The sequence below is a fragment of the Lithobates pipiens genome, unplaced genomic scaffold, assembly GCF_037356315.1.
Source record: "Lithobates pipiens isolate NorthernLeopardFrog02 unplaced genomic scaffold, aLitPip1_a1.2 Scaffold_19, whole genome shotgun sequence".
Lineage (NCBI taxonomy): Eukaryota > Metazoa > Chordata > Amphibia > Anura > Ranidae > Lithobates > Lithobates pipiens.
Window position 1 is genome coordinate 270,080,895 of NW_027507764.1, and position 72,089 is coordinate 270,152,983.

Here is a 72,089-nt window from a genome sequence, read left to right on the forward strand (position 1 = left end):
GAGCAGGAGCCAGGCCACCACACCGCTTCCAGTTTAGTGCAAATTCATGCTCCAGTGTTTTAACAGAGACCCCCATATAAAAAGCATAAAGGTCAAAGACCAGTACTGGGTGGCAACGTACTTAGACCCCCGGTACAAACACAAAATGGCAGAAATGTTACCACCATCACAGAGGGCTGTCAGAATGGAGCACTTACAGACCTTGCTTCGACAACCGCTGCATTCTGCTTTTGCGTGCACTGGCAGAGGAGGAATTCCCACTCCCAGAGGAAGAGTTGCGGGTACCAATCCAACAGCGCCTGCAAGAAGAGGGCGGTTTGAAGATGTGTTGGTGACTTCTGATATGAGGTCATTCTTTCAGCCGACCCATCGACAGGTCTCATCCGGATCCAGCATCAGGGAATGCCTAGACCGCCAGGTGTCCGACTACATCGGGTTAACGGCCGATGTGGACGCTCTGAGAAGTGATAAACCCCTGGACTACTGCTTGGGCAGGCTTGACCTCCGGCCAGAGCTTTCCCAATTTGCAATGGTACTGTTGGCTTGCCCCTCGTCCATGTACTGTCCAAAAGGATGTTCAGTGCAGCAGGGGGGATCGTGACTGATGAGCGCACTCGCCTAGCTCACGACAGTGTTGACTACCTCACATTTATAAAAATTAATGAGGCACGGATCTCAGAGGAATTCAACACATGTGACCCAGTAGACCATGTATATGCATAACTCTATAAACGATTTATTTAATCTAGCACACGGACCTTTTTTCTGCCTTTGGCTCACTTCCTTGTACAAAAAAGCACACCGTACTATATGCCCGTACCCTTCTGTTTGAAGAGGTTGAGCGGTGTCATATTTTTGAGTCCCACAGCGAGTTGCTGGTATCAGTGCTGGTGTCAGTGCTCTCTATCTCGGTGCTGGTGTGGTGTCAGTGCTCTCTCTATCACGGTGCTGGTGTGGTGTCAGTGCTCTCTATCAAGGTGCTGGTGTCAGGGCTCGCTCTCTATCTCGGTGCTGGTGTCAGTGCTTTCTATCATGGTGCTGCTGTCAATGCTCTCTATCTCGGTGCTGTTGTCAATGCTCTCTATCTCGCTGCTGGTGTCAGTGCTCTCTATCACGCTCAAGCATAGGTTGGCACACTGGGACACTGGCACAGGACTGCACTGCCCTGACTGATCATCTCCTGCACCCCCTTCATAACCTGCCCTGACCTTGCCTCTCCTCCATGGCCTTCATGCGCTCCTGAATTGTCAAAATTTCACAGATAAAAAAAGAATGCTTGTCGTTGTCGATCCCAGATTCACTTAATACTTTTGTTATGTCAGTGTCCATGTTGTGGGACTATGTGTGCATAGCTAGTAAGTATTTTGTGGCTGTTAATATGACCTGGAGGTTTTTAAGGTTCGGCTGCCATTAAAGTCAATGGGGTCTGCCGCAAACCTTGCGGTTTGCGAACTTTTGGCCGCGTTCGCACAATGTCCCGTCGGAAGTTCGTCCATCACTAGAAGTTAGCTGCACACAGGTATGACCCAATACAACCATGGAGAAAATATCCCCTATGGTTTGCACTAGTGTTTTTGTTATACGTTTGTCTCTGACGTTTAGTTTTTCTTTTTCCTTGGCTTTTTTTTATTTTTTTGTATTCTTGTTCTCGGAGTCGCAGAGCCATCTTCCAAGTCTCTTTTGCACCACAGCCAAGTATTCCCAACACCCAAGAATGAGCCGATGCCAGGTCCCGATGCCAGGTTTATGACAAGCTTAAACCCAACGTAACTATTAATCCTTTCCATGGCCATCCATTTTTTGTCTATTAACGCCAAAGGGCTTAACCACCCTGTAAAAAGGAAGTCCCTATGGAAGGAGGCACTGACGAATGGTTCTGATGTCCTCTGTGCTCAGGAAACAAATTTCTGCAATACATCTGCACCATTGTGCAGACATAAAAACTTTCCACACACCTTTTTGCAAATGCAAATTCGAAGTCCAGAGGAGTTATGATAGGAGTAAAAGACACTGTAACGTTTACCTCACACACTGAAATAATAGACCCTCAGGATCGATACTTGATCTTAGTGTGCAACATTAACCAGGTAACCTACACTATTGTTAATTTGTATGCACCCAACAAACACCAGATTCACTTTCTCCATAAGCTCCTGAAAAAAAAATAAGGGCCCACAGTAAAGGTTCTCTGGTAATGTGCGGAGATTTCAATATAGCACCTGATCCATCTACAGACACAACCTCTAAAGCAAAACGCCAAACCACCCCCCTCCACAACACCCTGTATAGAGAAGAGGTATATGATGTGTGGAGATGTCTACATGCTGGCAAGAGAGATTTTTCTCCGTTCCCCATCGCACTTACACCAGAATTGACTTGTTCCTGGTTGACCAACAAACATTATTCAAAGCTGTTTCCTCAACTATTAATAACATAACGTGGTCAGACCATGCTTCTATAACTCTCTCCCTAACAGATACATTTACAGTACAGTCAATCCCTTTGTGGGGAGCTAACTCATACCTTATGCAGCAACCGGACAACAAACAATGTATTGAGGACCACCTGAAAGAGTTCTTCTCCATAAACGAACCCTCTATACAAAACCAATTCACACTGTGGAATGCCCATAAAGCATATATTAGAGGTATTTTCATAAAAATGGGGGCCAGGGCGAGGAGGCAGCAGCAAAAGAAAATACGTGACATTACAGACAAAATTTTCAACTTGGAGTCCAAAAACAAACAACACACATCACCAACACTAACTAATATATTAAGCCAACTGAGATACGATCTTAGACTCCTTCTACTGTAAAACTTTGAAAAAATGCCAAACGACTCTAAATGACTTACTATACACAGGGCAACAGGGCTGGGAAGCTATTGGCACATCAACTCAGGGGCCACAGGGTTAAGACCAGGATCCCTTACATCTTACACTCTACAAAGCCCAAATGCAACACCCTCAAGACATCGCAAACGCTTTCAGCACATATTATGGCACCCTCTATAAACTGAAAGACGATGCCGAAACAGCTCAACCCACCACTGCACTGATCAACGATTTCTTACAACAAGTTTCTCTACCCACACTTTCCCCACAACACATAGAAAATCTCAACCTACCATTCACCACATAGGAAATACACAAAACCATAGACTCCCTACCCGTTAATAAATCCCCGGGTCCAGATGGATTCACAGGGGAATACTATCAAACATACAAAATACTTCTCATGCCTCATTTGAAAGAATTATTCAACGCTGCCACGGCCTCCTCCTCCTTCCCACCAGAAATGCTAAATGAGATAATAGTGACTTTGCCGAAGCCAGGGAAAGAACCGAACACTCCAGCCAATTTCCAACCTATATCATTATTGAATACAGATGTGAAATTATATGGCAAAATTGTAGCAAGTCAACTGTTTGAAATTTTACTCCACCTAATTCATCCTGACTAGGGATGAGCCGAACACCCCCCGGTTCGGTTCGCACCAGAACTTTCGAACGGACCCCGCGTTCGAAACGAACGTTAGAACCCCATTGAAGTCTATGGGACTCGAACGTTCGAAATGGAAAGTGCTAATTTTAACGGCTAATATGCAAGATACTATCCTAAAAAGGGCTTGGGGACCTGACTCCTGCCTCAGGGGACATGGGTGAATGCAAAAAAAGGTTTTAAAAACGGCCGTTTTGGCGGGAGCACTGATTTTAATGACGATTAAAGTGAAAAAAAAAAAGTGAAATATTCCTTTAAATATGGTGCCTGGGGGGTGTCTGTAGTATGCCTGTGAAGTGCCACGTGTTTCCCGTGTTTAGAACAGTCCCTGCACAAAATGACATTAAACGGAAATAACACCATTTAAAACTGCTTGCGGTTTTAATGTTATATCTGGTTCCTGCAATATGGTTGAAAATCATTCAGAAAAATGGCATGGGTAGCCCTCCCTGCCCATTACCAGCCTATTTGGGTCTTGTACGCATATTAAGGGGAACCCCGTACCCATATTAAAAAAAGGAAATGCGTGTGGCCCCCAGGCCCTATATACTCAGAACAGCAGTATACAGGCGGTGCAAACAAGACAGGGACTGTGTAGGTTTGTTGTGTTAAGTTGAATCTGTTTGTAATTTTCAACTGGTACATTTTTAAAGTGTAGCTCCAGTCAAAAAAAACTATTTTTAAGCTTTTTGGAAAACATAGGGAAGGGTTATCACCCCTGTATAATTTGTTTTGTCGTCCATCTTTTTTCATCTCACTTGCTGCTGTCTGATGTTTGTAAGTTGGATGTTAGTAAGTAGGGGCCTGCCCTATATGCTCTGCAGAAATAGCGGAACAAGGTGTTGGTTTTGCCACAACATTGTAAGCCCTGAAAGTGACTCTTGGTGGGCGCTGGAGCGCCCTGCTGTGAACGATTATATCAAGAATTGTAATTACATGCCATTGTTGAACAGTGGTAGAAAAATTGACCTTTGGTGGTTGTGGTGCTGGTGCCACAACACTATAAGTCCTCACCGTTACTCTGGGTGGGCACAGGAAGGGGCCCTCCTGTGAAATATTATATCAAGAATTGTAATTACATGTCCCTGTTAAACAGGGGCAGAAAAATTGGGCCTTAGGCACTGGTGCCATCACACTGCAACCTCTGCCATATACTCTAGTTTTATTGCAGGAATTAGCCCTGCTGCAAAGCATTGCATCAAAAATTGTACTTAAACGCCCCTGTTAAACAGGGGCAGAAAAATTGGGCCTTAGGCACTGGTGCTGGTGCCATCACACTGCAACCTCTGCCATATACTGTAGTTTTATTGCAGGAATTAGCCCTGCTGCAAAGCATTGCATCAAAAATTGTACTTAAACGCCCCTGTTAATCAGGGGCAGAAAAATTGGGCCTTAGGCACTGGTGCTGGTGCCACCACACTCCAACCTCTGCCATATACTCTAGTTTTATTGCAGGAATTAGCCCTGCTGCAAAGCATTGCATCAAAAATTGTAATTAAACGCCCCTGTTAAACAGGGGCAGAAAAATTGGGCTGCTGGCATCACCCAGAACCAAAAATGTTCTTCCAACATATCAGCGGAGGAGGAAGAGGATAGACAATCAACATAACAGGACAGTCACTCAGCATCAGCATAGGCAGTCTTGAAGGGATGTGGTATTTCAAAAAAAAATATTCGGTTACATCAGCTTCAGGTGCTTGGTAGCTGTGGGTGATCCAAGACTGATTCATCTTGATGAAGGTCAGTCGATCAACTGATTCGGTGGACAGGCGCACCCTGTGATCGGTAACAAAGCCACCAGCAGCACTGAAGGTGCGTTCCGAAAGAACGCTGGATGCAGGACAGGCCAGTAGCTCAATTGCATACTGTGCAAGCTCTGGCCAGTGATCCATCCTCAAGACCCAGTAAGCCAGAGGATTTTCAGTGGGAAAGGTGTCCAAGTCTGACCTTGCCCCTAGGTATTCCTGCACAATGTAAATTAGACGCTGGCGATGGGTGCTGGAACCAATCATACCTTGGGGCTGCGGACTAAAAAATTGTCTGAAAGCATCAGTCAGACGGCCACCTTCTCCACCGCTCCTTCTGACTGATGCCTCAGCAACACGTTGTACAGGACCAGGAGTTTGTGACCTCCCAGTCTCTGGGAACGCGTTGCACAGAGCTTTCTGATGCTGATGCTGAGTGCCAGCCTCCACCTCCATGCTGACACAATCATCCTCCTCCTCCTCTTCCTCCTCCTCACCCTCTTCCTGTGTGATGGGTGGCACAACAGGAACACTGTCTGGATAAAGGGGGCCTTGAGAGGCAAGGAAGTCCTCCTCTTCCTGCCTCTGTTCTGCCTCAAGTGCCCTGTCCATTATTCCACGCAGCGTATGCTCCAAGAGGTGGACAAGAGGTACAGTGTCACTGATGCATGCACTGTCACTGCTCACCATCCTTGTGGCCTCCTCAAACGGTGACAGGACAGTGCATGCATCCCTGATCATGCCCCACTGGCGTGGTGAGAAAAAACCAAGCTCCCCTGACCCTGTCCTGGTGCCGTAGTCACACAGGTACTCATTGATGGCCCTCTGCTGCGTGTGCAGCCGCTGCAGCATGGCCAATGTTGAGTTCCATCTGGTGGGCATGTCACATATAAGGCGGTTCTTGGGCAGGTTCAACTCCTTTTGGAGCTCAGCCAGCCGAGCACAGGCATTAAATGATCGGCGGAAATGCACACAGACTTTCCTGGCCTGCTTCAGGACATCATGTAAGCCGGGGTACCTGCCCAAGAACCGCTGCACCACCAGGTTAAGGACGTGAGCTACACAGGGCACATGGGTCAGTTGTCCCTGTCGGAGGGCGGAGAGGAGGTTGGTGCCATTGTCGCAAACCACCATTCCTGGCTTAAGCTGGCATGGCGTCAACCACCTCTCGGCCTGCCCCTGCAGAGCTGACAAAACATCCGCCCCAGTGTGGCTCCTGTCCCCCAAACAAACCAGCGCAAGCACGGCATGGCATCGTTTTGCCTGCATACTTGCATAGCCCCTGCAACGCCTACGGAGAACCGCTGGTTCTGAGGACAGAGCACTGGAAGAGGCCATGGAGGAAGAAGAAGAGGAGGGGGTGGACGAGAGAGGTGTGTCACAACCAATAGTAGCATTTTGGAGGCGTGGTGGCGGAACAACCTCCAACACTACTGCACCTTGTCCTGCATCCTTCCCAGCAGCCAGAAGAGTGACCCAATGGGCCGTGAAAGACAGGTAACGTCCGTGTCCATGCCTGCTGGACCATGAGTCAGCGGTAATATGCACCTTACCGCTGACCGCCCTGTCCAGCGAGGCAAGGACATTGCCTTCCACATGCCGGTAGAGAGCCGGAATCGCCTTCCGTGAGAAAAAGTGGCGTTTGGGGACCTGCCACTGAGGAACCGCACATTGTACAAACTCACGGAAGGGGGCCGAGTCTACCAACTGAAAAGGCAGCAGTTGAAGTGCTAGCAATTTAGCCAAGCTAGCATTCAACCGCTGGGCATGTGGATGGCTGGGAGTAAACTTCTTCCGCCGGTCCAGCAGCTGGGGCAGGGACATTTGCCTGCTATAATCGGATGTGGATGTACCACTAGCAGAGTTCCCGGAAGCACTTGGCTGTGACACACCTAATTCTACACCTTCATTCCTCTCAGAGCAGGTTTCAGAGAGGACTGAAGGTCTAGTGGGGTTGGAGATGCCAGCTGATGAGGAGCAAGGAGAGGTCCGCTTTGTTCTTTGGTGTGGGTCTTTGAGGTACGCTTGCCAAGGAGCTGCATGGCAGGTCAACATATGTCTGGTCAAGCATGTGGTGCCCAAGCGGCTGATGTTTTGGCCACGTGAGATACGCTTGAGACATATGTTGCAAATAGCAGCGGTGCGATCTGATGCACTCGTCTCAAAAAAGGCCCACACCAAAGAACTTTTAGAATAACGCGCAGAGGAAGCGCTCTGCGCAGGCGGAGCTCTGCGGTGTGATTCAGTTGGTGTGCTGCCCTTAAGCTGACCCCCGGAGGGCATCCTGCCTCGTTGGAAATGTGCCTCCTCCTCCTCCTCCTCCTCCTCCTCCTCCTCCCTCCTTCCAGGCACCCACGTGGAGTCAGTGCCCTCATCATCCCCTCCCTCTTCATCGCTGTAGCAAACCTGGCAGTATGCTGCAGCTTGTGGAACATGACTGCCAGATTGCTGTCCTTCTTGAGAATCCCCTCTCTCTGCGCTCACGCTACTGCCTTCCTCTAGCTGAGTGTCATCATCAGAGCCCACCAAACACTGGGCATCCTCCTGGAGCATGTACCCAACACTGTGCTCAAAGAGTTCAGGAGACTCGTCAGGAGGACGTGGTGGGTCTAGGGAAGGAGTCACTGATGATGACATTGAGAGGAGGGAAGACGATGTGTTGGCAGCTGCTTTGCTACTACCCTGAGACTGGGTGAGAGAGGATGAGGAGGATGAAGAGGGCTTGGTCATCCACTCTACCAAGTCGTTGGCATGTTGCGGTTCAACATGTCCAGCTGCAGAAAAGAAGGACAAGCATGTCCCATGGCCACGTGCTGATGACAATGCACCGCATCCACAACCAGCTCTGTTGTCTCTAGACACAGAGCCTGCTTGCCCTCTTTTATCGGCTCGCGCCTGTCTGCCTCTCCTTGCTGGCCTTCCAGACATGGTAATGGCCTGAAGGGAGTTGGGTAAAACAGTAGTTGGGTAGTTTATATTGTGCTGGAGGCACACAACACCCACTAACTCCTGCAGATGCCTTTTTTATAGAACAGCAGAGATAAAGGGGTATATACAGATGTATACTGTGCTGTGCTGGAAGCACACACAACTTCCAATAACTCCTGCAGATGACAATTGGGCCTCCTAACACTACTGACTGCAAGCTCTATTATTAAAGATGGACCACTAGCTATATAGGTGAGGTGAATATCACGGTGTATACTGCGGTCAGGGCACGCAGACAATAACCAGAAAACAGCAGAGTTAAAGGGGTATATACAGATGTATACTGTGCTGTGCTGGAAGCACACACAACTTCCAATAACTTCTGCAGATGACAATTGGGCCCAAATAGAGAACAGCTATGTAGGTGGATTATAGCGGTATGTACTGGGTACAGAGCACGCAGACAGCACGCACTATCTCCTGACACTACTGACTGCAAGCTCTATTATTAAAGATGGACCACTAGCTATATAGGTGAGGTGAATATCACGGTGTATACTGCGGTCAGGGCACACAGACAATAACCAGAAAACAGCAGAGATAAAGGGGTATATACAGATGTATACTGTGCTGTGCTGGAGGCACACACAACTTCCAATAACTCCTGCAGATGGCAATTGGGCTCAAATAGAGAACGGCTATGTAGGTGGATTATAGCGGTATGTACTGGGTACAGAGCACGCAGACAGCACGCACTATCTCCTAACACTACTGACTGCAAGCTCTATTATTAAAGCTAGATCACTAGCTATATAGGTGAGGTGAATATAGTGGTGTATACTGCGGTCAGGGCACAGACAATAACCACTACACAAGAGCAAGATAGGAAATCAGCCAAAAATGATTGGTGTGTAACTGTGTTGAAGGTACACAGAACACCCACTGCTTCAGATGCCAACACACTACAGGAGGCCGCCTCAAAGGCGGCCTTATATAGTGTGGGGCGTGCACTACACAGCCTGAGCTATGATTGGCCACAGGCAGGACGCCCGTGGCCAATCATGGCTCTCCTCGCTGCTGGCGCTGCGATTGGCCAAGCATGCGGGGTCACAGTGCATGCTTGGCCAATCATGAGCCAGCAATGCACTGCGCCATCGCAGTGCATTGTGGGCCACACAAATTTTGCCGCGAACGGCCCAAACGTTCGGAATTCGCCGAACGACCAATGTTCGAGTCGAACGTACGTTCGACTCGAACACGAAGCTCATCCCTAATCCTGACCAGGCAGGGTTCACGAGAGGATGCCAGACTTCTGATGCTACAAGGAGGCTGGCGAATATTATCCATCTCACCAATACCCGTAAGAGGCCTTCTCTGCTCCTAGCGTTGGATGCAGAGACGGCCTTTGATAGAGTCCATTGGGGCTACTTTTGTAGAGTACTAGGTAAATTTGGATTCTCCAGCACTATCCTAGCAGCCATAATGGTCTTATATTGAATACCCTCAGCTAGGGTATACACCTCAGGAGTGCACTCCAACCCATTCTGTATAACCAACGGAACCCGCCAGGGATGCCCACTCCCACCATTGATTTTCAACTTAATTCTATTGAGGGTATCGAGGGTTTTCAGACTCACAAATCTGAACATATGCTCAGTTTGTTCGCCGACGACATTATTCTAATGCTCACAAATCCGGAAAAATCCCTGGCTTTGGTACACGACACATTGCAAATGTTCAACAAGGTGTCATACTACAAAAAGAATGCAGGAAAGTCCTTTATACTGGGGCTGGGGGTGGATGTACCATTAAAAAACAAACTCAGTTCACAGTTTCCATACAAGTGGAGCAGCAATGGTATAAAACATCTGGGAATTACCCTAACTGCAAGTGCCAAAGACCTGTACACAAGCAATTATATTCCATTTTTAAATACACTGCCATCAAAACATCAAGAGTTAACCAGAATATAGTTTCTATGGTCAGGACATCTGGCGGCCTTTAAAATGATAGTTTTACCTCAACTGATTTACCTATTTAGATCACTCCCCATTCCTGCCCCCAAGAATTACTTCTCCAAAATCCAATCTATATTAAACAGATTTTTGTGGAAAGGGAAAAAAGCTAGATGGACATTTAAAAACTCATTAGCTTCACGGATGGCAGGGGGTGTAGGGAACATTCAGATTAGGGACTACTACATCGTCTCGATCTTAGCACAGTTGTGACCTTGGTTCCCTGAATCACCCTTGTCGAGATGGCGAGACCTAGAGGAATGCCAAGTTCCCAACAATAATCTCTACACTTACTTATTGGCTAGCACATCCATCCATACTTACACCACCTCTTTGGCCCCAACAGTGACAGCATCACTATAAGCATGGAAAATACTGACAAACCAAAAATTCACATCCCCCACTTCTCCACTACCACTCCCAGTCACTAGCCTAGCTGAGCTCATCCCTTATATCCATATCTCACACTGGGTGCAGAAAGGTACCCAAAACTTAGAGGACCTTATGATAGGCCCCAAAACGAAAACATTCAGAATGTTACAAATTGAATTTGGGTTGGAGGGGTCTGAATACTACAAATATCTTCAAGTCAACCATCTCCTTCGCACCAATCCCCCTTCAACCATACATCTTCCTTGGAGGACAATTCTATACCTCACCAAACCCCCCACAAATATCAAAGGAATCTCCTTATTTTACAATGCTCTAGGTGATAAATTAACATTCACTAAATCCTCTAATATTGCAGCTTGGGAATGGGATCTGGGAGAAACCTTTACATTGGAACAATGACGAACAGCAAGCCAGACAACATATGCCTCCAGGAAATGCATTAACCTATGAGAATTAACCCAAAAAATACTACTGCTAATTAGAGAGAAAACTTGGTAAACACCACTACACAATCCAAATTTTAGGGCAGGCGAGCAGCGGAGTTCTCTCATATATTTACCCTGCCTCCTATTAAAACTCTCCTTTCTGACACTTTCCTTCTCCTCGTTAATATTTTCATCATCCTTTTCACTCCCTTACTCCCCCCCCTTCCCCAATAGGCACATGTTCAATGTAAAGCATACAGACACGTTCTACTCCCTTCCTTCTCCCTCGTTTTTTTTTCTATAGTAATACATCTGTTCATCTTGTTCTAAGTCATACAGAACATCGTTGGATTTATCAGCATAGCTCATGCCTCGATATTATGGTGAGCTACAGAGCGATCCTCTGGACATTTGTAATTTGCTATTGTACACTCCAATGGTTCTATTATTTCATCCTTCTTTATGATGTGACCAATGTGTTATCTGATATTTTTCTGTAACAAGTGACTGATATATGGCATATATATGTTCTGTATTCTGATATTACAATAAAAAAAATTTGGGGAAAAAAAAAAAAAAATACTACTGCTGTGGTATTTAACCCCACATAGAATCTCCAGGTTTGATTCTAACACCTCCCCACTATGCTGGAGGAAATGTAACAATATAGGTACATTGTTCCATGTACTTTGGGATTGCCCGAACATACGCAAACTTTGGGACGAAGTATTACACTTAATCTCACAAATAGCGCAACATCATCTCCCTAACACCCCATGATTGGCCATTTTATCCCTCGGTATGGAAGTGGTCCCCAAAACTTCTAGGATAATTGTATTCCACATATTGCTAAGCACCAGGCTGGTAATTACAAGGCACTGGAGAGATCCAGAAACCCCTTCCTTGAAAGAAATCATAATGACAACCAACACACATGCCACATACGAAACCATGTTTGCATCAACAAAAGGCAAATTACTCACAGCACAGGTATTGTGGAAACCGTGGACTGACTGGTATAATATAAAAGGGCCTGAGTACTTATGACCTACAAAGCTTCAAACTTGGAAAATAGAAACAGAGAACACATAAGCTTTACAAAACTCAGATTTTTTTTTTGTTACTTAGTTATTTACTTATTATTTACTACTTAGTTGGTTAGTTTTTTATTATACTTACGTTAGCATCCCCAATTGTTCAGCTTTCGTTGAACTATGCATTAAACGCATAAGTACCATGCATGAACCAACACCAGCTCCTTAGGGGGTGCTGAGACTTCCCCCTCCAAGGCACAGTGAGTACCCAATAGGGGTGCCAGGGGGGAGACTAGTCCTCCTTCCCCACTGAGAATAACAGTAACAGGCAATATGGTTCTCCGTTTGACCTACTTTCTGAACCAAAATATAGAATGCTGTACTGATCGAACGCTTCTACTTTTATACTGTTTTTTGTTTCATGCTAATGTCCTTTATCAATTTTGGGAAATTGGATGTTTGTAACTCTTTCTTGAAAAATTAAATAAAAATCAATGAAAAAAAAAAAAATGGCTTCTGCAGATCAACTACCCAGCTGGATAGTAAGGTGGAAGGTGGAGGACAATCAGGTTTTATTAGGCATCCTGAAGGGACCAGTCCGTGTCCATTTGTGAGGATGATGGGTTGTCAGAGGATGTAGTTTCCTCAGGAATGAGACACCAGTCTCCTAGGAGTTTTTGGCCCCCAGCAAGTGATTTCACTGTATATGTTTTACTTTTGGTAGGTTATTAGAAATCTGACAGGGAAGCCCCACTTGTAAGGAATGTGGTGGTTCTGTAGTGGTCTTGTGATAGTGGCCAATTGTCGCCAGGTATCCATTGTTGTTTTTGAGAGATTTGCATACAGTTTGATTGTGGCAAATGGTTCTGGAAGAGTAGATGACTGCTTTGCAGCAAACATCACTTTCTCTTTTGCAATGAAAAAATTTATACGGGTGAGTACATTTCTGGGTTTTGATTTAGGAAGGTGAGGTGGTTTTGGAAGTCTATGTGCCCAATCTCCGGTCAGTCAGATCTTGTACTATGGACCTCATCAGCGCCTGTAAATATTGGACCGGGTCAGGTTGCTGTATTGTGTTTGGGATGTTGCGAAATTGTATATTGTTCTGACAGGACCGGTTCTCTAAATCTGCCTGTTTAAGTTTGATTAACCACTTAATAACCGCCCTATAGCCGAATGATGGCTACAGGGCGGTTTCTTAACTGTGGGAGGCCGTCATATGACGTCCTCCCAGAATTCCGCTCTCGCGCGCCCCCCTGGGGCGCGGACTCGAGAGCATCCGTGACCGCCGGGTCCACAGGACCCGGCGCATCACGGATCACGGTAAACGGCCGCTCGTCGCGGGCGTGTACCACGTGATCGCTCCGTCAAATGACGGAGTGATCACTTGTAAACAAACCGGCGTCGTTATGACGCCGGTTCCTCCCTCCCCCTCTCTGTACCGATCGGAACAGCGGAGGGGGAGGAGATCGGTGTCAGCAGCGATGTGGGCTGCATCTGCAGTGCCCACATCGCTGCTCACCGAAAATGAACCCCTCAATTCCCTGCAAATACTCTGCAATACCCTGCCATTACTCTGCATTACTCTGCAATACCCTGCAATACCCTGCATTACTCTGCATTACCCTGCATTACTCTGCATTACCCTGCATTAATCTGCATTACTCTGCATTACTCTGTGTCACGTACCTGGTGGAAGGAGCCCAAAGTGCAGGGAGCGGCCTCTCGTGGACCTCTGGCTCGAGATCCCCTGAGAGTGAGAACAGGGACTCTAGAGGTCAGAGGGCACAAGTGCCAAGTCCGTGATGGTTGGTAGGCCCTGGAGCTGGACTGCAGAGGAGGGTAACGGAACAGCTGAGAGGAGGTCAGCGGCTGGCAGCAGGTGCAGGACTGGAGCACAGGAACGGCTGGCTACAGGCAGCGGTGGTCACAGGAAACAACTGGATCAGCAGGCAAACAGAAGGGTCAAACACAGGCCGGGTCGTCAACAGGCAGGCAGCAGAGGTACCGAAGGAGAAGGCAGGAGCGTGGTCAGGAGGTCCGAAGGTCAGGGCTGGCAGCAAGCAGGAGTAAACAGGAACAAACCGGGTAGATCAGAGGCAGGAACAATCAGGTTACACAGAGACAAACTCACGGGAACGCTGTAGACTGGACAGCACCGGGAGACTGCAACAGGTTCCTTAAATAGCCCTTTGGGCGCCAAGAACGGTCGCACGGTCAGTCTGAGCGTGCCCGTGCAAGATCGTGCAGCCGTTCGTGCGCCCGCGCACCCGCGTGCGCCCGTTCGAGCCCTTGCGCACCCGCGTGCGCTCGTTCACCATACCGCGCACCCGCGTGCGCTCGTTCACCATACCGCGCACCCGCGTGCGCCCGTTCGTACCTAAACGTAAGCGTTCGTCAGCGCCAACGCGCGCCCATGGGTACCTATTGGCTCTAAACGAAGAGACAACGTGGGCAGGCCTACCACGAGTCACTGGGTTCTGGGAACGACCGTTACATTGCCCCCCCCCAAGGGGCAGCCTCCGGATGCCCAACTGTGCCATCTTCTCCGGATGAGATCTCTTAAAAGAAAGTATCAGCCTCCTGGCATGGATATTGGACTCAGGCTCCCACGAGTTTTCTTCAGGCCCGTACCCCTTCCATTTCACCAGAAATTGAATTTGATTGCGTCTTCGCCTGCAATCTACGATAGATTCTACCTCATACTCGACCTCCCCATCAATGATCACGGGTTCTGGTGGAGCCATCTTCCGACTGACAAAGGGATCAGGGACGGCCGGCTTGAGGAGAGCCACGTGGAAGACAGGGTGAATCCGGAAGGTTTCTGGCAACTTTAGCTCAAACGCCACATCATTCACCTTCTTAACTACAGGAAAAGGGCCCACAAATTTTGGACCCAATTTCTTGGAAGGGCATGCCAACTTCAGGTTTAGAGTGGATAGCCAGACCTGATCCCCGACTTTGAGGTTAAGTTCTCCCCTTCTTCTCTTGTCAAACACCTCCTTGTTGTACTTCTGAGTCTTAGTCATGGTTTCCTGTAGGAGCTTATTATTGGACCTAAAGAAGTCAAGGTTCTTCTGAACTGCAGGAACCGAGCATTCCGGAAACTCGTTAGACAGGAACAAGGGATGGAAACCGTAGTTCGCGAAGAACGGAGATTGTTTCGTAGCCGAGTGAACGGAGTTGTTATAAGCGAACTCGGCTAAGGGTAGTAAGGGGGCCCAATCATCCTGGGAGAACGAAGAGAAACAGCGCAGGTACTGTTCCAAAGTTTGGTTAGTTCGCTCAGTTTGTCCATTAGTTTGAGGATGGTAGGCGGAAGAAAAGCACAGATCGATCTTCAAGACTCCACAAAGAGCTCTCCAGAATCTGGATGTGAACTGCACTCCCCGGTCCGAAGTGATATTTGCAGGAATGCCATGCAGTCTTACAATTTCCTTGATAAAAATCCCGGCTGTTTCCGAGGCGGAAGGGGTGCCCTTCATTGGAAGGAAGTGGGCCATCTTTGATAATCTATCCACAACCACAAAGATTGTGGAAAAGCCTTCGGAAAGAGGAAGTTCTACAATGAAGTCCATTGATAACATCTGCCAAGGTCTATCAGGGACCGGAAGTGGCTTTAGCAAACCCCACGCCCTGGATCTGCTCCCCTTATTCTGAATACAGGTGATACATGCCTCCACATACTTTTTACAGTCCGGCCTTAATTGCGGCCACCAGAATGTCCGTTGGAGTAACTCCGAGGTCTTATGGACTCCGAAATGGCCTGCCAACGAGTGGTCATGACAAGAACTGAGGACGGGGACCCGCACTTCCTGAGGGACAAAGATCTTGTCTTGGTACCAGAGGAGTCCGTCCTTGGCCAGGAGGGTGATGCCGGGTGGCAGAATGGTGCTAGCAGATGCCTGCTTAATCTGGGACAACAAGCTCCCTTGAAGCAAGAGAAAATTCCCTGATGACAGGATGGTGTCCGGATGTGGGGAGGCTTCGGGTTCGTTAAACATACGGGACAAGGCATCCGGCTTCGTATTCTTTGATCCTGGCCGGTAGGTTATATGAAAAAAGAATCTAGAAAAAAAAAGTGCCCATCTGGCCTGACGGGGTTTTAACCTCTTGGCAGACTTCAAGTATTCCAGATTCTTATGGTCCGTGAAGATAAGAATTGGATGGGCTGCTCCCTCCAGCAGATAACGCCACTCCTCAAGGGCCACCTTGATGGCTAATAATTCCCGATCTCCAACATCGTAGTTGCTTTCTGCCTCGGAAAGCTTACGGGAAAAGAATGCCACCGGATGCAAAAGAGATCTTGGTCCATGTCTTTGGGAAAGCACCGCCCCGACCGCTATCTCGGAGGCATCAACCTCCAGGATGTATGGCAAGGTTGGATCGGGATGCTTAAGGATGGAGGCAGAAACGAACAGGTCCTTTAGTGTGGAAAAAGCCTTTTGGGCTTCGGGAGACCATTGGAATTTCAAGCCCTGTTTGGTCAGACTAGTAATAGGTGCAATGATGGTGGAGAATCCTTTAATAAATTTCCTGTAAAAGTTCGCAAAACCAATAAACCGTTGCACCCCTTTTCTGTCTGTGGGCGCCGGCCAATCTCGAATGGCTGCGATCTTCTGGGGATCCATCTCGATGCCGTCTACAGAAATGATCATACCAAGAAATTGGATACTGCGTTGTTCAAAGATGCATTTTTCTGGTTTAGCATATAGTCCATGAAGACGAAGACGGGACAGCACCTTTTTGACGTGTTCCCGATGTTCCGCCAGGGAGGGAGAAAAGATCAGGATGTCATCCAAATACACGATAACAAATAGGTCCAAATAGTCTCTCAAAACATCGTTTATAAAATGTTGAAACGTGGCGGGGGCGTTACAAAGGCCAAAAGGCATGACCAAGTACTCGAAGTGGCCGAAGCGAGTACGGAAAGCGGTCTTCCATTCATCTCCACTCCGAATACGAACAAGGTTGTAGGCCCCTCTAAGATCCAACTTGGAAAAGATGGCTGCAGACCCCAGCTTTTGGAATAGTTCAGGCACGAGTGGCAGGGGGTAACGATTCTTTATGGTGATTTTATTGAGAGCCCGATAGTCCACACAGGGGCGTAAAGATCGGTCCTTTTTCTCCACGAAAAAGATTCCTGCGCCAGCCGGGGAGGTAGAAGGGCGAATAAATCCCTTTCTCAGACTATCATCCAGATAGGTCTTCAAGGCTACCAACTCTGTCTCTGATAAAGGGAAAATTCTTCCAAAAGGAATCTCTGCACCTGGGAGCAGTTCAATTGGGCAATCGTATGGCCTGTGAGGGGGTAAGGCCTCAGCACCCTTCTTGCTGAAAACATCCAAAAAACTGTGGTAGGCTGGGGGCACAGCTTGACGGGCTTCTGCGTCTATCTCTAGACAGAGTAAAGAGGAAGAAGAGGCTTGGTTGGTTTCCGGCAAACAATGTTGGAGACAGTAGGGAGAGAGGAAAGTTACCTTTCCGGTAGTCCAATCAATCTGGGGGTTATGGGCCTTTAGCCAAGGTATGCCTAATATGACAGGAAATAAAGGGGATGTGATGACATCCAAGCTCAGTAATTCTTGGTGGATCCCGGCAATGGTGGTAAGTAACGGCAAGGTTTCTTGAACTACTGGGCCGGATTTGAGAGTTGACCCATCGGCCAGATGTACAGAAAGACCCTTTGCCCTGGGCCGAAGAGGGATGTTATGTCCTGTGGCAAAGGTCAGGTCAATGAATCCACTGCAGGCTCCCGAATCAATAATTGCGTTGACTCGGATATTCCCTCCTGGGAGCTGCAAAAGAATGGGTAAAGTCAAATGAGAGGAACTACTTGAAAAGTCAACGGTGGGGACAGGGTACATGGAAAGGCACTTACGGAGTTTAGCTGGGCAAGTGCGCACGAAGTGTCCTGGTTCTCCGCAGTATAGGCAGAGATTTCCTGCCCGACGGCGCTGGCGTTCCTCAGGCGTCAAGGAGGGTCTGAGCAGACCCAGCTGCATGGGTTCAGGAAGATCCTGGGGCACTGTGGTAGAACTGGAAGAAGCTGGGTGAGAGGGGTTGGAAACCCGGGGTAACATCCACACTGGACGAGAGGAGGTAGTGGAGCGTTCCAAACGACGCTCTCTGATGCGTCTGTCAATTTGGATAGACAAGTCCACAAGCGCTTCCAAGGTCTCGGGGGTGCCTACTCGGGCTAACTCGTCCTTCAGGGGTTCTGAAAGTCCCATACGGAACTGGTAGCGGAGTGCTGCATTATTCCAGTCTGTGTCGGCACTCCAACGCCTAAATTCCGTTACATAGTCCTCCACGGGCCTACGGCCTTGTTGCAGCGAATGTAGAGCTGCTTCTGCGGTGGCAGATAATTGTGGATCCTCATAAAGTTGGGACATGGCCAGGAAAAAGGTGCTCAGAGTGTTAAGGGATGGATCCTTCTTCTCCAATAAACGGTGAGCCCAGGATTGGGGTTCGCCAGACAACAAGGAGATAACGAATCCCACCTTGGTGGATTCGAGGGAGAAGGTCCTTGGTTGAAGCCCAAAGTAAAGCTCACAGGAATTACGGAAAGCCCTGAAACTTCCCCGATGGCCGGAGAATCTCTCGGGAGTAGGTACCCTGGGTTCTGGTGGCAACATCATCACAGAAGGTGCAGCAGGAGTCCCGGAGACGGCTGGCGTGGAGGTAGACAGGGCCTGGACGCGTTCTTCCAACTGGCTGTAGCCTTCTTGTAGGCTCTTTACCGCCTGAGTAAGTCCTGCAAGATGGCGGCAGAGCTCGTCCATAGGAGAGGCTCCCTGCGAGGGCTCGGACATGGCTGTCCAGTACTGTCACGTACCTGGTGGAAGGAGCCCAAAGTGCAGGGAGCGGCCTCTCGTGGACCTCTGGCTCGAGATCCCCTGAGAGTGAGAACAGGGACTCTAGAGGTCAGAGGGCACAAGTGCCAAGTCCGTGATGGTTGGTAGGCCCTGGAGCTGGACTGCAGAGGAGGGTAACGGAACAGCTGAGAGGAGGTCAGCGGCTGGCAGCAGGTGCAGGACTGGAGCACAGGAACGGCTGGCTACAGGCAGCGGTGGTCACAGGAAACAACTGGATCAGCAGGCAAACAGAAGGGTCAAACACAGGCCGGGTCGTCAACAGGCAGGCAGCAGAGGTACCGAAGGAGAAGGCAGGAGCGTGGTCAGGAGGTCCGAAGGTCAGGGCTGGCAGCAAGCAGGAGTAAACAGGAACAAACCGGGTAGATCAGAGGCAGGAACAATCAGGTTACACAGAGACAAACTCACGGGAACGCTGCAGACTGGACAGCACCGGGAGACTGCAACAGGTTCCTTAAATAGCCCTTTGGGCGCCAAGAACGGTCGCACGGTCAGTCTGAGCGTGCCCGTGCAAGATCGTGCAGCCGTTCGTGCGCCCGCGCACCCGCGTGCGCCCGTTCGAGCCCTTGCGCACCCGCGTGCGCTCGTTCACCATACCGCGCACCCGCGTGCGCTCGTTCACCATACCGCGCACCCGCGTGCGCCCGTTCGTACCTAAACGTAAGCGTTCGTCAGCGCCAACGCGCGCCCATGGGTACCTATTGGCTCTAAACGAAGAGACAACGTGGGCAGGCCTACCACGAGTCACTGGGTTCTGGGAACGACCGTTACACTCTGCAATACCCTGCAATACTCTGCAATACTCTGCAATAGTCTGCATTACACTGCAATACTCTGCAATACCCTGCCATTACTCTGCATTACCCTGCATTACTCTGCATTACCCTGCATTACTCTGCAATACCCTGCAATACCCTGCAATACCCTGCAATACTCTGCAATACCCTGCAATACCCTGCAATACCCTGCAATACTCTGCATTACCTGCAATACTCTGCAATACCCTGCAACGCTCTGCAACACCCGCCAATACCCTGCAACACTCTGCAATGCTCTGCAACACTCTGCAATGCTCTGCAACACCCACCAATACCCTGCAACACCCGCCAACACCGTGCAACACTCTGCAATGCTCTGCAACACCCTCCAATATCCTGCAATGCTCTGCAACGCAATACTCTGCAACGCCATACTCTGAGATACCCAGCCATACTCTGATATACCCAGCCATACCCAGCCATAGTCGGTGATACCCTGCAATACCCAGCCATAGACACCATCTTGCTCTCTGCTCGCGTCTGCTATTGGGAAGAAGTTTTTCAGCTTCTGGGGCCCCTTGAGGTGCTTCCTGTGCTTCAACATTGTACCCAGAGGTAGCGGGTGGTCCCGGGAGCTGTGTGGATTAATTTTGCCCTTGGTTTGTTGCCCTGGAGTCGTTTGTTGCTGGGTAGATTTGCAGAAGTGAAATTTCAGGCTTCCATCCACTCCGCCGGCCATGAGGGTGGCGTGACATGTGGGATGACGCCATGTGCTGAAGGGCGTAGGATGAAATAAATAATGGTATTTATTGACATGTACATATAAATTCATGAGGAAAAATCATATAGTATGTAACAGACCATAAAGTATGCATAACTGTATAAATGATCTAAGGACCATTACCTCAGCTTCCATACTAGACATTTCTGCCATGTCCTCGGCTCCATACCCATGGGATTGTTTCTTTAGGGTCATCTGCAAGGTACAATGGGGATGTATTTATTGGTTTTCTCTCCTCCTTTTTATTGTTATTTTTACTTTTTGTTCTCCCTTCCACCAATGGCAGATCATTAGCCTTTTGAATATGTAATTTTCAGATACATTTAGACGTAGCCTGCATTGCTCCTGATGAGTAGAGGTTTCCACGAAATGCGTAGAGTTTTCCTAGATGCAACATCACCACTACTAATTTATGATCTGGATACCCACTGGGATTTTATATAACCTTTTACATTGTCCATGTGGAATTAGGGAGGATGCATTTGTTCTAATTGCAACTATCATGTTGGAATATATGTACGGTTATGCATAGTTTATGGTCTGTTACATGCTATATGATTTTTCCTTATGAATTTATATGTACATGCCAATAAATACCATTATTTATTTCATCTATTTGTAGTCCATGCCTCTTTTAAAGTCCCAACCTTTTCCTTTCAAAAAATGTATAGGGATGTCATGGCCTCATTTAAAGTCCTGCCCCTTCTCCTTTTTATTTAAGGACAAAATATAACACCATTAATGAAGGGGAAAGACTGAAAAGGGGGAACAATTGTTGTTCTGGAGAAGGTGATTACTTTTACATCCCTCCTGATGTGAAGCCCTCCAAAAAGGGCTTAAAGTTGACTGCCTCATTGAGGCCTGCAAAAATGGTAACTTGAAATTGATCCAGCTCAGCTCTCTCTGGAGGAGGAGCTTGTTCCAGTCCCCTCCTTTGGAGCTGAAATGGATCGGGTCCAGGACCAAAAATTTAACTTTGGGAAAAATGTCACCATGTATGACAATGACATGCCTGTCCAGAGACAATTCCAGATTGCAGTAAATGCTGTAAATATGTCTGTAAATCATTCTCCAGAATTCAAGCTTGGTTTTGGCCACATAGAATGAGCCACAACCACATCGCATTAAATACACCACCCCACAGGTCTTACAATTTGCATAGTGCTTTGTCTTAAAGGTTTGTCCATTTGGTAATTTGATAGATGTCAGTATGCATGTATCTGCAATATCGGCACACTCGACATGTGTATGTGCCTTTATATTTACATGGGCCCATCCTCATTTTCCCCTTAAAATCTGTATGATAGGCTCTATTATAGGGGTGGCTCTCCTGAATGTTATGAGAGGAGTTATGCCACATACACATGAGCAGAATGTCTGACAGAAAAAGTCAGACGGAAGCTTTTCATCATATATCCTGATCGTGTATATGCCTCATCTGACCTTTTTTTATGAAAATTCTGACGGACCTAGAAATAGAACATGTTTTAAATAGTTCCAATGGAACCAATTCCTATCTGGAAAACTGCTTGTCTGTATGATGTTTCGATGGACCAAAAACAACGCATGCTCTGAAGCAAGTATGAGACGGAAGTGCTCGGTGTGGTAAAACTAGTGTTTGTATTGGAGCTAGCACATTCCTCACGCTGCTAATTCTGTGATCTTTTAATGCAGCACATTCTTTTCAAACTGATTTCTTCATTATTTATCCTCATCTCATGACTAACATTCTATTTTTTAAAAGCCCGATCTCCATAAAGAATGTTTACAATTATTTTTTATACTCATCTTTTATAATTTTTTATTTCATCAAGATTTATTTTACAATTACTTAAAAATTATTTTCTAGTGATCTCCATATAATTTGTTTTTTTTGGAGTGTCAAGTTACCACAATAACATTATTATCTTATATTTTTTATTAACCTCAAGGAGGTTGGTGTCCCTTGTTAATTTGACAGTGTCTTTTTGAAATGTACCTGCCTACACAAACAAACTATCCTTTTTGAATAAAAACACATATAAAGGTATTTTGTGAAACTAGAATATCCATTTATTCTGGGTAACAAAATAAAGAGGAAGTCAGCGTTGGACAAACATTTTGAATTTGTGAAGCCTTTTGGCCCCCAGGGCACACATCAAGTCTGTGGAAAAGAAAATTGGTAGCTTGAGGAGTCCATATAATAGGGAGCACAACCTGGTCCAGGAATCACAGAAATCAGGACCAGCAGCAGATGACATATCTGTCCCCAGTTTGTGGTACTACAACAGCCTGTCTTCTGTCAGACCAGACTGAACCCAGACCATCACTTTCTTCTATTCCCTGCAGCCTTTCTGGGAGGCTGTGGCTCTGGTGGTGGACTTGTAGCAGGAGGAGGAGAAGGATGGGCGATCACACATCTGTGGCTGTTCTCAGTCAGCTGGCCCCTCAACCCCTTCTGAAGGGCATCAGAAAAAAATCCCTCACAGAGGAGGTGTTGGCCCTTCTCCAATTCCAGCAACCTGGTGGCTAGATAGCAGCCATAGGCTTCTTCGATGTTGGGGGGCTCCTGAGGAAATAGCTGGCTTCCCTAATGAGGCCCAGTGCTGCCTCCTCCGTCATTGTCCCCTTCCTGGGACTTTTGGTGGTAAGGCAGAGGGGAGGCACCTGGGATTGGATGAGGCTCCTACTGGGCCCAGCACCTCCTGGCTGACAATGGGCATGGCCTCCTCCTGGCTGACACTTAGCATGGCGTCCTCCTGGCTGACGCTTGGCACGGCCTTCTCCTGGCTGACGCATTCCAGACCCTTCTCCTGGCTGAGCTCATCCTGTGTATAAAAAAGGGACATAGTTTTAGTTTTTACTTCATCAGTCACACACAATTTTCAGCTCATAACTTGCAAATTGAATATTAATAAATAGAAAAGACTATCATTCTGACCCCAGCATTTTTCAAGTTGGTTCCAAACATTTTTGGCCACTACTGTCTAGTGATATGTATACATTATTTTTTGGATAAAATCATTGATTTGTAATCAATTATAACATCTAGTTAACATCATTAAAATTAGGACAATAAATATGTCAAAAAAAATAATATACCTGGCTCCAGCTGGGCGCATTCTTCCAGGATGGAAGGCCCAGGTTGTTCCTCATCAGCCTCTGCTGGGGTTGAGGGAAGGGTGGAGGGAAGGCTGTAGGGAAGGGTTGAAACAGATTCCCTGGCTTCAGTCTGGTCATCCAGAAAACACAGTTTGTTAAAGTACCACAGCCTGGGGACATAAACATTCTCTGCTGATGCTCCTGATAGGAGTAATTTCTGGATCTTATTATGCTCCTTCTTATACATGTTCCTCAAGATCCCAATTTTATTTTCCAAAAAACGTCATGTTTGCTTCAGAGACCCGAGTCTTCACAAATTCCAGAAGTTTCTCCAGCGATGACCTTCTAGCTTGTTTATTATAATATAAGCTGTGTTTCACCTCCCACAAATTCCTCATCTCCCTGTATGTGTCTTTGAAACTGCAAAGGAATTCTGGGTCCTTAAACTGATTCATCTTTGCTGTAAGACGATACAGAAGACAAAAACGCTAATGTCAGCCTAAACTCTCATTATCTCATCCCAATATATGCCTCAATCTTGAAGCAGTATAGGCCACTGTGTTGGGCCAACTTCAAATTTTACCTTTGTTTAGCATGCTCGTCACTTCCGTTTGTTAGACCTACACAGAGATCATACGTATGACACAAGCATGTTAGCTTTATATACACTGCGCATGCGTGAAACTCCACCCACGTCTCCTGCCCCTAACGTTATTTTTCACAAATATTCCCCACCCCTTCTCTCTTTGGTGCGCAGTAGGAGCAACATGGGGGAGACACAGGTGGTTGCAAATTCTTCAACTTGCAAGGAGGAAAGCCCGGAGCCCCAAACATCTGGATTCAGAAGAAGGTAATTTAAAGAAGTCCACCAACTTGGCCTTTAAAGAAATGGTGGAGTTGGTGGACATCCTGCAGAGGAATGATTATGATGGGAAACACGGGCTGTACACCCATCCCTATTTGCACAAGGACCAAATCATGACAACAGTTGTAAACACTCTGGAGCAGAATTTGGGGGTATGAAGCTCCAAAGACCAATTAAGGAAACGCTGGTCCGACCTTAAACTGGGGGAGCCGGATCAGTATCGAAGAATAAAGAAGATGTTCAAAAAAATAAGTACTTGTCGTGTGTTCCTATTATGATTATTAACTTGCATGCTGCTCCATGTGCTTTTCTATACTGTTGTACAGTTTTAAATGGCTACTTTCATGTTTGTGGGCACAGTAATCGTTCGTAGGAAACATCATTCATTTACAAATAAATAAGATGTAGTTAGCTGATACAGGGTTTTAACTACATTTTGGCCATGCTAATTTTTCTTATTAAAATAAGTTTAGGACATTGTTGTCTAGATGTCTTTGAAACTTGAATGAATTGCAAACTTGATTCCGTGGAACCTAAGGAGAGGACACTCAGCAGCTGTTTACACATCTGGACTCAGGAGTACTAGTGTGAGACATCAGAGCATATTTTTTAGGGTAACCCACACAGGTGCTCCAGTGGATACTTGGGGTGTCTCCATCTGTGAAACTTGGCCAAAAAAAGTAAGTATTCCAGCTTGGTTAACCACTTGCCGACCAGTCTGTACGTCGACAGAATGGCACGGGCAGGCAAATGGGCGTACATGTACGTCCCTTTAAATTTGCCATTGGGAGCGCGCTGGTGGCGGCACGCTCCCACGCTGGTCGGGACCTCCGTGAGTCCGGTTGCAGGACCCGCGGACTCGATCGCCACGGGCATCGTCTCACGGAGCGGCCAAATGAAGAAATGCCGTTGTAAACAGCTTTTCTTCATTCTGCCTAGCAACTAGTGACGCTGATCTCTGCTCTATGTGATTGGAGCAGAGATCAGTGTTCACTAAATGAAAGCCCAACCCCCCCACAGTTAGTAACACACCCCTAGGAACACTTAACCCCTACACTGCCACCCACTGGTTAACCCCTTCACTGCCAGTGTCATTTACACAGGAATCACTGCATTTGTATAGCAGTGATTACTGTATAAATGACAATGGTCCCAAAAATGTGTCAAAAATGTCCGATGGGTCCCCCACAATGTCGCAGTCACAATAAAAATCACTGATCGCCGCCATTACTAGTAAAAAAAAAGAATAAAAAATTATTAATAAAAATACTATAAAACTATCCCTATTTTGTAAACGCTATAACTTTTGCGCAAACCAATCAATAATCGCTTATTGCGTTTTTTTTTACCAAAAATATGTAGAAGAATACGTATCGGCCTAAACTGAGGGAAAAAAATGTTTTTTTATATATTTTTGGGGGATATTTATTATAACAAAAAGTAAAAAATAATGCGTTTTTTTCAAAATTGTCGCTCTATTTTTGTTTATAGCGCAAAAAATAAAAACCGCAGGGGTGATCAAATACCACCAAAAGAAAGCTCTATTTGTGGGAAAAAAAGGACGTCAATTTTGTTTTGGAGCCACGTCGCACGACCGTGCAATTGTCAGTTAAAGCGACGCAGTGCCGAATCGCAAAAAGTGGTCTGGTCTTTGACCAGCAAATTGGTCCGGTCTGAAAGTGGTTAAAAGGGAATTAATTATGTCTTCAACTTGGATCTCTGCCCAAACAGACAATTGTATACCACTTCAAAATAATGTTTCATATTTCTATTTCTGGATTCAAATATCTGTGTGCTAAGTATACCTTTTGTTTCATTCTCATAGGGTAGAAAAGACTCGGACACCACTCAGAGGACACCAGGGATCCCCCACATCGCCAACCAAGCCCAAGCCCCCCGAGGATCTGGAGGAAGGAGAGGTGAAGCAAGTGGGGAGTTGGGCACCCCAACGGGTGAGTGTCTGACACCCCAGCTTCAGGTAATATATATATGCCTGCATATGTCACGTACCTTATAGTAGCGAGCCCGGATTGCGGAAAGAGGCCTCTCTTTACAACTCCCACTACCGATTTCCTGGTAATGTAACAGGGAACACAGGAGTAGGGAGGGGTACAGGTGCCTGGCAGGATCAACAGATGAGAGGGATGAATTGGTGAGGTTCGGCTTTGCGGACTGGAGCACAACAGCAGGGGGGGAAAGTCCAGTGGAACAAGTAATCACAGCGGATGGATCAGTAGGTAACTTATAGAATGACACAGTTCAGTAAAGCAGGGAACTAATAGCAGGTGACACAGTTCAATGAAGCAGGTAACTTGCCGCAGATGAAACAGTTCAATATAGCAGGGAACTGGCAGCAGATGAAACAGTACTATATAAGCAGGTAACTTGCAGCAGATGAAACAGTGTAGTGAAGCAGGCAACTTGCAGCAGATGAATCAGTTCAATAAGATAGGTAACTTGTAGCAGGTGAAACAGTTCAATATAGCAGGGAACTGGAAGCAGATGATACAGTTCAATATAAGCAGGTTACTTGCAGCAGATGAAACAGTTCAATATAAGCAGTAGGGATGGCCGAACGGTTCGCCTGGCAGTCGGTTTGCGGCGAATTTCGGCTGTTCGCCCGATCGGCGGACTATTGCCGCTGTTTGTCCGGCGGATTTGCGTGTTTACTGTGTAAAAGAACTTTGACCTATGATGACACATCCATCATGTGGTACAGGACAGCCAATTGAGACATTACAGCACATGGACATTCCCCCTAACTTATAAATAGACCCGATCCGGCGGCCATTTTACATTCTTTCGTATGTTACTATAGGGAGAGGTTGCTGTGTGGAGCAGGGAGAGACTGCAGTGACCCACATCGCTAGCTATTAGGTCCACAAAAGTTCTTTTAAGGACTGGTATGGTATAGGTGTAGTTCAGGATATAGGTTTGAGACACTGCTATTCAAGTCATTGTTGCAGCAGCCTGTCTTTTGTCAGTGCAGAGAGGGACAGTACACTGTATGCAGCAGGGACAGTCAGTTTAATCATTAGCTGTTACTATTAGGTCCACAAAAGTCATTTTCAGGACTGGTATGGTAAAGTAGTACAGGATATAGTTTTGAGTGCTATTCAAGTTATTGTTGCAGCAGCCTCTGTTTTGTCAGTTTAAATAGGGACAGACAGGAAGCTGTGTGGCAGTGAGGGACTGTCAGTTTAATCAGTAGCTGTTACTATTAGGTCCACAAAGGTTCTTTTCAGGACTGGTATGGTAATAGGGTTGTACACATATAATATTCTTTCTTCCAAATATAGAAAGAATATTATACTTGACTGCTGCCCTTCTGCTGCAGTAGTCCTTTATCAGAATAGGGACTGAGGTACAGTCTGCTAATCCTTAAGGACTGGTATAGGTCCACAATATATAGGGTTGAGGTGCACTACTGCTGACTGCTGCCCTTCTGCTGCAGTAGTCCTTTATGAGTATAGGGACTGAGGTACAGTCTGCTAATCACAACCTTCTAGTTCCACAAAGGTCCTTATAAGGACTGGTAAGGTATAGTGTACTACAGTATATAGGGTTAAGTGAGGTAAAGTCTGCTAATCCTTAAGGACTGGTATAGGTCCACAATATATAGGGTTAAGGTGCACTACTGCTGCCCAATTCTGCAGCAGTCCTTTATCAGTATAGGGACTGAGGTACAGTCTGCTAATCACAACCTACTAGTTGCACAAAGGTCCTTCTAAGGACTGGTAAGGTATAGCGTACTAGAGTATATAGGGTTGAGTGAGGTACAGTCTGCTAATCCTTAAGGACTGGTATAGGTCCACAATATATAGGGTTGAGGTGCACTACTGCTGACTGCTGCCCAATTCTGCAGCAGTCCTTTATCAGTATAGGGACTGAGGTACAGTCTGCTAATAACAACCTACTAGTTCCACAAAGGTCCTTCTAAGGACTGGTAAGGTATAGTGTACTACAGTATATAGGGTTGAGTGAGGTACAGTCTGCTAATCCTTAAGGACTGGTATATCACGGTGCTGGTGTCAGTGCTTTATGTCACGCTGCTGATGTCAGTGGTCTCTATCATGGTGCTGGTGTCAGATCACTCTATCACGGTGCTGGTGATGATCATTAGTGATGGACGAACTTCTGACGGGACGTTTCACGAACGTGGACCGCGAACGCGGCCGATAGTTTGCGAACCGTAACGTTCGCGGCGGGCCCCATTGACTTCAATGGGAGGCGAACTTTGCAAACCTACAGGTCAAATTTGCAGCCACAAAATAATTACTAGCTGTGCAAACATAGTCCCACCACATGGCCAATGAGATAACACATGTATGAGGTGAATCTGGGATCGACAACTACAAGCATTCTTTTTTTATATGTGAAATTGTTGTGACAATTCAGGACTATGGAGGAGAGGGAAGGTCAGGGTAAGCAAAGAAGAGGGTGCAGGAGATGATCACCAGCAGCGTGACATACAGCAATGACACCTGCACCGTGATAGAGTGATCTGACACCAGCACCGTGATAGAGAGCACTGACATCAGCAGCGTGACATACAGCAATGACACCTGCACCATGATAGAGTGATCTGACACCAGCACAGTGAAAGAGAGCACTGACATCAGCAGCGTGACATAAAGCACTGAAACCAGCACCGTGATATACAGCACTGACACCAGCACCGTGATATACAGCACTGACATAAGCAGCGTGACATACAGCAATGACACCTGCACCGTGATGGAGTGATCTTACACCAGCACCGTGATAGAGAGCACTGACATCAGCAGCGTGACATAAAGCACTAACACCAGCACCGTGACATACAGCACTGGCACCAGCGCCGTGATATACAGCACTGACACCTGCACCGTAAGCAGCCCCAGGAGGAAGTCAGCATAGCATAGGGATGGTGGGAGCCCCTCATAATGAGCATAGCACAGGGATGGTGGGAGCCCCTCATAATATGCACAGCAGAGGTACAGCCCCAGGAGGAAGTCATCACAGCACAGGGATGGTGGGAGCCCCTCATAATAAGAAGCCCCAGGAGGATGTCAGCATAGCACAGGGATGGTGGGAGCCCCTCATAATAAGCAGCCCCAGGAGGAAGTCAGCACAGCACAGGGATGGTGGGAGCCCCTCATAATGAGCATAGCACAGGGATGGTGGGAGCCCCTCATAATATGCACAGCAGAGGTACAGCCCCAGGAGGAAGTTAGCACAGCACAGGGATGGTGGGAGCCCCTCATAATGAGCATAGCACAGGGATGGCGGGAGCCCCTCATAATATGCACAGCAGAGGTACAGCCCCAGGAGGAAGTCAGCACAGCATAGGGATGGTGGGAGCCCCTCATAATAAGCAGCCCCAGGAGGAAGTCAGCACAGCACAGGGATGGTGGGAGCCCCTCATAATAAGCAGCCCCAGTAGAAATATGACACCGCTCAACCTCTTCAAACAGGAGGGTACGGGCATATAGTACGGTGTGCTTTTTTTGGACAAGGAAGTGAGCCAAATGAAGAAAGAAGGTCTGTGTGCTCGATTAAAAAAATTGTTTATAGACATATACATGGTCTACTGGTCACATGTGTTGAATTCCTCCGAGATCCATGCCTCATTCATTTTTAGAAATGTGAGGTAGTTAACACTGTCGTTAGCTAGGCGAGTACGCTTATCAGTCACGATCCCCCCTGCTGCGCTGAACGTCCTTTCGGACAGGACACTGGACGAGGGGCAAGCCAACAGTTCGATTGCAAATTGGGCAAGCTCTGGCCAGAGGTCAAGCCTGTCCACCCTGTAGTCCAGGGGTTCATCACTCCTCAGAGCTTCCACATCGGACATTAACCCAATGTAGTCGGACACCTGGCGGTCTAGGCGTTCCCTGATGCTGGATCCGGATGACACCTGTCGATGGGTCGGCTAAAAGAATGACCTCATATCCGAAGTCACCAACACATCTTCAAATCGGCCTCTTCTTGCAGGCGCTGTTGGATTGGTACCCGCAACTCCTTCTCTGGGAGTGGGAATTGCTCCTCTGCCAGCGCACGCAAAAGCAGAATGCAGCATTTCTCGAAGCAAGGCCTGGAAGTGCTCCATTCTGACAGCCCTCTGTGACGACGGTAACATTTCAGCCATTTTGTGTTTGTACTGGTCCTTGACCCTTATGCTTTTTATACGGGGGTCCCTATTAAAACACTGGAGCATGAAGGCCCCCATTTGCACTAATATGGAAGCGGTGTGGTGGCCTGGCTCCTGCTCATCATCCAGGATAATGTCGTCCTCTTCATTCTCCTCTCCCCATCCACGCACAACAACAGGAATCCCAGAAAGGTTTAAAGCATGCTCTTCTTGCTCCTCCTCATCAGCCCCGGCACCATCCTCCTCTGACTCCTCTTCAGACTCCTGTTGTTGACTTGTCTCAGATAGAGTAGCCCCCCCTGGGAATTCATCCAGCATTGAGACGTCCTCATCTTCCCGCTCCTGCTCCTCCACAGCTTGATCAATGACACGACGCAATGCACGCCCCATAAAGAAAGCATAAGGTACCATGTCACTGATGGCGCCATGGCTGCGACTGACCAGTTTGGTGATCTCCTCAAATGGCCGCAGGAGTCTGAATGCATCGCGCATGAGCAGCCACTGGCATGGTGAAAAAAAAACAGCTCCCCAGAACCTGTTCTGCCACAGAGTTCATACAGGTAGACGTTAAATGCACGTTTCTGCTGGAGCAGCCTATCAAGCATATAGAAGGTTGAGTTCCATTGCGTCGGGCAATCGCAAATAAGACATCTAACCGGCAGATTGTGTCGCCGCTGAATGTCAGCAAGGCGAGCCATGGCCATGTAAGATCTTCTGAAATGGGCTGATATTTTCCTTGCCTGCCGCAAGATGTCCTGGACCCCAGGGTATTTGACAACGAATCGCTGCACGACCAAGTTTAAGACGTGTGCCATGTATGGCACGTGCGTCATTTTGCCCTGTTTCAATGCGCTAAGCAGATTGGCACCGTTGTCACACACCACTTTACCAACTGTCAAATTGAGCGGTGTTAGCCACTGATCTGCCTGTGAACGCAAAGCTGAAAGGAGTGCCGGGCCAGTGTGGCTCTTGGCTTCCAGGCACAACAGACGCAGCACGGTATGGCAACGTCTCACCTGGCATGTCGAATAGGTTCTGGGGAGCTTGGGCGGCGCAGCGGAAGAGACGCTAGCAGCGGAAAAGGAGGGGTCAGCCAAGGAGTAGAGGGAGGAGGATGGAGTAGGAGGAGAAGGAGAAGAAGAGCCAGGCCTGCATACAATCCGTGGCGGTAAAACCAAATCTACACGGGTGCCACGGGGTTACATGCTTGACGGCCATCAGAAGGTTCACCCAGTGGGCAGTAAAAGTGATATACCTTCCCTGCCCGTGTTTGCTAGACCACGTGTCTGTGGTCAGATGTATCTTGGCACCGACACTGTGTGCCAGAGATACATTCACTTGCCGCTGAACATGGCCATATAGCTCTGGGATGCCCTTCTCTGAGAAATACTTCCTTCCTGGGACCTTACATTGTGGTGTTCCAATGGCCACAAATTTTCAAAAAGCCTCCGAGTTCACCAGTTTATATGGCAGTAGTTGGCAGGCTATCAGTTCTGACAAGCCAGCCGTCAACCGTTGGGCAAGAGGGTTATCCGGCGTCATCATTTTTTTACGCTTGAACATTAGGCCCACAGAAGCCTGCCTTTTTGCAGAAAAACGTGAGCTTGGCGTGATGGAAGGTGGAGTGGAGGACAATTGTGAGGAGAGAGGAGAAGGAGAAGTAGAAGACGAGCCTGGACAGTGAGAGCCTGGAGTGTGGCTCTGTGTGTTCCGTTGCTCCCACTGGGCTCGGTGATGGCTTCTCATGTGCCTTCTTAAGGCGGTCGTCCCTAGGTGAGTGTTGGGCTTACCGCGACTAATACGTTGACTGCAAAGATTGCAGATGGCAACGCTACTGTCAGCAGCAGACACGTTAAAAAAAAGCCCACACTGCGGAACCATGTCCCGGCTTCCTGGGAGCGCCAGATGTGACCGTACATGGTCGATGACTCGCTCCTGATACATTAGCAGTCTGCTTTGTCCCTCCTGTGCAATGTAAGTTATTCCTGCTTCTCCTCCCTATCTGCTGGTCCATATCTCCCTCTGAACTCACCTCCTTTTCCTCTCTTGTGGGCACCCACGTGACATCACTAGACACGTCATCATCGACGTCACCTTCCCCACCACTATAAGTAGAGATCTCGGAGTAGGCAGCAACACCGGGGACCAACCTCCTCCTTGGGCTGATCTGGGTACTGTCGTCAGACTGCTGAGTGGCGGTTGTTGCTACCTCCTCTTCCTGATCCAATGCCAAGAGTGGCTGCGCATCAGAAATGTCTTGATATGGATCGAAAAATAATTCCTGTGACTCAAGCGGAAGGTATGTGGTGGTGGTGGTGGTGTGGTTGGTGGTAGTGTCTTTGGGGGTGCACATAGCAGAGAGTGAAGAAGAGGGTGCAGATCGAGAGGATAAGGAGGGTGCAGAAGAGTAAGGCTGAGTGAGCCACTCAACCAAGTCTGGTGCGTCCTTTAAAGTGATTGAACACACCTTCTGCAACTTCCCACTTTGGCTCAAGCTTTTTGCTCCTGCCCTACCCCTACCACCCCTGCGGAAGGGCCTGCCTCTTCCTCTGCCTGTCATTTTTTAAATTACCCTGTGACAAAACTCTCAGTCCCTATACTGATAAAGGACTGCTGCAGAATAGGGCAGCAGTCAGCAGTAGTGCACCTCAACCCTATATATTGTGAACCTATACCAGTCCTTAAGGAATAGCAGACTGTACTTCACTCATCCCTATGTACTGTAGTACCCTGTACCTTACCAGTCCTTATAAGGACCTTTGTGTAACTAGTAGGTTGTGAATGATTAGCAGACTGTACCTCAGTCCCTATACTGATAAAGGACTACTGCAGCAGAAGGGCAGCAGTCAAGTATACTATTCTTTCTATATTTGGAAGAAAGAATATTATACGTGTACAAGCCTATTACCATACCAGTCCTGAAAAGAACCTTTGTGGACCTAATAGTAACAGCTACTGATTAAACTGACTGTCCCTCACTACCACATACAGCTTCCTGCCTGTCCCTATTTAAACTGGCAAAACATAGGCTGCTGGAACAATAACTTGAATAGCACTCAAAACTATATCCTGTACTACTTTACCATACCAGTCCTGAAAAGGACTTTTGTGGACCTAATAGTAACAGCTAATGATTAAACTGACTGTCCCTGCTGCACACAGCGTCCTGTCACTCTCTCTACACTGACTAAAGACAGGCTGCTGCAACAATCACTAGCACAGCAGTACCTCAAACCTATATCCTGAACTACACCTAACACCTATACCATAGCAGTCCTGAAAAGAACTTTTGTGGACCTAATAGCTAGCGATTTGGGTCACTGAAGTCTCTCCCTGCTCCACACAGCAACCTCTCCCTATAGTGACATACAAAAGAATGTAAAATGGCCGCCGGATCGGGTCTATTTATAAGTTAGGGGGAATGTCCAAGTGTCCATGTGTTGTAATGTCTCAATTGGCTGTCCTGTACCCCATGATGGATATGTCATCATAGGTTAAAGTTCTTTTACACATTAAACACGGAAGTCCACCGGGCGAACGGCGGCAATAGTCCGCCGATCGGGCGGACAGCTAACAGCCGAAATTCGCTGCGAAACGACCGCCGGGCGAACCGTTCGGCCATGCCTAATGATCATCATCATCTCCTGCACCCTCTTCTTTGCCTACCCTGACCTTCCCTCGCCTCCATTGTCTCAAGCATCCTGAATTTTCAGAATTTCACATATAAAAAAAAAATGCTTGTAGTTGTCGATCCCAGATTCACCTCATACATATGTTATGTCACTGGCCATGTGGTGGGACTATGTGTGCACAGCTAGTAATTATTTTGTGGCTGCAAATATGACCTGTAGGTTTGTAAAGTTCACCATCCCTGTGCTGTGCTGACTTCCTCCTGGGGCTGCTTATTATGAGGGGCTCCCACCATCCCTGTGCTATGCTGACTTCCTCCTGGGGCTCCTTATTATGAGGGGCTCCCACCATCCCTGTGCTGTGCTGACTTCCTCCTGGGGCTGCTTACGGTGCAGGTGTCAGTGCTGTATATCATGGTGCTGGTGTCAGTGCTTTATGTCACGCTGCTGATGTCAGTGCTCTCTATCACGGTGCTGGTGTCAGATCACTCTATCACGGTGCAGGTGTCAGTGCTCTATATCACAGTGCTGGTGATGATCATCATCTCCTGCACCCTCTTCTTTGCCTACCCTGACCTTCCCTCACCTCCACTGTTTTAAGAGTCCTGAATTTTCAGAATTTCACATATAAAAAAAGAATGCTTGTAGTTGTTGATCCCAGATTCACCTCATACATGTGTTATGTCATTGGCCATGTGGTGGGACTATGTGTGCACAGCTAGTAATTATTTTGTGGCTGCAAATATGACCTGTAGCTTTGTAAAGTTCACCATCCCTGTGCTGTGCTGACTTCCTCCTGGGGCTGTACCTCTGCTGTGCATATTATGAGGGGCTCCCACCTTCCCTGTGCTATGCTCATTATGAGGGGCTCCCACCATCCCTGTGCTATGCTCATTATGAGGGGCTCCCATCATCCCTGTGCTATGCTCATTATGAGGGGCTCCCACCATCCCTGTGCTGTGCTGAGTTCCTCCTGGGGCTGCTTATTATGGTGGGCTCCCACCATCCCTGCTCTCTGCTGACTTCCTCCTGGGGCTGTACCTCTGCTGTGCTTATTATGAGGGGCTCCCACCATCCCTGTGCTGTGCTGACTTCCTCCTGGGGCTGTACCTCTGCTGTGCATATTATGAGGGGCTCCCACCATCCCTGTGCTGTGCTGACTTGCTCCTGGGGCTGCTTATTATGAGGGGCTCCCACCATCCCTGTGCTATGCTGACTTACTCCTGGGGCTGTACCTCTGCTGTGCATATTATGAGGGGCTCCCACCATCCCTGTGCTATGCTCATTATGAGGGGCTCCCATCATCCCTGTGCTATGCTGACTTCCTCCTGGGGCTGTTTACGGTGCAGGTGTCAGTGCTGTATATCACGGTGCTGGTGTCAGTGCTTTATGTCACGCTGCTGATGTCAGTGCTCTCTATCACGGTGCTGGTGTCAGATCACTCTATTACGGTGCAGGTGTCATTGCTGTATGTCACGCTGCTGATGTCAGTGCTCTCTATCACGGTGCTGGTGTCAGATCACTCTATCACGGTGCAGGTGTCATTGCTGTATGTTACGCTGCTAATGTCAGTGCTCTCTAGAGGTCGACCAATATGGGTTTTTCTCTGGCCGATGCCGATATTTAGAAATCATGGCGGCCGATGGCCGATATATAAAAATGGGTAAGTCCTGTTGCGCACAACCTCTCTAGGGGAACTAGGTATAAACTATAGAAAGCTGCTCACATATAAAAGTGTTCTTCTCTACACTCAAAATAACAAATAAAGGGGGGGGGGGGATGTTTTATGTGGCGCTAACTAAAATATTACTAAATGCGTACTTGCTAAACTAATATAAATATATTAATAAAATTTATAAAAATATAAATTCATACAGGGCATAAAAATGTGCATAAAAGTAGCAAAACTGGTGCAGAGCAATAAAGTGCATAAAGTATCAATATAATATAATATCAATAATAAAGTGCATCAGAAAATGACAATATGACAAAAATGAATCAATCAATAAGTCCATGCAATGGTGCAAATAGTGCAAATCACATAACGTATTTATGCCAAAAAACTTCTTAAAGCTCCAATAAGTAAAAAATTAATATCTGGTGCAAAGTGCAAAAATGTAAACAGTCCACTCTGAAAAATGGGCAACCGTCCAACAGATGATGGTAATCATGCAATGTGAGCAATAAGTGCAATATACACGATTCCTTCAACCTTCAGTGCTTTACGTGCACCCCTTGTTTCCCCCAGCCTCTCACCTCTAATCAAGGTCCCTAAGGACCGGATCACGCTTGAGGGGTGGTTGGTAAGCAATCTTCCACCTCTTATAAATACCACCTCCGGGACATCAGCTATTTTCTCCAATAACCAATATCCACAATCAGGTTACTATACAAGAGAATAAGGGGGCCTCCAATGAGTAGTAAAGTTAATCCACTTTATTAATAAAAAATATCCACACCTACATTACAATAAAGGAATTCACAGATGTAAACATCGGTGCTTCCGGTCTCGGCCGCGACCGGAAATAGCTAGCGACACCTCAACTCCTCCCTGACGCGTTGCGTCACATACTACACGACTTTCTCAAAGGTTTAAATAGTCAGTTTGGCGCCAACACGGAGGCCCGCACGCGACCGCGCACGTGCCCGCACACGAACGCACGTGCGCGCGCACGCACGATCACGCGCACCCGCGGTGACGCCCGCGATCGTGAACCAGAAGACCTGGAGGTCAGTTTTTTCATGTGATTTTCATGACAGCATATTTCTAAATAAATGTTTTTTAAACAATTTTTAAGTGATGTGCTGGTTGTGGAAGAGGAAGCGGCGGAAACTTTCAGTAGGGCCAGCGCCCAAATGCTCATCCAGGAAATAATGCAATGGAATGGGGAAATCGACAATATTCAAAATAGACTGAACATTATGGAACAGCAAATGAAGAACATGATTGATGTGTTTGGGAGAATCTAAATGTTTCCCTAATCACATCCTGTTTTTTTTTTTTTGTTCGACTCCCCCAAAAAAGTGTTGTATTGTACAAATTTTGAAGATGCACACGATGGGAGATAGCACATTTTGACATTACCCATTTTGGGTTTTACAGAGGTGACATCACCCCATCTGATTTACAGCAATATCAAGGCATTTTTGACACTATAATGTCTGATATTGCCTTCAGTTTTTATACGTTGAACTTTGTAAGTTCCAGAGTTGTGTATGTTAAGTTTTAAAACATGCCTGTTTGTAAAAAAAAAAAATAATATTGAGAAAAAAAAATTAAATTTTCTAAACATACATGTGTGAATGTGCACAGAGTAAACATTTGGAAAAACAACAATGTGTGGCTACTTCTTTCAATGCTCAATACCAGTTTTGTAAGTAATTTTGTGTTTACAGTGACAATGGGGCTTATTTACTAAATTAAAATTCACTTGGCACTACAAGTGCACTAGGAGAACCTAAGAGACAGCCAAAAAGAAAGGAAAGCAATAAAGAAAATTCTAGATTTTATCTAAAAAAAAATTTTATCAATAAAAATGAGACATTGTCTGGCATTGCAATGGTCCCCCTACCCGTAAAATAATTAACATATTTCTCCCGAACTTCGTAGGTGCTTTGTGGTGCCAAGCCAGTACGGGTCAGTATCCAGGCCCATCAGGGAATTGTCTGTAATAAGTCTGACCTCAGACCCAACTGAGGTTATATAATTCAGTGAATTTTTCTTAAATAACTGTGCAGTATGCAGCAACATAGGATGATATGGTTGATTTTGTAGTCTGCCATATGGATTGCTGTCAGAAACAGGCGAAACCGGCTGGCAATTATCCCAAAGGTATTCTCAACGACTCTTCTCGCTCTGGCCAGCCGGTAGTTAAAAATCCTCCTCTCCGGGGTGAAGGTCCTTTGGGGGAATGGCCTCATCAGGTGATTTCACAGACCGAAGGCTTCATCTGCAATAAAGAAGTTATCCGCATAAAGTGGCAATGCCAGGCCACCGTCCACATAGAGGAACTCATAGTGTGCCAACACCACTGCCATTAACATTACGCTATTAAAACCCTTACAGTTGTAATAGTAACACCCCGAATGAGGTGATGGCATAATGTGGACATGCTTCCCATCTATAGCCTCTCCACGGTTGGGAAAGTCCCAACGGTTAGCAAAATGGGAGGCCACAGTCTGCCATTCCTGTGGTGTTTGAACGAAACTGTGGAGTCAAACAAGAAAAAAATATATATATGTACTTTTGCACGTAACCTTGCAAGCAGATTACACAAAAACATTCTTGCACAACATCAGTATAACATTTATTTTAAGGAGTATTTAAAAAGACAAAAATATAAGGCCCGCTTATCAGATTCCTCACCCCCTCTGATGGCCCATTTATAAAATTGTATGGGGGGAAGGGTTTGAGGTGACTTTGGGAGCCAACAAAAAAAAAAAGCCTCCAGCGCTGCCTGAATTTAAAGACACACATAACATTTGGACACATTTTAGGAGAGGGGAGGGTTATAAATGAATTCAAGGACACATATAACATTTGGACACATTTTAGGGGGTGTTTCTGGGAAAGCGGTACAATGGAGCTGACAATATACATTGTTAAGGGACTAGGCAATAGGTGTATATGGGCCCAGGATAGTATGCTGGGGAGGTTAGTGAAGGCAAATATGCATGTAGGCCAAAAAAAGCATTAAAAGCTTCCAGCATGCATGATGATATAGCATATTCCAATCATAGCAATTAGGGAATGATAAAATAAATATAATACATTAGCAAACATTAAATACATATAATTAGGGATGGCCGAACGGCTCGCCCGGCGGTCGTTTCGCGGTCCGCCCAATCGGCGGACTATTGCCGCCGTTCGCCCGGTGGACTTCCGTGTTTACTGTGTAAAAGAACTTTGACCTATGATGACACATTCATCATGTGGTACACGGCAGCCAATTGAGACATTACAGCACATGGACATTCCCCCTAACTTATAATTAGACCCGATCCGGCGGCCATTTTACATTCTTTCGTATGTTACTATAGGGAGAGGTTGCTGTGTGGAGCAGGGAGAGACTGCAGTGACCCAAATCGCTAGCTATTAGGTCCACAAAAGTTATTTTAAGGACTGGTATGGCATAGGTGTAGTTCAGGATATAGGTTTGAGGCACTGCTATTCAAGTCATTGTTGCAGCAGCCTGTCTTTTGTCAGTGCAGAGGGGGACAGGACACTGTGTGCAGCAGGGACAGTCAGTTTAATCATTAGCTGTTACTATTAGGTCCACAAAAGTCCTTTTCAGGACTGGTATGGTAAAGTAGTACAGGATATAGTTTTGAGTGCTATTCAAGTTATTGTTCCAGCAGCCTATGTTTTGTCAGTTTAAATAGGGACAGGCAGGAAGCTGTGTGTGGCAGTGAGGGACAGTCAGTTTAATCAGTAGCTGTTACTATTAGGTCCACAAAGGTTCTTTTCAGGACTGGTATGGTAATAGGCTTGTACACGTATAATATTCTTTCTTCCAAATATAGAGAGAATATTATACTTAACTGCTGCCCTTCTGCTGCAGTAGTCCTTTATCAGTATAGGGACTGAGGTACAGTCTGCTAATCATTCACAACCTACTAGTTCCACAAAGATCCTTATAAGGACTGGTAAGGTATAGGGTACTACAGTACATAGGGTTGAGTGAGGTACAGTCTGCTATTCCTTAAGGACTGGTATAGGTCCACAATATATAGGGTTGAGGTGTACTACTGCTGACTGCTGCCCTTCTGCTGCAGTAGTCCTTTATCAGTATAGGGACTGAGGTACAGTCTGCTAATCATTCACAACCTACTAGTTCCACAAAGGTCCTTATAAGGACTGGTAAGGTATAGGGTACTACAGTACATAGAGTTGAGTGAGGTACAGTCTGCTATTCCTTAAGGACTGGTATAGGTCCACAATATATAGGGTTGAGGTGCACTACTGCTGACTGTTGCCCTTCTGCTGCAGTAGTCCTTTATCAATATAGGGACTGAGGTACAGTCTGCTAATCATTCACAACCTACTAGTTCCACAAAGGTCCTTATAAGGACTGGTAAGGTATAGGGTACTACAGTACATAGGGTTGAGTGAGGTACAGTCTGCTATTCCTTAAGGATTGGTATAGGTCCACAATATATAGGGTTTAGGTGCACTACTGCTGACTGCTGCCCTATACTGCAGCAGTCCTTTATCAGTATAGGGACTGAGGTACAGTCTGCTAATCATTCACAACCTACTAGTTCCACAAAGGTCCTTATAAGGACTGGTAAGGTATAGGGTACTACAGTACATAGGGTTGAGTGAGGTACAGTCTGCTATTCCTTAAGGACTGGTATAGGTTCACAATATATAGGGTTTAGGTGCACTACTGCTGACTGCTGCCCTATTCTGCAGCAGTCCTTTATCAGTATAGGGACTGAGAGTTTTGACACAGGGTAATATAAAAAATGACAGGCAGAGGAAGAGGCAGGCCCTTCCGCAGGGGTGGTAGGGGTAGGGCAGGAGCAACAGGCTTGAGCCAAAGTGGAAGTTGCAGAAGGTGTGTTCAATCACTTTAAAGGAAACACCAGACTTGGTTGAGTGGCTCACTCAGCCTTACTCTTCTGCACCCTCCTCATCCTCTCGATCTGCACCCTCTTCTTCATGCTCTGCTATGTGCACCCCCAAAGACATTACCACCAACAACACCACCACCACCACCACATACCTTCCGCTTGAGTCACAGGAATTATTTTCTGATCCATATCAAGACATTTCTGATGCGCAGCCACTCTTGGCATTGGATCAGGAAGAGGATGTAGCAACAACCGCCACTCAGCAGTCTGACGACAGTACCCAGATCAGCCCAAGGAGGAGGTTGGTCCCCGGTGTTGCTGCCTACTCCGAGATCTCTACTTATAGCGGTGGGGAAGGGGACATCGATGATGGTGTGTCTAGTGATGTCACGTGGGTGCCCACAAGAGAGGAAGAGAAGGGGAGTTCAGAGGGAGATATGGACCAGCAGATAGGGAGGAGAAGCAGGAATAACTTACATTGCACAGGAGGGACAAAGCAGACTGGTAATGTATCAAGAGCGAGTCATCGACCATGTACGGTCACATCTGGCGCTCCCAGGATGCCAGCACATGGCTCCGCAGTGTGGGCTTTTTTTAACGTGTCCGCTGCTGACAATAGTGTTGCCATCTGCAATCTTTGCAGTCAACGCATTCGTCGCGGTAAGCCCAACACTCACCTAGGGACGACCGCCTTAAGAAGGCATATGAGCAGCCATCACCGAGCCCAGTGGGAGCAACGGAACACACAAAGCCACACTCCAGGCTCTCACCGTCCAGCCTCGTCTTCTACTTCTTCTCCTCTCTCCTCACAATTGTCCTCCACTCCACCTTCCATCACGCCAAGCTCACGTTTTTCTGCAAAAAGGCAGGCTTCCGTGGGCCTAATGTTCGAGTGTAAAAAAATGATGACGCCGGATAACCCTCTTGCCCAACGGTTGACGGCTGGCTTGTCAGAACTGATAGCCCGCCAACTACTGCCATATAAACTGGTGGACTCGGAGGCCTTTCGAAAATTTGTGGCCATTGGAACACCACAATGGAAGGTCCCAGGATGGAAGTATTTCTCAGAGAAGGGCATCCCAGAGCTATATGGCCATGTTCAGCGGCAAGTGAATGTATCTCTGGCACACAGTGTCGGTGCCAAGATACATCTGACCACAGACACGTGGTCTAGCAGGGAAGCTATATCACTTTTACTGCCCACTGGGTGAACCTTCTGACGGCCGTCAAGCATGTAACCCGTGGCACCCGTGTAGATTTGGTTTTACCGCCACGGATTGCATCCAGGCCTGGCTCTTCTTCTCCTCCTCCACCTACTCCATCCTCCTCCCTCTCCTCCTCGGCTGACTCCTCCTTTTCCGCTGCGCCGCCCAAGCTCCCCAGAACCTATTCGACATGCCAGGTGAGACGTTGCCATGCCGCGCTGAGTCTGTTGTGCCTGGAAGCCAAGAGCCACACTGGCCTGGCACTCCTTTAAGCTTTGCGTTCACAGGCAGATCAGTGGCCAACACCGCTCAATTTGACAGTTGGTAAATTGGTGTGTGACAACGGTGCCAATCTGATTAGCGCATTGAAACAGGGCAAAATCACGCATGTGCCATGCATGGCACACGTCTTAAACTTGGTCGTGCAGCGATTCGTTGTCAAATACCCTGGGGTCCAGAACATCTTGCGGCAGACAAGGAAAATCTCGGCCCATTTCAGAAGATCTTACACGGCCATGGCTCGCCTTGGTGACATTCAGCGACGACACAATCTGCCGGTCAGACGTCTTATTTGCGATTGCCCGACACGATGGAACTAAACCTTCTATATGCTTGATAGGCTGCTCCAGCAAAAACGTGCAGTTAGCGTCTACCTGTATGAACTCTGCGGCAGAACAGGTTCTGGGGAGCTGGGTTTTTTTTCACCACGCCAGTGGCTGCTCATGCGGGACGCATGCAGACTTCTGCGGCCATTTTAGGAGATCAACAAACTGGTCAGTCGCAGCCATGGCGCCATCAGTGACATGGTACCTTATGCCTTCTTTATGGAGTGTGCATTGCGTCGTGTCATTGATCAAACTGTGGAGGAGCAGGAGCGGGAAGATGAGGAAGTCGCAATGCTGGATGAATTCCCAGGGGGGGCTACTCTATCTGAGACAAGTGAACAACAGGAGTCTGAAGAGGATTCAGAGGAAGATGGTGCCGGGGCAGATGAGGAGGCGCAAGAAGAGCATGCTTTAAACCTTTCTGGGATCCCTGTTGTTGTTCGTGGATGGGGAGAGGAGAATTAAGAGGACGACATTATCCTGGATGATGAGCAGGAGCCAGGCCACCACACTGCTTCCAGTTTGGTGCAAATGGGGGCCTTCATGCTCCAGTGTTTTAATAGGGACCCCGTATAAAAAGCATAAGGGTCAAGGACCAGTACTGGGTGGCAACGTACTTAGACCCCCGGTACAAACACAAAATGGCGGAAATGTTCCCGCCGTCACAGAGGGCTGTCAGAATGGAGCACTTCCAGGCCTTGCTTCGAGAAATGCTGCATTCTGCTTTTGCGTGCGCTGGCAGAGGAGCAATTCCCACTCCCAGTGAAGGAGTTACGGGTACCAATCCAACAGCGCCTGCAAGAAGAGGCCGGTTTGAAGATGTGTTGGTGACTTCGGATATGAGGTCATTCTTTCAGCTGACCCATCGACAGGTGTCATCCGGATCCAGCATCAGGGAACGCCTAGACCGTGATGAACCCCTGGACTACTGGGTGGGTAGGCTTGACCTCTGGCCAGAGCTTGCCCAATTTGCAATCGAACTGTTGGCTTGCTACTCGTGCAGTGTCCTGTCCGAAAGCACGTTCAGTGCAGCAGGGGGGATCGTGACCGATAAGCGTACTCACCCAGCTCACGACAGTGTTAACTATCTCAAATTTCTAAAAAAATTAATGAGGCATGGATCTTGCAGGAATTCAACACATGTGACCAGTAGACCATGTATATGTCTATAAACGATTTTTTTTAATCGAGCACACAGACCTTCTTTCTTCATTTGGCTCACTTCCTTGTCCAAAAAAAGCACACCGTACTATATGCCCGTACCCTCCTGTTTGCGACTAGCCATTAGGTTTTCTCAGAGGCTAGAGTGCAGTGGTGTTGTATGAATATCATATTTCTACTGGGGCTGCTTATTATGAGGGGCTCCCACCATCCCTGTGCTGTGCTGACTTCCTCCTGGGGCTGCCTATTATGAGGGGCTCCCACCATCCCTGTGCTGTGCTGACTTCCTCCTGGGGCTGTACCTCTGCTGTGCATATTATGAGGGGCTCCCACCATCCCTGTGCTGTGCTGACTTCCTCCTGGGGCTGTACCTCTGCTGTGCATATTATGAGTGGCTCCCACCATCCCTGTGCTATGCTCATTATGAGGGGCTCCCCTAATCCCTGTGCTGTGCTGACTTCCTCCTGGGGCTGCTTATTATGAGGGGCTCCCACCATCCCTGTGCTATGCTGACATCCTCCTGGGGCTGCTTATTATGAGGGGCTCCCACCATCCCTGTGCTATGCTCATTATGAGGGGCTCATTATTATGTGCTATGCTGACATCCTCCTGGGGCTGCTTATTATGAGGGGCTCCCACCATCCCTGTGCTGTGCTGACTTCCTCCTGGGGCTGTGCCTCTGCTGTGCATATTATGATGGGCTCCCACCATCTGTGTGCTATGCTCATTATGAGGGGCTCCCACTATCCCTGTGCTGTGTTGACTTCCTCCTGGGGCTGATTATTATGAGGGGCTCCCACCATCCCTGTGCTGTGCTGACTTCCTCCTGGGGCTGTACCTCTGCTGTGCATATTATGAGGGGCTCCCACCATCCCTCTGCTGTGCATATTATGAGGGGCTCCCACCATCCCTGTGCTGTGCTGACTTCCTCCTGGGGCTGCTTATTATGAGGGGCTCCCACCATCCCTGTGCTGTGCTGACTTCCTCCTGGGGCTGTACCTCTGCTGTGCATATTATGAAGGGCTCCCACCATCACTCTGCTGTGCATATTGTGAGGGGCTCCCACCATCCCTGTGCTGTGCTGACTTCCTCCTGGGGCTGTACCTCTGCTGTGCATAATATGAGGGTCTCCCACCATCCCTCTGCTGTGCATATTATGAGGGGCTCCCACCATCCCTGTGCTATGCTGACATTCTCCTGGGGCTGCTTATTATGAGGGGCTCCCACCATCCCTGTGCTGTGCTGACTTCCTCCTGGGGATGCTTATTATGAGGGGTTCCCACCATCCCTGTGCTGTGCTGACTTCCTCCTGGGGCTGCTTATTATGAGGGGCTCCCACCATCCCTGTGCTGTGCTGACTTCCTCCTGGGGCTGCTTATTATGAGGGGCTCCCACCATCCCTGTGCTATGCTGACATCCTCCTGGGGCTGCTTATTATGAGGGGCTCCCACCATCCCTGTGCTGTGCTGACTTCCTCCTGGGGCTGCTTATTATGAGGGGCTCCCACCATCCCTGTGCTATGCATATTATGAGGGGCTCCCACATCCCTGTGCTATGCTGACATCCTCCTAGGGCTTCTTATTATGAGGGGCTCCCACCATCCCTGTGCTGTGCTGATTTCCTCCTGGGGCTGCTCATTATGAGGGGCTCCCACCATCCCTGTGCTATGCTGACATCCTCCTGGGGCTGCTTATTATGAGGGGCTCCCACCATCCCTGTGCTATGCTGACATCCTCCTGGGGCTGCTTATTATGAGGGGCTCCCACCATCCCTGTGCTGTGCTGACTTCCTCCTGGGGCTGTACCTCTGCTGTGCATATTATGAGGGGCTCCCACCATCCCTGTGCTATGCTCATTATGAGGGGCTCCCACCATCCCTGTGCTGTGCTGACTTCCTCCTGGGGCTGCTTATTATGAGGGGCTCCCACCATCCCTGTGCTATGCTGACATCCCCCTGAGGCTGCTTATTATGAGGGGCTCCCACCATCCCTGTGCTGTGCTGACTTCCTCCTGGGGCTGTACCTCTGCTCTGCATATTATGAGGGGCTCCCACCATCCCTGTGCTATGCTCATTATGAGGGGCTCCCACCATCCCTGTGCTGTGCTGACTTCCTCCTGGGGCTGCTTATTATGAGGGGCTCCCACCATCCCTGTGCTATGCTGACATCCTCCTGTTGCTGCTTATTATGAGGGGCTCCCACCATCCCTGTGCTATGCTGACATCCTCCTGGGGCTGCTTATTATGAGGGGCTCCCACCATCCCTGTGCTGTGCTGACTTCCTCCTGGGGCTGCTTATTATGAGGGGCTCCCACCATCCCTGTGCTGTGCTGACATCCTCCTGGGGCTGCTTATTATGAGGGGCTCCCACCATCCCTGTGCTGTGCTGACTTCCTCCTGGGGTTGTAACTCTGTTGTGCATATTATGAGGGGCTCCCACCATCCCTGTGCTATGCTCATTATGAGGGGCTCCCACCATCCCTGTGCTATGCTGACTTCCTCCTGGGGCTGCTTACTGTGCAAGTGTCAGTGCTGTATATCACGGTGCTGGTGTCTTTGCTGTATATCACGGTGCTGGTGTGAGTGCTTTATATCACGCTGCTGATGTCAGTGCTCTCTATCACGGTGCTGGTGTCAGTGCTGTATATCACAGTGCTGGTGTCAGTGCTTTATATCACGCTGCTGATGTCAGTGTGCTCTCTATCACGATGCTGGTGTCAGATCACTCTATCACGGTGCAGGTTTCATTGCTGTATGTCACGCTGCTGATGTCAGTGCTCTCTATCACAGTGCTGCTGTCATTGCTGTATATCACGGTGCTGGTGTCAGTGCTTTATGTCACGCTGTTGATGTCAGTGCTCTCTATCACGGTGCTGGTGTCAGATCACTCTATCACGGTGCAGGTGTCATTGCTGTATGTCACGCTGCTGATGTCAGTGCTCTCTATCACAGTGCGGTTGATCATCTCCTGCACCCTCTTCTTTGCCTACCCTGACCTTCCCTCTCCTCCATTGCCTTCATGCGCTCCACAGTCCTGAATTGTCACAATTTCACATATAAAAAAAGAATGCTTGTAGTTGTCGATCCCAGATTCACCTCATACATGTGTTATGTCAGTGGCCATGTGGTGGGACTATGTTTGCAAAGCTAGTAATTATTTTGTGGCTGCAAATTTGACCTGTAGGTTTGCAAAGTTCGCCTCCCATTGAAGTCAATGGGGCCCGCCGCGAACGTTACGGTTCGCGAACTATCGGCCGCGTTCGCGGTCCGCGTAACGTCCCGTCGGAAGTTCGTCCATCACTACATATAATGTGATGTTAAATGAGAAAACTTACCTTAACCACTTGCTTACTGGGCACTTAACCTCCTCCTCCTATCCAGACCAATTTACAGCGCTGATGTACTTTGAATGAGAATTGCGCAGTCATACAACACTGTACTCAAATTATTTTTTTTAAATTTTGTTTCCCCCAAATAGAGCTTTCTTTTGGTGGTTTTTGATCACCTGTGAGATTTAAATTTTTTGTTAAAAAAATGTAAAAAGTCAGAATTTTTTATATTTTGTTATACAATTTTAAAACGGGTAATTTTTGGACGTCATTGATGCACACTGATGAGGTGGCACTGATGGCCACCGATCGGTTACACTGATGGCCACCGATCGGTTACACTGATAGGCAGCACTTCTAGGTGGCACTGATTGGCACCACTGGTGGACATTGATAGGTGGCACTTGTGGCCATTGATAGGAGGCACTTGTGGGCATTGATGAGTGGCACTTGTGGGCACTGTCAGATGCCATAAATAAGGCATAATTGCCTCTTCCTTTTCGGGACCAATTTCCCTTTAAGATGAGCCGGTGATCAGATTTTTTTTCCTCCTCCACTGTCAGCGTGAGGAGAAAAAAAAACAATCGCCAAGCTTTTGTTTTGATCATGTGATCAGCTGTCATTGGCTGACAGCTGATCACACATGGTAAGGGGCCGGGTCCGGCCCCTTACTCGGATCGGTGATCACCCGAGTCTCAGTGACTGGTGATCACTGCGTGCTCCGTGCGTGCCCTGTAGGGCACGTGAAGGGAGCATGCACAGGGGAGGTCATCATATGATGGCCTCCCAGGAATTCAGATCCGCGCTGTGGCTGTCATTTGACCATAGCGCGGATGTCAAGTGGTTAATATAGTCCTTCTGCAGGACCCGAATGATGGCAGAACAGGTCTCTGGAATAATGATCTCCAGAGCCTGAAGGAAGGTGCCTGTTGAGAACTTGAGGTCCTGCAAACTTCTCCCAGTCGCCAAGTACCACAATGTGGCGACTAGCCTCTGCTCTGGAGTGATGGCTTGCCTCATTCAGGTATCCTGCCTGCTGATATAAGGGGTGAGCAAAGCACAAATACAGTGAAAAACGGGGTCCATCATCCTGAGATAATTCCTGAAATCATCAGGATTATTCTCCTGGATCTCATGAAGCAAAGGCATGTGCAAGACTTGGTCCATGAACAGGGCGAGGAGGAGTTCATGTTGTATTGCAGAATATACAGAATTGTATGGCACTGTACAGCAACTTAAATGAAACATACTTATGTACACTTCGAATAAAGTTTGTATATAAAAAAAAAGGAGCTGTGTGAAGCGCTGAATCGCTCATCACACTGTTCCCTACTACAGTCAGGAACAGGGAACTCTGAGAGTGTGGCAGGTTACAGTTGATGCATATTTCAGGTGAATTTTGTGGTTTTCAATACACATTTTTAACCACTTGCTTACTGGGCACTTAAACCCCCCTCAGTCCCAGACCAATTTTCAGCTTTCAGCGCTGATGCACTTTGAGTGACAATTACGCGGTCATACAACACTGTACCCAAATGAAATTTTTATCATTTTTTTCCCACAAATAGAGCTTTCTTTTGGTGGTATTTAGTTACAGCTCGGAGTTTTATTTTTTGCTAAACAAACAAAAAAAGATGCAAAAAAAAAAAAATCATGTTTTAATAGTTTGTTATAAAATTTTGCAAACGGGTCATTTTTCTCCTTCATTGAAGTGCGCTGATTAGGCGGCACTGATAGGCTGCATTGATGGGCACTGATGGGCTGCATTGGTGGGCACTGATGGGCTGCATTGGTGGGCACTGATAGGCTGCACTGGTGGGCACTGATAGGCATAGTTAAGGCGGCACTAATAGGCACAGATAAGGCGGCACCGATGGGCACAGATAAGGCGGCACTGATGGGCAAAGATGGGCACAGATAAGATGGCACGGATGGGTGGCACGGATAAGTGGCACGGATGGGTGGCACGGATGGGCACTGATAGGTACCACAGATAGATGGGACTGATGGGCACTGATAGGTGGCACTGATAGGTGGCTCTGATAGGTGGCACTGCTGGGCACTGATGGGCGGCACTGATGGGCACTGATGGGCGGCACTGCTGGGCACTGATGGGCGGCACTGGGGTGCAGCACCTTTGAGGCAGATTTTGGGTGGCACTGTGGGTGGCTCTGTGGGTGGCACTGTGGGCACTGCTGGGTGGCACTGTGGGCACTGCTGGGTGGCACTGTGGGCACTATGGGCACTGCTGGGTGGCACTGACAGGGGGGCACTTACTTTATTTCAGGATGGCACTGCGGGTGGCAGGTGGGCACTGGCAGGGGGCAGGTGTCCGTTTAAATTGCTGGCCGTGATCGGGACTGATGTCCCGAACACGGCCGCCGGCGATCGGCTTTTTTTTTTTCTCCTCGCGCTGTCAGCGCGAGGAGGAATACTAGCCGATTACCGGCTCCGTTTTATCACATGATCAGCTGTCATTGGCTGACAGCTGATCACGTGATAAGGGGTCGGGATCGACCCCTTACACGGATCGGTGATCAGGCGAGTCTCACGGACTCGCCGATCACAGAGCGCGCCGCGCGCGCCCCTCAGGGGGCGCGCAGGCCGCTCGTAACCGGGACCACGTCAATAGACGTAGTCCCGGAAATGTGGGTCCGCGCTGTTGCCGTCATTTTGCAATAGCGCGGATCCCAAGTGGTTAATTCATTGAAGTCTGTTGAAGCAAAAACACAACCTGCTGGCCCCTGGCCCTTTCCACAAAATACACAGATGTGAATGTGACCCATTAACCATGTTAAATGGACTGTAGTATGTTTCTGCAAAACTGAAAACGCACCAAAAAAAACCATAGGTGTGAACCAGGCCTTAAAGTGCTCCGGAAGCTGTTCATACTTGTGAATTCACCCTTAACCTTGGAGTACAAATCATTAATTTTGTCCTCCTCCCCTTCCGTGTGTGTATTTTAGGCTTTTCTTCTCCACACAGACAGAAAAGAAAAAAGTGACAGAGGTTCTTGTGCTTACCGCCTCTATTCATTTTTTGACTATAAATACACTCTAAAGCCCCTTTCACACTGGGGAGGTTGGTGCGTCAGCGGTAAAGCACCGATATTTTTAGACGGCGCTTTACCGTAAATTTTCTGGCGCTATTCGGCCACTAGCAGGGTGCTTTTAACCCCTGCTAGTGGCTTGAGAAAGGGTTAAAACCACCCGCAAATCATTGCTGCAGCAGCGCTTTGCTTGTGGTGTAGCCATGCAGCCCATTGATTTCAATGGGCAGGAGAGGTGCAGGAACGGTATACACACCGCTCCTTCACTGCTCCAAAGATGCTGCTACCCTGTTTCCCCCAAACTAAGACCTAGCGTGATTGTCAGTGATGGCTGCAATATAAGCCCTAACCCCCAAATAAGCCCTACCCTGTTTCCCAGAAAATAAGCCCTACCCTGAAAATAAGACCTACAATAACTTTAACTAGTGTTTATTTTGGGGGTAGGGCTTATATTGCAGCCATTACTGATAATCAGAAGAAAGCGTGGGTTGCGCTAAGTAATAAATTTAACTAAATAACACAAATGCAGAAAAAACACCTATGTAAAAAAAAAACTCCAGTAGCTTTAACTTAGTAAGTTTGTCAATCCTATGCGGAAAGATTTTCAGTGCAAAGAAATTCCAAATATATATCGGTATTGTCAATCAAGATATCAAAGAATATATGTACTAAATTATCCTAGTGTAATATGATCATTCGAAAGAACAGCAGAATATGGCAACCAATAACGAATTGCCTTAAAACATAAGTATAACCTCAATATGTGTGAGAAAAAATTATAACATTGAATATTAAAGTGTTCATAAAGTCCATGAAAAATATTAATTTCAAAAGTATTCCACAGTGATACGGTGACAGCACAAGTATCCAAAACGAACGTGAAGCGTGCACAACCTCCACCACAGATATTACTGCCGCTTACCGAAGGTGTATGGTTCCTTATTACAGAGAACCATGCAGAGCGGATGACTGATTCCCCCAGTCCAGGGTTTTCACAAATGGATGCAAAGGAAACTCTGGAACCCGTTCGCCTCCAATTACACTCCCTCTCACCGTTTCACATAGAAGATAATAAGACTCACAATAGTGTAAAACCCAAGTAGAAATTTTTTAATCGAACGTAAGAGACAAATGCGCACTTACAGAGATGATGTTTAAAACGATCGTTTATGCAAATCAGAGCCGGCCGGACTCGATTCGCGCCCAATACATCCGCAAACAAACAACGCGAGCTGGTGGCGTCAGGACGTCGCTCCTCCTCCCTACGCGTTTCGTCACTATAGGACGTGGTCACAGGGTATGGGCGGCGTCCTGACGCACCGCTTAAATAGTATAGACAATAAACCAAGCCTCGGTTTGACCCCGGAACCAAGACAGAAAACGCCATCTTGGTTTTGGGAAAATAGCATTAACTAGTACTGCCAAAACCGGCCTTCATATTGAATAGATAAATACAACAAAAATAGATTAAAAAAAACTATGCAACCTAACAGGAAGCATATATATGATGAGAAAAGAAGAAACATTATGAAAATTATAAAAAGCAATATAATCTAATTATCTATACGGTAACATTGAAGAACTCATATCATACATTCAAGGAACCTTGTGAAGGCTCCATATGTAATTAATTAGATCTGATAAACTGTCTTAATGGATTACCTACATGCATGATCCACTCGGTTCCGAAGGTCAAACCATTGATGTACAACCCATAAAAACTAACATTGCATATAACAACATATAACAGTAGTAACATTGAAAAACAAATGTATTACATCCATTATAAAGTCCTGATAACAGTATCTCACTACAACGAGAAACCAAATAGATGCAGACCTTATATAACCATTTTTATTTGAGTAAACCCACTGGATCAATGTGTAATCACGCTCCAATGGTCAGAACGCAAAATGGCTATTATAATTAGTGTATAGCCAAAGTGGAGTAAGAGTAGAGCTGCACTGCTTCCGTTTTTACATTACAATGATCAGCCGGAAACAGTGCCACACTATACTATTGGGCTTAAATATATGTAAACCATAGGGTCATGCATAACCCCTGAACATGGTATATATAGATTCACATAGAATAGGCAAGAGTATAGAAAATGAATCCATATAAACAAGATATTTTTAGTAAACATAAACAATCCAAAAAATATACAGTGTTAGGAGTTGTCAATGAAACAATTAACATCAACATCAATGTTTAACCCAAAGGGGGTGTAGCTCTTTAGTTTGTGTACCCAGGCCATCTCCAACCTGGAGATACTACGGACCAAGCAACTCCCCGGATTCGACAAGTGAAAAACAAGGAAAATATAGATAAGGGTATTGAATCCCTCTGTACCAATCATAGCTTAGTCATCCGTCCAGCCGACAAGGGGGGGGGGGGGGGGGGGGGGAATTGTCATCCTTAATAAGGATGACTATATGAAGGAGATGCGTCGTATTTTGGGTGATACTATCACCTACACTCCACTACTAGGGATGAGCTTCGTGTTCGAGTCGAATGTACGTTCGACTCGAACATTGGCTGTTTGGCCGTTCGGCGAATTCCAAACGTTTGGGCCGTTCGCGTCAAAATTCGAGTGACGCGTGCGCGGACCACAATGCACTGCGGTGGCGCAGTGCATTGCTGCCCCATGATTGGCCAAGCATGCACTGTGACCCCGCATGCTTGGCCAATCGCAGCGCCGGCAGCGAGGAGAGCCATGATTGGCCACAGGCATCCTGCCTGTGGCCAATCATAGCTCAGGCTGTGTAGTGCACGCCCCACACTATATAAGGCCACCTTTGAGGCGGCTTCGTGTAGTGTGTTACTTAGCATCTGAAGCAGTGGGTGTTCTGTGTACCTTCAACACAGTACACACCAATCGTTTTTGGCTGATTTCCTATCTTGCTGCTGTGTAGTGGTTGTTGTCTGTGCCCTGACTGCAGTATACACCACTATATTCACCTCACCTATATAGCTAGTGATCTAGCTTTAACCACTTAACAACTGCCCATTGCCGATTAACGGCTTCAGGGGGGTTGTTTAGCTCTGAGAGGCCGTTAATTAACGGCCTCCCAGAATTCTGCTCTCGCGTGCCCCGAGGTGTGCGCACTCGAGAGCATCCGTGACCGCCGGGTCGCATCACGGATCACGGTAAACGGCCGCTCATAGCGGCCGTTTACCACGTGATTGCTCCGTCAAATGACGGAGTGATCACTTGGAAACAAACCGGCGTCATGTTATGACGCCTGTTCCTCCCTCCCCTCTCTGTACCGATCGGTACAGCGGAGGGGAAAGAGATCGGTGTCAGCAGCGATGTGGGCTGCATCTGCAGTGCCCACATCGCTGCTCACCGAATTTAACCCCTCAATTCCCTGCCAATACTCTGCAATACCAGTGCATACTCTGCAGTACCCTGCCATTACTCTGCAGTACCCCGCCATTACTCTGCAGTGCAGTACCCTGCCATTACTCTGCAGTGCAGTACCCTGCCATTACTCTGCAGTACCCCCCATTACTCTGCAGTAACCCCCATTACTCTGCAGTACCCCCCAATACTCTGCAGTACCCGCCATTACTCTGCAGTACCCACCATTACTCTGCAGTACCCCCAATACTCTGCAGTACCCTGCCATTACTCTGTAGTACCCCCCAATACTCTGCAGTACCCTGCTATTACTCTGTAGTACCCCGCCAATACCCCGCCAATACTCTGTAATACCCTGCCATAAATTGCCATACCCAGCCATACTCAGAGATACCCAGCCATACTCGGTGATACCCTGAAATACCCAGCCATAGACGCCCCCCACCCTTCACCGCCCTCCGGTGCTTCTACCAACTTGCCAGTACGATCAAAGCCAGAATCTTTTTTTTATTTTTTATTTCAGGCTTCCCAGCCTAGAGGTGAGATGTGGGGTCATATTGACCCCCCAGATTTCACTGTAAAGAGGACCTGTCACCCCATATTCCTATTACAAGGGATGTTTACATTTCTTGTAATAGGAATAAAAGTGATCAAAAATATATTTTGGGGGAAAAAAATGTCAAACTAACATAAAGTAAAATGAACAATAAAAAAATAAAATAAAAATTAAAGCGCCCATGTCCCCATGTGCTCACATGTGCCACACATGTGAGGTATCGCCGAGAATGTTAGAGCGAGAGCAATAATTCTAGTCCTAGACCTCCTCTGCAACTCAAAACATGTAACCAGTAAAAAAAAAAATTAAAGCGTCGCCTATGGGGATTTTTTAAGTAGCGACGTTTGGCGCCATTCCACGGGCATGTGCAATTTTGAAGAGTGACATGTTTGATATCTATTTACTCAGCATAACTTCATCTTTCACTTTATGCAAACATTGGGCTAACAAGTGGTTAATAATAGAGCTTGCAGTCAGTAGTGTTAGGAGATAGTGCGTGCTGTCTGCGTGCTCTGTACCCAGTACATACCGCTATAATATAGGGCAGGCCCCTACTTTCAAACATCCAGCTTACAAACATCTCCTACTTGCAAACGCAAGGAGACAGCAGCAAGTGAGATGAAAAAAGATGGACGACAAAACAAATTATACAGGGGTGATAACCCTTCCCTATGTTTTCCAAAAAGCTTAAAGATAGTTTTTTTGACTGGAGCTACACTTTAAAAATGTACCGGTTGAAAATGACAAACAGATTCAACTTAACACAACAAACCTACACAGTCCCTGTCTTGTTTGCACCGCCTGTATACTGCTGTTCTGAGTATATAGGGCCTGGGGGCCACACGCATTTCCTTTTTTTAATATGGGTACGGGGTTCCCCTTAATATGCGTACAAGACCCAAATAGGCTGGTAATGGGCAGGGAGGGCTACCCATGCCATGTTTCTCAATGATTTTCAACCATATTGCAGGAACCAGATATAACATTAAAACCGCAAGCAGTTTTAAATGGTGTTATTTCCGTTTAATGTCATTTTGTGCAGGGACTGTTCTAAACACGGGAAACACGTGGCACTTCACAGGCATACTACAGACACCCCCCAGGCACCATATTTAAAGGAATATTTCACTTTTTTTTTTTTCACTTTAATCGTCATTAAAATCAGTGCTCCCGCCAAAACGGCAGTTTTTAAAACTTTTTTTTGCAGTGACCCATGTCCCCTGAGGCAGGAGGCAGGTCCCCAAACCCTTTTTAGGACACTATCTTGCATATTAGCCGTTAAAATTAGCACTTTCCAATTCGAACGTTCGAGCCCCATAGACTTCAATGGGGTTCTAACGTTCGTACCGAACGCGGGGGTCGTTCGCAAGTTCTGGTGCGAACCGAACCGGGGGGTGTTCGGCTCATCCCTATCCACTACATTACAATCCCAATGATAAATATAAGAAGGAGTTGGAGTATATAGTTACTATGGGTTTTGATAGATTAATAGACATGTGCATTCGTTTTCGTCCGAATGCATTTTCGTCCGAATTTCAGCTATTTTCGTTTTCGTTTTGACAAACGATAACGAAAGCACAAAATCCGAAAAACGAAAGATCCGACATAAATAAATGCTTTATTTTCGTTTTCATTGTTACAACAGTTCGATATAGAATAGGAGATTCGACATGACTCTGACAACAATCTGTGTCTATAGAACCTGTGTTCGAATGTGCCTAACCTTACCTCTATTAGTCCAAGATTATATAGAGAAAATATTCGACAGAGAAAAAAGATTTGACAGAGAGAAAAGATTCTGCAAGATACTGTCCTAAAAAGTGTTTGGGGACCCGGGTCCTGCCCCAGGGGACATGGATCAATGCAAAAAAAAAGTTTTAAAAACGGCCGTTTTTTCGGGAGCAGTGATTTTAATAATGATTAAAGTGAAACAATAAAAGTGTAATATTCCTTTAAATTTCGTAGGGGGGGGTTGTCTATAGTATGCCTGTGAAGGGGCGCATGTTTCCCGTGCTTAGAATTGTCCCTGCACAAAGTGTCATTTATGCAGGAAAAAAAGTCCTTTAAAATCACTCGCAGCTATAATGAATTGTCGGCTCCGTAATACAGAGAACACTCATTGAAAGTCATTGATAAAAAAATAAATAAATAAATAAAAAAAAAAAGCGTGGGGGTCCCCCAAATTCAATTACCAGGCCCTTCAGGTCTGGTATGGATATTAAGGGGAACCCTGCCTCAAATTTAAGAAAAAATTTGATGTGGGGTTCCCCCTAAATATCCATAACCAGACCCTTCAGGTCTGGTATGGATATTAAGGGGAACCCCGCGTCAAATTAAAAAAAAAATTGACGTGGGGTTCCCCCTAAAAATCCATACCAGACCCTTTATCCGAGCACGCAACCTGGCAGGCCGCAGAAAAAGAGGGGGGGACGAGAGAGCGGCCCCCCCTCCCTCCTGAACCGTACCAGGCCACATGCCCTCAACATTGGGAGGATGCTTTGGGGGTCTGTGACCCCTCAAAGCACCTTGTCCCCATGTTGATGAAGACAAGGGCCTCATCCCCACAACCCTGGCAGGTGGTTGTGGAGGTCTGCGGGCGGGGGGCTTATCAGAATCTGGAAGCCCCCTTTAACAAGGGGACCCCCAGATCCCGGCCCTCCCCTGTTTGAAATGGTAAGGGGGTACAAAAGTACCCCTACCATTTCACAAAGAAAGTGTAAAAAATGGTTAAATAAAACAAACACACTTTTGAAAAATTCCTTTATTAAAAATAAAAAAATAAAAAAAAAGATTCCAGCGGCGGTAATCCACTCTTGCTATCCAGCGACGGACGGTCATCTCTCCAGCGATGTCTCATCTCATCCAGCGCAGCAAATCCTCCGTCCTTCTTCTGTCTCCGTGGAGGAGACACTGCAAGGATTCCGGAGGCTGACGTTTCTTATATACGGAGGGCGGGGCCACCCGTCACCTGACCCCGCCCCCCTCTGACGCAAGGGGAAACCCGGGGTTCCCCGTGACGTATAGGTGACCCCGCCACCCTCTGATGTAACGGAAACCTGCCTGTGTTACATCAGAGGGGTGCGGGTCACCCCTACGTCACAGGGAACCCCGGGTTTCCCCTTGCGTCAGAGGGGGGCGGGGTCAGGTGACGGGTGGCCCCGCCCTCCGTATATAAGAAACGTCAGCCGCCGGAATCCTTGCAGTGTCTCCTCCACGGAGACAGAAGAAGGACGGAGGATTCGCTGCGCTGGATGAGATGAGACATCGCTGGAGAGATGACCGTCCGTCGCTGGATAGCAAGAGTGGATTACCGCCGCTGGAATCTTTTTTTTATTTTTTTATTTTTAATAAAGGAATTTTTCAAAAGTGTGTTTGTTTTGTTTAACCATTTTTTACACTTTCTTTGTGAAATGGTAGGGGTACTTTTGTACCCCCTTACCATTTCAAACAGGGGGGGGCCGGGATCTGGGGGTCCCCTTGTTAAAGGGGGCTTCCAGATTCTGATAAGCCCCCCGCCCGCAGACCTCCACAACCACCGGCCAGGGTTGTGGGGATGAGGCCCTTGTCTTCATCAACATGGGGACAAGGTGCTTTGAGGGGTCACAGACCCCCAAAGCATCCTCCCAATGTTGAGGGCATGTGGCCTGGTACTGTTCAGGAGGGAGGGGGGGCCGCTCTCTCGTCCCCCCCTCTTTTCCTGCGGCCTGCCAGGTTGCGTGCTCGGATAAAGGGTCTGGTATGATTTTTAGGGGGAACCCCACGTCAATTTTTTTTTTAATTTGACGCGGGGGTTCCCCTTAATATCCATACCAGACCTGAAGGGTCTGGTTATGGATATTTAGGGGGAACCCCACGTCAAATTTTTTCTTAAATTTGAGGCAGGGTTCCCCTTAATATCCATACCAGACCTGAAGGGCCTGGTAATTGAATTTGGGGGACCCCCACGCTTTTTTTTTATTTATTTTTTTTTTTTTTTATCAATGACTTTCAATGAGTGTTCTCTGTATTACGGGAGCCGACAATTCATAATAGCTGCGAGTGATTTTAAAGGACTTTTTTTCCTGCATAAATGACACTTTGTGCAGGGACAATTCTAAGCACGGGAAACATGCGCCCCTTCACAGGCATACTATAGACAACCCCCCCCCCCCCCCCCCCCTACGAAATTTAAAGGAATATTACACTTTTATTGTTTCACTTTAATCATTATTAAAATCACTGCTCCCGAAAAAACGGCCGTTTTTAAAACTTTTTTTTGCATTGATCCATGTCCCCTGGGGCAGGACCCAGGTCCCCAAACACTTTTTAGGACAGTAACTTGCAAATTAGCCTTTAAAATGAGCACTTTAGATTTTGAACGTTGAAGTCCCATAGACTTTAATAGGGTTCTAAAGTATGCTATATACTAGCTCCGTCGAATCTTCTTTATACATTCGACAGACACCATAAGCCTTCAAAGACAGATTAGACCGTGATTCATGTGGATTTTCGGACGAATGCAATTTTTGAACGAAAAACGAAATAAATAAAGACGAATTTCGGGAGTAACTAAATAAATTAAGTTTTCAGACGAAAACGAAATTCCGAAACGAAATATTTTACTCTGCACATGTCTATAGATTAATTCTGAATAAGAAGGAGAAAGCCTTTTTGGTGCCTAGGGCACCCAGAGTATCTATAATGTACTATTTACCAAAGATACATAAAGATGTTACTTGCCCCCCGGGTCGTCCTATTATAAGTGGAATAGATTCAGTCACGTCCCGGGTGGGCAAGTACATCGATTTCTTTCTTCAACCCCTGGTCCGCTCTATCCCCTCTTATATAAAGGACACAAGGGATATCATTAATCTTTTGTCCCAATACAAACCAAAAGTAGGGATGTGGCTGGTAACAGCCGACGTCACCTCACTCTACACTGTGATTCCTCATAATTTGGGTCTAGAGGCTGTTTATTCTTTTCTTGAAAGGGGGTCTAGTCTGCCACAGGAGCAGATTGACTTCATTATGGTCCTTTTGAATTACGCAGCAACACATAATTTTTTTTTGGTTTGATGGGCATTTCTACCGTCAGGATAGAGGAGTCGCCATGGGGGCTAAATATGCCCCTAGTCTGGCCAATTTGTTTATGGCCAAGTGGGAGGAGGACGTCATCTATGCGGAGCCCAGGTCAGAGGTCATCCTCTGGGTCCGATATATAGATGACGTCCTCCTCCTCTGGGATGGTGATCTTCCTGCTCTTTCTGAATATATGGATTTCCTAAATACCAACAACAGAGGGATACATTTTAGCTACGAAGCAAGTTTAGAACAAATTCACTTTTTAGATCTCACCATCTCTGTCAGGGGAGACAGGTTTATTACTTCCACGTATTTCAAACCTACAGACAGCTGCCATCACAAATCATGGCTCAACTCAGTCCCAAAGAGTCAATACCTTAGAATCAAACGCAACTGTTCGGAGGACAGTACCTTTTTGACACAGGCGGAGGTCCTCACTAAGAGGTTTTTGGATAAGGGGTACAGCTCTGAATTTCTTAAAGACGCTCTAGATCAGGTTATCGGTACCAATAGAAGTGTTCTTTTGGAGGCTAAGGAGAGAAATGAGGGTGGTGTTGGTTCTTACAGATCCCCTTTTATCACTACTTTTTCGCGCCAACACTTTAGCGTGAAAAATATTTTGAACAAATATTGGCATATCTTGAAGAGTGACAGGGTTTTAGATGCCATTTTACCAGATAAACCCAAGGTTGTCTTTAGAGGTGTGCCTAAACTCAGAGACAAACTGGCCCCTAATGTTGTAAATCCCCCTAGAGAAAGAATAAATTTGTTCTCCGAGCTAAAAGGTTATTATCAATGTAGGAGATGCCAGGTGTGCCAACTTAACCAATGCACTACAAGAAGGACCACCAGTTTTTCTTCTACCTGTACCTCAAAAACCTTCCCCATAGATTCTTTCATCACCTGTTCTACTACTGGTGTTGTCTATTTGCTCCAATGTCCGTGCGGCCTGCAATATGTGGGCCGGACTAAAAGACCCCTTCAGGTCCGGATTAATGAGCACATAGCCAACATCAGGAAAGGGTTTACTAAACACTCTGTTTCCAAGCATTATTTAACGGTTCATAACAGGGATCCTTCAAATACGCTGTTCCTTGGCATAGATAAATATAGGCCGAACTGGAGGGGGAGTTGCTTGGTCCGTAGTATCTCCAGGTTGGAGATGGCCTGGGCACACAAACTAAAGTGCTACACCCCCTTTGGGTTAAACATTGATGTTGATGTTAATTGTTTCATTGACAACTCCTAACACTGTATATTTTTTGGATTGTTTATGTTTACTAAAAATATCTTGTTTATATGGATTCATTTTCTATACTCTTGCCTATTCTATGTGAACCTATATATACCATGTTCAGGGGTTATGCATGGCCCTATGGTTTACATATATTTAAGCCCAATAGTATAGTGTGGCACTGTTTCCGGCTGATCATTGTGATGTAAAAACGGAAGCAGTGCAGCTCTACTCTTACTCCACTTTGGCTATACACTAATTATAATAGCCATTTTGCGTTCTGACCATTGGAGCGTGATTACACATTGATCCAGTGGGTTTACTCAAATAAAAATGGTTATATAAGGTCTGCATCTATTTGGTTTCTCGTTGTAGTGAGATACTGTTATCAGGACTTTATAATGGATGTAATACATTTGTTTTTCAATGTTACTACTGTTATATGTTGTTATATGCAATGTTAGTTTTTATGGGTTGTACATCAATGGTTTGACCTTCGGAACCGAGTGGATCATGCATGTAGGTAATCCATTAAGACAGTTTATCAGATCTAATTAATTACATATGGAGCCTTCACAAGGTTCCTTGAATGTATGATATGAGTTCTTCAATGTTACCGTATAGATAATTAGATTATATTGCTTTTTATAATTTTCATAATGTTTCTTCTTTTCTCATCATATATATGCTTCCTGTTAGGTTGCATAGTTTTTTTTAATCTATTTTTGTTGTATTTATCTATTCAATATGAAGGCCGGTTTTGGCAGTACTAGTTAATGCTATTTTCCCAAAACCAAGATGGCGTTTTCTGTCTTGGTTCCGGGGTCAAACCGAGGCTTGGTTTATTGTCTATACTATTTAAGCGGTGCGTCAGGACGCCGCCCATACCCCGTGACCACGTCCTATAGTGAAGAAACGCGTAGGGAGGCGGAGCGACGTCCTGACGCCACCAGCTCGCGTTGTTTGTTTGCGGATGTATTGGGCGCGAATCGAGACCGGCCGGCTCTTATTTGCATAAACGATCGTTTTAAACATCATCTCTGTAAGTGCGCATTTGTCTCTTACGTTCGATTAAAAAAAATTCTACTTGGGTTTTACACTATTGTGAGTCTTATTATCTTCTATGTGAAACGGTGAGAGGGAGTGTAATTGGAGGCGAATGGGTTCCAGAGTTTCCTTTGCATCCATTTGTGAAAACCCTGGACTGGGGGAATCAGTCATCCGCTCTGCATGGTTCTCTGTAATAAGGAACCATACACCTTCGGTAAGCGGCAGTAATATCTGTGGTGGAGGTTGTGCACGCTTCACGTTCGTTTTGGATACTTGTGCTGTCACCGTATCACTGTGGAATACTTTTGAAATTAATATTTTTCATGGACTTTATGAACACTTTAATATTCAATGTTATAATTTTTTCTCACACATATTGAGGTTATACTTATGTTTTAAGGCAATTCGTTATTGGTTGCCATATTCTGCTGTTCTTTCGAATGATCATATTACACTAGGATAATTTAGTACATATATTCTTTGATATCTTGATTGACAATACCGATATATATTTGGAATTTCTTTGCACTGAAAATCTTTCCGCATAGGATTGACAAACTTACTAAGTTAAAGCTACTGGAGTTTTTTTTACATAGGTGTTTTTTCTGCATTTGTATTATTTAGTTAAATTTATTACTTAGCGCAACCCACTCTTTCTTCTTTCCATGCCAAATGTAGTATAACATTTGGGTTGCTGCTTTTTCTTAGTTTTTTCTATCTGATAAGCGCGGCTTTTTCCTCTTTTTTATTACTGATAATCACACTAGGTCTTATTTTCAGGGAAACAGGGTAGCAGGACTTTTTTTAGCATCCTGCCAGTGCACCACTCACGTGTGAAAACCCTCAGGATTTCACATTGGAGACACAGGAGCAGCTCTTTCAGGGCGCTTTGCAGGTGCTATTTTTAGTGCTGTAGCACCTGCAAAGCACCCCAGTGTGAAAGGATTCTAACCATGTTAGTCCAAGAAAAAGTATATCATGTATATACTTTGGTGCATTCTGGGGAATATGGGTTCCAGGTTTAGCAGCAGCTTAATGATTAAGATTGATTCTCCTTTATTACCTAATAAAAAGATTACTACATATGAGTGCTCGCCTCTACTGCATTTATCAAAATCTGTAATTTGTAAGAACACAGATACAAAGTAAGAACTCACTTATATCTGTAACTGAAACAATGAAGCCATTAGCTCAGCAGAGAAGCCCTGCTCTGCAGGAATCCATCTGACTTAGGCTACATGTACATGGGTGCATTTGCCCATTGCGCTTAAAGACACTGTATATCTCTGGTGCCAAGGATGTCCTGAGGTTGCATACAGCTGCCCATAGACATAAATGTGTGAAGACAGCTGTATGGAGCTACAGTAGGTGACCGCGATATTGTGTCTTCTATCGGCGAGATTGACACCCTACAAGCCCCGTCGCGGGAGCCAGCGTCGAGCTGGCTCGCATCGGGAAAGGAAAAATGTTTCTTTTCCTTTCCCGATAAGTGACAAGCATCGCTGGCCGGGTTCACACTGATGCGGGGATCCAAATTGGATTCCCGCCAATACCAGGCACTGTTTGGTATGAATCCTAAGGGAGAACTCCATGCCAAATAAAAAAAAAACGGCATGGGTTCCCCCTTGGGAGGCATACCAGGCCCTTAGGTCCGGTAGGGCTTTTAAGGGGAATCCCCTACGCCTAAGCTGGAAGAAGAAGCGGTGGCCCGGGAAGAAGAACCGAAGAGGGGGACAAGACCCCCCGAAGTCAGAAGAAGAGGGCGGTGACGAAGAAGAAAGCTGGGCTCCTCCGCTAGTAAAAGAGCTAGCAGAAGATAGCGGAGGAGTCCGGCTAGAAGACCCCCAAAGACGGAAGAAGACCCCTGGAGCTGTGCAATAAACTATTTTAACCCTTGTGTGTTGTTTTTTTTTTAAATTTTTTTCACAGGTGAATGGGTAGGGGTACATTGTTCCCCATACTCATTCACATAGGGTGGGGGAGCCGCTATCCGGGAGCCCTCTTATTAAAGGGGGCTCCCGGATTCCGATAAGCTTCCCGCCCGCAGACCCCGACAACCAACGGCCAGGGTTGCCAGGAAGAGGACTTTGTCCTCATCAACATGGGGACAAGGTGCTTTGTGGTGGGGAGGCCACCCCCCATGTTGAAGGCACGCGGCCTGGTACGGCCTCTCAGGAGGGGGGGGCGCTCGCTCGTCCCCACCCCCTTTCCTGCCTGGCCGGGCTGCGTGCTCGGATAGGGGTCTGGTATGGATTTTGGGGGGCCCGCAACGTTTTTTTCAGCATATGGGATTCCCCTTAAAATCCCTATTGGACCTAAGGGCCTGGTATGCCCCCGAGAAGGCATGCAGGCTTCATGAGTGAGGCGGCATTATTGCCACTCTCGCTCTCGCTACTATAGGAAAATGACATTTTCCTATTGCAGCCAGCTCGAGAACCAGCGCAACAGAATCGCGCTGGTTAAAGAAGCCTGTCGCCGGGAACCATCGGGATAGGATCGCACTGGAAACACAATATCTGCGGGACCTACTGTATGTACTGCTATTTGCATAAAGTATGCTCACAGATGTTAAACACTGAGTGCAGTTATTATGGAGTTTAAGGTTGAAAACTGCAATATGGACACTATTTAATGACTATCACAGAACTCACAGAGAGTGTGAAAAGTAAACTGGAAAAGCGTGACAATTTCAAATTTGCCCTGTGTCATGTACCTGGTCTGGAGGCCAAGATGATGGGAAGGCTCCTCTTGTGGCTGAGTGCACAACACCCCTAGAGACTGTGAGAGCAGAAGCTGAACCAAAAGAAATACGGTTTGCCAGCTCTTTGCTAATCAGATGGATCTGCAGTGTTAATGCCTCTTCAGGTTGAAGCTGGGCACTGGAAGTAGATGATTCAGGATGATGCACTGGGAAGTGCAGACAGTTCACAGCAGACAAGATGAGGCAGGAGACGTGGTCAGGAATGGAAGCCAAGGTCAGAGCACAGTGCTCAAGCAGAGGACTAGACAGGAGCATGGTTGGAGGCAGACCAAGGTCATACACAAAAGGTCATCATGAACATGTACATGGAACAAGCCAAGGTCAGAGCCAGGAGAGAAGCAAGGGGAAGTCCAGAAGTACAGTGGTGTGAAAAAGTGTTTGCCCCCTTCCTCATTTCCTGTTCCTTTGCATGTTTGTCACACTTAAGTGTTTCGGAACATCAAACCAATTTAAACAATAGTCAAGGACAACACAAGTAAACACAAAATGCAATTTGTAAATGAAGGTGTTTATTATTAAAGGTGAAAAAAAATCCAAACCATCATGGCCCTGTGTGAAAAAGTGTTTGCCCCCCTTGTTAAAACATACTATAACTGTGGTTGTCCACACCTGAGTTCAATTTCTCTAGCCACACCCAGGCCTGATTATTGCCACACCTGTTCACAATCAAGGCATCACTTAAATAGGAGCTGCTTGACACAGTAAGGTCCACCAGAAGATCCTTAAAAGCTACACATCATGCCGAGACCCAAAGAAATTCAGGAACAATTGAGAAAGAAAGTAATTAAGATCTATCAGTCTGGAAAGGGTTATAAAGCCATTTCCAAAGCTTTGGGAATCCAGCAAACCACAGTGAGAGCCATTATCCACAAATGGCGAAGACATGGAACAGTGGTGAACCTTCCCAGGAGTGGCCGGCCGCCCCAAATTACCCCAAGAGCGCAGCGACGACTCATCCAAGAGGTCACAAAAGACCCCCCAACAATGTCCAAGGAACTGCAGGCCTCACTTGCCTCAGTTAAGGTCAGCGTTCATGCCTCCACCATCAGGAAAAGACTGGGCAAAAATGGCCTGCATGGCAGAGTTCCAAGGAGAAAACCACTGCTGAGCAAAAAGAACATCAAAGCTCGTCTCAATTTCTCCACAACACATCTTGATGATCCCCAAGACTTTTGGGACAACATTCTGTGGACCGATGAGACAAAAGTGGAACTCTTTGGAAGGTGTGTGTCCAAGTATATCTGGCGTAGAAGGAACACTGCATTTCATAAAAAGAACATTATACCAACAGTAAAATATGGTGGTGGTAGTGTGATGGTCTGGGGCTGTTTTGCTGCTTCAGGACCTGGAAGATTTGCCGTGATAAAAGGAACTATGAATTCTGCTGTCTACCAAGAGATCCTGAAGGAGAATGTCTGACCATCTGTTCGTGTACTCAAGCTGAAACGAACTTGGGTTCTGCAGCAGGACAATGATCCTAAACACACCAGCAAGTCCACCACCGAATGGCTGAAGAAAAACAAAATGAAGACTTTGGAGTGGCCTAGCCAAAGTCCTGACCTGAATCCTATTGAGATGTTGTGGTATGACCTTAAAAAGGCCGTTCATGCTCGAAAACCCTCTAATGTAACTGAATTAGGACAATTCTGCAAAGATGAGTGGGCCAAAATTCCTCCAGGACGCTGTAAAAGCCTCATTGCACGTTATCGCAAACGCTTGGTTGCAGTTGTTGCTGCTAAGGGTGGCCCAACCAGTTATTAGGTTTAGGGGGCAATCACTTTTTCACACAGGGCCATGATGGTTTGGATTTTTTTTCACCTTTAATAATAAACACCTTCATTTACAAATTGCATTTTGTGTTTACTTGTGTTGTCCTTGACTATTGTTTAAATTGGTTTGATGTTCCGAAACACTTAAGTGTGACAAACATGCAAAGGAACAGGAAATGAGGAAGGGGGCAAACACTTTTTCACACCACTGTAAGTCAGAGGATGCCAAGATCTATCGCACGTGGCATGCGTTTTTTGCACTGCAAACAAATGCGACCATGCTGGGTATAGACAAACGCATCAGGCTTTTGAGTCAATCTTCCCTGGCTTATCCCCTGACACCCTGTTTCAAAGTGAAAAACTTGATAGGCATCATAATCATAGTGACTACATTATGGGCAACCAAACAAAGTGGTTCTTGTTCTGAAGCTGAAACTATAGCAGTCACTTTGACTAAGGCATCTACCTCACATGCATGCATACACATACTAGGCTTAATTTAGACAGGAGCTAATTAACCAGCCAGGATGTCTTTGGAGTGTAATGCCGTGTGCACGCGGCCGGACTTTTTGACAGCAAAGCTCAGATGGAATGAATCCGTCTGACAATTTGATCATGTGTGGGCTTCATCAGACCCTTGCTTTCGAAAAATCCAACGGACTTTAGATTTAGAACATGTTTCAAATCTTTCCGACGGACGTGAGTCCGTCGAAAAATCCGTTCGTCTGTATGCTAGTCCGACAGACAAAAACCGACGCTAGGGCAGTTATTGGCTACTGGCTATGAAATTCCTTATTCTAGTCCAGTTGTATATCATCACAGTCAAATCCGTCGGACTTTGGTGTGATTGTGTGTAGACAAGTCAGTTTTGGTGGAACTCCGTCAGAACTGTGTCGAAAAAAGGCCTTCGGAGTTCAGCCTGACGAAAAGTCTGGCTGTGTGTACACGGCATTAGAGGAAACTGGAGTACCCAAAGGATACCCATGCAAGCACAGGTAACATGCAAACATTATTTAAAGTTCTGCTTGCATGGAGAAATATCAGGGAGAACATCAATCCACAACCTGACATTACCCAAGGGTTTTTAATCAATACATTTATTGCCAAATTTTAAAGAAGGCACATGATGAAAGCTAAAAGTATGAGTCTAAAAACATGTTAACTGAGATTAAATATCTTTAAAAAAAAGTATACTTGAAAAGGTATTTATGTGCAATGTATTGATTTATTCAGTTTATGCATAGCTAAAGGAGACAAGTAAAAGTTGGCATAGAATTTGATGAATCGGAAAATGTCTGAGAGCAACCTGAAGCCATGCATGTTTGATACAGACCTATAAACGCTAGAAATAGGCAGTAAAAGGAAACTTGGCAATTAGCTTAAGAATGTGTTCCTGGAGGTTATAACAACTTCTTTTGTGATGATTACTGATTTGCTTTCGCTGAAAAAAGCCAATTCAATAATGATTTATAACCTCTTAAGAGAACTAAGAAATTCACTGTTTTGAAAAATTGTAGTAAGGAATTTATGCAGCACTTCATAATAACTGTCATGAATATAGAGCCTGTCCTGGGTTACATTTAACCAAATTTCTAAATAAAGTTGAGGAATTCTGTACATGTTGCAGTAAAACAGATTTTAAACATACAGTTATTTAACTAATAGTTAAACTTTGAAGTCCTGCCTCAGACCAAGGATCACAAAATATCTACTATTTACCTGTACAAGCCAGAAATCTCTTCTTTGTTAACCTCTCAAATTTAGTTTCAATTTGTTACTAGATGCCTGACTTCTCTGACATCTGAGTAATGCCTCATACCCACGGTCGGATTATGCGGTGGACTTGGTCCGGCAGACCAGAGTCCGCTGGACAATCCGCCTGTGTGTTCCCAAAAGTCCGGCGGACTTAGAAAGAAGTCTTGACTCAAAATTGTCTGCCAGACTCGGCAGTCTGGCGGACAATCTGCCTGTCTGTGTGCTAGTCCGCCAGACTTTTGAAATGAACGGACTTGCCCACACACAGATTAAAGTTAATTTTGAACGTGACTGCAGGTAGCAGGGACTAGGGAAGGAAGTCAATGTCGCCGCCTCCATCGGCAAGATTGACACCTCGCAAGCCCTGTCGCCTGGTATGGATTTAAAAGGGAACCCCTACACCAAAAAAACGACGTGGGGGTCCCCCAAAAGTCCATGGCAGACCCTTATCCGAGCATACAGCCCCGGCCGATCAGGAAAGGGGGTGGGCATGAGCGAGCCTCTTCCCGACAACCCTGGCCTTTGGTTGTTGGGGTCTGCGGGTGGGGGGCTTATCAGAATCTGAGAGCCCCCTTTAATAAGGGGCCCCCAGATTCTGGCCCCCCACCCTATGTGAATGAGTATGGGGTACGTATTCTGATAAGCCCCCTGCCCGCAGACCCTGACAACCAACGGCCAGGGTTGTTAGGAAGAGGCCCTTGTCCTCATCAACATGGGGACAAGGTGCTTTGGGGTGGGGGGCCCCCATCTTGAGGGTACATGGCCTGGTACGGCTCAGGAGGGGGGCGTTCGCTCATCCCCACCCCCTTTCCTGACCATCCGGGCTGCGTGCCCGGATAAGGGTCTGCTATGGACTTTGGGGGGACCCCCACGCCATTTTTTCAGCGTAGGGGTTCCCCTTTAAATCCATACCAGGTGATGGGGCTCATGAGGTGTCAATCTTGCCGATGGAGGTGGCGACATTGACTTCCTGCGCTAGTCCCGTCTACCTGGAGCCACGTTCAAAATGAACAGACTTTGCTCCGTTCATTTCAGTGGACCCCTGCCATAGTCCGGTGGATTGTCCGCGGACCTAGTCTGGAAAAGTCTGGGCATGTGTGGGCAAGTCCGTTCGTTCGGAAAGTCCGGCGGACCTCCGCTGCTAAGTCCACCTGATAGTCTGATCATGTGTACGCGGATTATGAGAATATAGGCTTTCCTAGTTAACCCGTACCTCCCAACATTTTGAGATGGGAATGAGGGACCCCTACTAGGCAAATGGATGTAGTGATAGGACATGCCCCTGCCATGCCCCCTTAAAGGAGAATTAACCCAAAAAAAGTTAATTAAAACCACAAGGGACTTTTGCATCATCATTAAAATGCAGCAATTTATAATTTGGATAAAAGGTTTAGCACTGGGAAACACTGTTTGAAATATATAAAGGCATTTTATATACAACTATATAGATCACACCAAAATGAGGGACAAATGAGGGGAAAGAGGGACATTGCTCCAAATCAGGGAGAGTTGGGAGGTATGGTTAACCATGTTTTTGATGTCTACCATTTTATTTCACTCATTTGCATTTCATATACTGTATACTTACAATATGCTAATGAAAGGTTCCTCTAAGGCTTAAGCTTTCATGCGCAAACATTTTTACCATCTGGAAACAACACTGAAAAACAGGAAAGGAAGTATTTTGTTACACTAAAAAGTAAACTAAAGGTGAGGGAAAGAGCTAACTGCACATGAAGCTGTTTTGTTTTGATTAAAATATAACTACAGGCAAAACTTTCTTTTTTTTTTTTTTTGTTTTGTATCAAGTGGCGAGGGACTACAACACTTGTCAGGTTTTTATTGCTTCATGTGATCCCCAATAGGGACATTCTCCCTCTCTATTTATACTGTTAACCATAATCACCAAAAGTGAAAGTGAATAAAAATCTGCCATCAGAACAGGAATAAAGGGGATTCTTCCAATGGAGACATTGGTTCCGGTGACAGCCAAGGATTCCTATATTTTTGGAAACATTTTCTCCCCTTTCCTGTTTTGGTTATGTATCAGGAAGTGAGGGAAAATCTCCCCAATGGAACACAGATGACAAAAAGAAGGACTCTCTTGATCAGGGGTCAGGCTCGAAGACCAGTTGCTATAGCAGTAGTGGGACTTCCACTGACCAGTGGGATAAGTATACAAGTGGGTCACCCTGGTGGATGACATGGGCTTACCTTAGGTGTGGGGTCTAAGTACTAACTGGTGCTCACCAGAGCTCCTGATGGTGGAGATGGATTTAGCTGCTTGTCAGTACCAGGTCGTGATCACCCCACCAGGAGGAGAACAAGCCGGGGTCTAGAAGCAGATATAGCAGGTACCTATCAAACAGAAGCATAGTCAGTAAACAAGCCAAAGGTCACCAAAGGGTAGTTGCAGGTTGGGATCAGGCAGAAGCATAGTAGAGGAACAAACCAAGGGTCAGTAACGAGTGGTAGCAAAGTTAGGGACAGCAGCAGGGAAAACAGAGTGAGATATTGGTTAGAGAGAGCACAATAATCTGGCAAACAGTAAATGCAGAGACATTGCTTAAATCAGGAAGTTTATGGGAGGAGTAATAAGTTCAAGGTTCAGCAGAAGTCAAGGCACAAGGCAGGGTTGTCTAATGGATTAAAGAGGGTAGATAAAACATACGTATAGATATAGGCTAATGGTCTAGTTGCATTTTTTTCTATATACTCAAAGAGTGCCACGTCCCAGTGAAAATTATACAAAGAAAGGGGATGAGAAACAAGAGGGACTGGAGGGCAACCAACCCCCGGGACTTTTATGACGGCACTAAATATACTTAAAACATATATAAAATCATTGAAATTTTTATTTAATGTACAAAAGACATTTTACGAACAAAATAGACAATTACATCCATTAAACATACAAAGTGACAAAGTGCATATAAAGAAAGTTGGTATGTGGGCTTATATAGCTCCATCCATTACCACATTCTTATGTGATTTAAACTGCATTGTTTCTTTCCTACATGTTTCGCTCTTCAGAGCTTCCTCAGGACAATTGCAGCAAACAAAAAAACAGAAATTATATAAGAAAATTTATTTTAATACACATATACAGCATTTTTGTACATACAGTAAGCCCGGAACACAGGCATAGGAAATGTCCACCTGTATGGTTTGACATATCATGATTACATTAGTCTAGTGATGGATTCACTCCAGTCTAACAAGAACGGCCCTAACTGCAGCGAAACCATCACCAGAGAAATATTTTTTTATTTAAACATAAGGACATAATTTACATATCAATAGTAAATCCACAAATTGATTGTCAAAAAGGGGGGCAACTAAACCATTTCCAAGAATGGCGTCCCCAAATTTATTAGCATATTTCATTTCTTCATTGTCATATTACTACCAGGTATGTTAGAAATTTGGACTTGTTAGACTGGAGTGAATCCATCACTAGACTAATGTAATCATGATATGTCAAACCATACAGGTGGACATTTCCTATGCCTGTGTTCCGGGCTTACTGTATGTACAAAAATGCTGTATATGTGTATTAAAATAAATTTTCTTATATAATTTCTGTTTTTTTGTTTGCTGCAATTGTCCTGAGGAAGCTCTGAAGAGCGAAACATGTAGGAAAGAAACAATGCAGTTTAAATCACATAAGAATGTGGTAATGGATGGAGCTATATAAGCCCACATACCAACTTTCTTTATATGCACTTTGTCACTTTGTATGTTTAATGGATGTAATTGTCTATTTTGTTCGTAAAATGTCTTTTGTACATTAAATAAAAATTTCAATGATTTTATATATGGTTTAAGTATATTTAGTGCCGTCATAAAAGTCCCGGGGGTTGGTTGCCCTCCAGTCCCTCTTGTTTCTCATCCCCTTTCTTTGTAGGATTAAAGAGGGTGTTTTCCAGCATTTCAGGTAGCCTCATTGCCAGACACAGCAGAGGTCCCAGCTCCTGACAAGGACAAGGGTTAAAAAGCCTCCCTTACTCTGTACAAAATAAAAAAGAAACATACTTGCCTACTTGCCTACCATCTGCTGCGAATGCTTCGCAGACTCATCCCTTTTATCCCAAAGAATGACAAAGCAGTGGTAGTTGGAACAATCATTAATTCACGACTGGACTACGCAAACTCGCTTTACATAGGATTACCACAATATCAACTTGCGCGATTACAACTGATCCAAAACACGGCGGCAAGGCTGATAACAGGAAAAAAACCCTGGGAATCCATTTCTCCTTCACTGAGGAGCTTACATTGGCTAACCGTAAAAAATCGGATCACGTTCAAGACCCTTTGCCTCACCCACAAATGCGTGCATAGAGAAGCTCCGCAATACCTAATGGAGAAAATAAATCATTACACACCAAACCGCAGTCTTCGATCAGCCAACAAAAACCTCCTCCTCGTGCCCAAAGCCCGGTATAAATCCA